Here is a 58,088-nt window from a genome sequence, read left to right as displayed (position 1 = left end):
CAAAAAATATCATTATGCGGACCATTTCCATCATTATGGGTAGAATAAACAATTCAAAGAATGGGGAAGTCGTTAAATACATGTATATATTGTACAATATAACGACGTTTACAGGTATAATAAAAGTCATTTTTCGGTAAGATTTGATTATATACATCATTTATTCATGGAACAATGTTAATCCTAATGCAATACAGTGTACAAAAGGCTAACAATCGGACATTTTAAAGCTTGCATGTTCGTAAGATAATTCATAGAATGCATGCTTGTGAGATATCCTATAAAATGTAAGATGTTATTTTTATTATTTTTTTTTTTATTTTGATGTAATTTTGACCTGGCATTGCTCCATAAAGAAATGACAACTTGCTGTCCATAGAAATTGTCAGATCAGCAGTGCCGAAAAATGTTTTCGTCAAAATACGTTAATTATAACAACTCTATTAACTTGCAATTTTTACTAATTTTCGGACTAAAGGGCCTTGGGACTATTGGGCCGTAGGGATATAAGGATGTCACCAGTTTTGAGATATTATTCTTTACATGCTTATGTACATTTAATTTGTTGGTAGAGTCGAACCGTTAGCATATCATCACTGGTTCGATATCCGTTAATGTACAATATTACACAAACTTCATTCTGGGTTATATATTTACAGATATACTGTATGACACGGAGTTAACGAAACGAAAATGTGTGTCAACAATAATCATATTAATTATAAAAATGAGCGTTGAAAATAATGTGGATGGACGATGAGTACGAGAGTCTGTGGTGGCTACATAATCCAGTATTAATTCTAAAAAGAGCTGTGAAAATGATGATGGATTGGACGTGAGTACGAGAGACTGTGGTTGTGCAGACAATAATCAGTATTAATTCAAAAATGAGCTTGAAAATAATGTGGAGGGACTTGAGTAACGAGAGTCAGTGTGGTCTACATAATCAGTGTATTAAATTCGTAAAATGAGCTGTGAAAAATAATGTGGATGGACGTGAGTACGAGAGTCTTGTGGTGTGTGCTACATAATCAGTATTAATTCTTAACTTAAGTAATTATGCGTGAAAATAATGGATGGAGTGTTCGTGAGTACGAGAGTCGTGGGTGGTCTAAACATAAATCAGTATTAATTCTAAAATTGAGCGTGAAAAATAGAATGTGGATGGACGTGGAGTACGAAGAGTCTGTGGTGGCTACATGAATCAGTATTGTAATTCTTGAAAAATGAGCGAGAATAATAATGTTGGCCATTGAAACTGTGAAGATACGAGAATGTCGTGGTCTTGGCTTCATACAACAGTATTAATTCGTAAAAATTGAGATGAAAATAATGTGGATGGACGTGAGTACGAGAGTCTGTGGTGGCTACATTAATCAGTATTAATTCTAGAAATGAGCGCTGTGAAAAATAATGTGATGGACGTGAGTAACTAGAGTCATATAGTTGGCTACGTGATAATACAGTATTAAAATCTAAAATGAGCTTGTGAAAATATGAGGATGTCCAGAGTCTATGAAGTATTTCTCAAATGATGTAAAGGATATACGGAGTACCAGTCTATGGTAGCATACATAAATATAAAATGTACCTGTACAATCATAGGCGATTGGCTCTATAGACATTTTTCTAATCAGAAAGTAATCAGCCAGAAGATTCACTCTACAATGTATCTAGTCGTACTTTTACGGAAATATCTGAGATTAGTTGCAATGTGTATGTATATGGCTTTACACGGCAAAGCCCATAAGATTGATGATAATCTAAATATGACTGGTACATGTAGTTTACCGACAGTCCCCTTACATTCTCGATATTTCAGGGTTACTTGCTTTTATTGTGGAATATATATTATAACGAGTGACATATGCACAGCGATAGTGTAGACCCTTGGGATATCGGGAGTGTGGTGTTCTTGACCTTACTATTTTATCTAGATTTCAAAACGTTGCATTGAAAGTCGAGTCTGCGTGTAAACATCGGGGGTAACATAAACTAATTGAATCCCCGTGATCACTTTTCAGTATTCGGAAGTTTACGTATTATTGGCCGACACTATTCATTGCTGGTCACATGACAGAAACGAAGTATATTATTGGTTCAGGAAGTTATATTTTTTTAAATCCCGGCCCATATCTGAGAAACCTATCTCAACCATACGCACGGCTATTTTGTATCAATCCAAGATGGTAATCTCGCTTCACCGCTCTTTTCATTGCTATGGAAGTTCTCTTTCATTGTGCTAGCAAGGCTATTGCTCGCGGGCAGTTAATGTAACTAAGTTTTTGTTCCTAGTCCAAGACTAATTATAAGTTACTTTTGAAAATTTTACTGTAAATATATCGTTTATTGTCTGAACAAGAAAATCATGGGATAAGTCCACAGATTACTTACAACGTGATGAAGCCTTCACAATACAACATGGATAATTTAAAATTTACATGTGATGACATAAACGAATACGTAAAGACGAGTGTATCCACTATTATGTAGGCCTGCATATAGTGGATAAGGGGCCATTTTATTGTTCTAAAGCTATATCCATTCTAAGTTCAAAGTATGGTCTAGTTGCTCTCTGCACAAAGAATTGAAAAAAAATCTGGGGTTTAGATACAATAACTATCTGGGGTAAAAATCCCCAAAACTTAATGTTACTCTTTGCCACAGTCTAAACAGTACTTAAGTAAATGAGGCCATGGACATAATGACTAAATTTTTATATTCTTATAGACAATTTAAATGCAAATTAATTGGTAGCATGATTGGATGAAAGGGCTAGCTACGAGTATTAAGTGACTAGAATGATCTTAACCGTTAAAACAGACAGCCATCTTTTAAAATATAATTCCAAGATATAATCAGCTTATACATGTATGAACGCAACTCCCAAATTGGTACCATCATAATTTATGCACCAGTCCTATATATATGATAAGAAGCCTGAAAACAAAAAGATGGTAGTCAAAATTGTCGTTCTGCCGAGGGAAATTAAAGAGAGTTACCTTCCTGAAAATCTAGACTATCACTGATGCTACAAACGTAAGCGTATAAAAATAAAAACTAAATCATAGGTCAGAAGTCGCACATCCCGTAGTACAATAAGATCATGACTACAAGGGGACAAACACACACACAGGAAGATTGTCACTTCCATAATAGGTAATTCCAGACTCGACTCTGAAAAAGCTTACAACTTATAAAAATAAGGACAACTTCTAAAGTCCCAAATTATACGACTAAAGACAATAAAATCCATTGTTATAACCTTCTTTCCCCAACTAGAATGATAATGTTGAAGTCCCTAACCTTTGCTTCTTATTCAACCAATAGACTATACCATCATACATTAATTACAATACAAAGTTAAATATTTGTACAGTATTGTACATGTACTAAATTATTTTATTGAAGTAACATTTGTTAAAATGCAAAATAAAATATATCTTTCTATGAATGTCAGGAAGATATTACTGCCCATGCAGATAAGTCCCCACTATTTTTAATAGACCTAAACATATATAGAATGAAATAAATAAAAATTTGTTACTTGGAAGAAAGAAAATAAAGACATTAGTTTAGAGGTAAATTTCTGTTATTTGTATAATGTATTTGAACTTGTCCAGTCATTAATGAAAGTCCAGCAGAATATTTAGACCTTAGAAGAATTGTATATGATCAATCTTATTTGATATATTTGGTAAGTGTATATGTTAAATTTCCACTTAATAACCTATATCCTAATATGCCATCAACTTGTAAATATTACATGTTTGATTGACAATACACTACTACTTTTGATTGTAAGCTAACCTTAACACCTAGTGCACTACATTCTAACTTAGTAAACTACAAATTCATATTGCACATTAAGACAGGTGATAAACACCAAAGTCCCCCATAACTAGGTAAAGGGTCGTATTTTACAATGCTGACGATATTTAATATTTGATAAACATCTCCAAACTTTGGCTGATACATCTCTATTGTAAACTTAAACAATAATATTTTGGGATCAAAAAATTTGATTTCTTTAGTAGTAATTTCAAAACAAATCCTATGAATATTAATACTATGTATAATAAATGAACAAAAATCAGTTTAGATAAATAAACAGTTGTACATGTATAAGCTGTATTGATTTATTCTAGCAGAAACATCCACTAGCATACCCCATATTTATGTATTCCAATTACAAGTTAGCTAGGTTAATAGGTTTTTACATGCATTCAGGTAATCACAATCCATTCTTTTCTATATCAGGCAAAAAAAAAATATGTCTCTTTAGGGTTACCTAACCAACCCTAATATTTTTTACGCCCTACCAACCCTATTTTTTTTTCCACTTTTCTTTTCTACAGAAAAATATATCAAAAGGTTGGGATTTTTGGATCTCAGACACCAGTTCAGCTGGCCATTATTTTAGAGTGAAAATGAGACTTAAAAAAAAAAATTCTTCCTCCGACCTACCGACCCTATTTTTTTTGCCAATAAACCCTACTACAGACATTTTGGTGGCGGTTTTGGCCTTACAATGTAGATGTTTGACTAGTATGTATACAATGTACCCTGAGCTAGGATGTTAGTTAAACATTACAGGATAAAACAATTAACTGGCCAGACCGAGGTGCATATATATATTGAGTCAGAGGTAGAGAAATACACCTACACTAGGTATATTTACTGGTAGGTTTTGCAATTGGAATGGGAGTTCAAGAGTATGTGTCTGAAGCATGCTTGGAATTATACAAACTGTACATGTAATAAGTAAAAATATAGGGACTTAAATTAGTAGAGTGTATGAATTTAACTATAATTAACCTCCCTTCTCCCCCCTCCTCAATAAAATAAAAATAAGATACAAAACAATGTGTACACATTATCTTCATTTTGAGAATTTTTTTTTTTATAAATAGTAATTTTTAGTATTGAAAGAATATAGCACATTTTGATAAAATATAGTAAGTTTACTATTTATTATTATTTGAAACAAAACCACATGCGGTCAAGTAGACTGGTGGTACAGATCTAGAGGTTGTCACAGCAGGTTATCAATTGAATCGATCAATGCTATAATGGACCCCTGGGGTTCTTACCTGTGATGCCTGATCAGCTCAGGTAAGGTATTACCTTATTAGATGGGGTGTGGAAAGATTGAGAAAAGGCCTTAGGCCTGTAGGTGGCTATAGAATAATGTAAATTATACAAATATAGCATTTTGATGAGGTCGATATAACCATGTATGGACCGAAACAAAATGCTATATTTGTTTTATTATTTTTCGTCATTTTCAAAAAATTACAAATTTTTCTGTATTTTAGCTGATTTCTGAGAATTAACTCAGGACATCTTTGTTTACAGAAAAAAGAAAAGAAAAGACAAAAACTGATATTTAACAGATGAATTATATTCTCAAAGTATACATATATATATATGACATACACATTAGAAACATGTTTTAACATCAAAAGTGTTCAAATGACACAAATTAATAAAAAATGCATATAATATAATTATTGCAAAATTCATTCTGTGATGAACAATTATTAAATACTGGGGCAGGAGGCTGAAATCTGTTTGGCGGATAAGATACACAGTTTGTAAAAGCTCTGTATTCCTCGTCTGTGGGGATAGAAACAGTTTTGATCAATTCATCACCCTGATCAAAATCACTTTGCAATTCTGCATTGAGATTTTCAGCTTGTGAATTAATCCGACAATGGCTGAAATGAGCCGAAATCAATATTTTCAAAACTTCGCTATCATCTATTTTCCGAAGGCTAAAGGATGTAGGGACAGTAGTTCTTTCTTGTCCTTGATTTTCTCTGCAAAGTTGGTTGTATAGACATAAAGCTTTTTCGTGTTGTCATCAGTTTTTTTTGTCCAGAATACGTCTTCAACAAAGTTTCCTATCTATGGCCTGTTAGTCATTATGTGCCTACCTGCAATATGAGTGGCATCTAACACGTACAGGAACGTAGTTTTCTCGGAGGTGAAGGATTTTGTATAAATTTAACAGAAATTCCTGCCCGGCTTTGATATTTCTTCCCATGAAATGAATGATCAAGAGTGAATGTTATGCCTATTAGCACTTCTTGTGTAATTTCAAACTTCCATCACTTGCAGGAGGTTCCATACCAGTTTTCCGCTTTTTGAAATAGAATTTTGGGCCTGTCCTGCATTCAGCAATCCGAAGGAATTTCACAAAAGATCTTACAGGACACCCTCCAAACTATACTACCCTGAAAATATACACACATGGTTAGTGAAACGGAGAAAGTAACCTTGCATTCTTTTACATATATTATAATATTGAGTGACCAAAGGCGCATGCATTTAGTCCCATTGATCATAAAAAGAATTATTACTAAAGACCTAGGTAACAATAGCAAAGGATTGGTGATCCAAGCACAACAACATGTTTGCTGTAACCGTTTGGACAAAATTTGTTATCTTCAATAGAAATGAACGAAATAGAATAAACAATATGAACAAAAACACATTTATACTGTTACGCTCATTTTACTCCAATCAAAACTGTAAGCTCATTTATTACCAATCTATACTGTAAGGTCATTTACCCAATCAAAAACTTGTAAGCGTATTATAAAAACCCACACATACTGTTAAATCTGATTTTAACCATCAATACTGTAAGCTCATTCTAAACCATTCAAGACTGTAAGCTCATTTCAACACCAATCAATAGCTGTTAAGCTCATTCTACCCAATCAATACTTGTAATAGCATTATTCTGTAAACCAATCCATACGGTAAGCTCATTTTACCCATCAATACTGTAAGCTCATTTTAACCAAAACAATACTGTGAGCTCCTTTTTAACATTTACCAATCAATACATGTAAGCGTCATTTTAAACCATATCCAACTAACACTTTAAGCGCGATTTTACCATCCCATACAGGTAATAGTTATTTTACCAATCCATACCTGTAAAGGTTATTTTACCAATCCATACTGTAACTAGCATTATTTTAACCAATCCATACTGTAAAGCTCATTTTAACCAATCAAATCCTGTAAGCTCATTTTACCAATCATTACTGTAATCTATTTACCAATCACTACTGTAAGCTTAATTTTACCAATCCATACTGTAAGCTCATTTTTAAAAAAAACCAATCAATTCTGTAAGCTCATTCTACCAAAACTAACCATTAATACTGTGAGCATCGATTTTAACCAATCCATACTGTGATGCACATTTTTACCAAATCAATACTGTAAGCCTCCATTTACCAATCCATACTGTGAGCTCATTTAAAATAGAAAACCAATCGCATACTGTGAGCTCCATTTAAAGCCCAATCCAAAACTATAAGCGCATTTATAACCAATCTAATACTGTGAGCTCATTTAACCAATCAATTAACTAGATTTAAATACAAAATACTGTTAAACAAACCTCTTGATATTGTACATGCTTTCCATGCTCCATATCTCACTGAATCCATGTCTGGTTCGGTTTTTTGTTTTTTTTTTTTCCTCTGTGGACCTTAGTACACAAACCATGTTGTTTTTGTGGATTCTCATGTAACTGCAAAATCACGTCTTTTAATGTTGCAGAAAGGTTTCTCGGTCTACCTCGTCAACGTCCGAAATGCAGCATTTTATTGTTTTATTTTATTAAAAAAAAAAAAAACTTAGAACAAAGAGTTTGCGGACCAAAACATTAACAATATAAAATCACACTTAATAATCTGACATAATACAGAAATTATATTCTGATTAAATCATCTTTTTTTAATCATTGCCATAGCAAGAAACTACCATAACCTGTACAATGTTTACATTCAATGATAAAATATGTTACACCAGTTTTACACCACCATTGGTACTGTAATTAGAGTGTGTGTGTCGTCGGGAGTTTACTGTAACGTAAGAATGTAAATGCGCTCCAAATCGTCGTCATTTATTGAGTGGTAAATGATCTATAATACAAGCCATTTTTTTTCCCTGTCGTTTTAAAGCTCTTTTGTCATGGAATTGAAGACTTTTTAGCCAACTTTTTTATGTCAGAATCTTTATTGCCAGGTTAATACCCCCATGTCATTTCTTTCATCTAGGTGTCTCTCTGAATCCCACTACCTGTATGGCCAAAAAGGGTTGATTTTATTGTAGTCTTTTTCACCTTATTTTTGTTTCTCAATTCCATGTAGAAATTTGGAGACGTGCGTCGTCTAAAATCCACAACAGAAAACGTTTCAAAATCAAGTGCTCTGAGTTTTTCTCAGCTACCCAGATAGTCACCTGAAATGCCTAACTACGCAGTGCCTTGTTGCTCTCTGAGTTTTGTTTTGAGGTCAGCATTGTCAAAAAATATATTTGCGATATCATCTGATGAGAAAAAGTTTTGAAAACCTGTCCACCGGTTTGCCATGTTGTTTTGTGTTACACTTCGTTCGCCCTAAAGTCCTTCCAGTATGTATTGTTCCTATGTGTTCGCTGACTCAACAAGCGTGTTTATGATCAAAGGATTGGGTATTAATCTAAAAAGTAACCGTGCTATAATACTTTTTCTATGAACTACTTCCCGGAAAAATCGTGCAATCATAGTTTTATTTATCTTTGATTCACTGTGGCAGAGCATTCTGCGACCAATGATAGTGACATAAAATCCAGAAAAATTATAAATATATATAAGTGACGAAGATTTTTGTTACCAATGTAATAATGGGTAGTTTTAATATCCAACACAACAACATATACATAAAGCATGTACAATTGGAGTTGTAAGATGGAAGTCTGAAAAATATAAAGTTTATGACTTCACCTAGCTCAAAATTTACTTCTTGAACTTAAAAATAACATTAAGCTGTATATGATCAAAATATTTAATTATAAACATTTCTCCATTTAAGGATGTACTTTCTTCTGAGGAATCAGTCCCGTAGAAGTCTCGTTTCAACATAAATCAAAGAAGTTATGTGCGATTTTCAAATATAATTTATACAGTATCTGTAGCAAGTTGCCCAGAATGCCCAAATTTTTGTCAAAAAATTACTATTTCTAATTTTAGTAGATTTTTTTATACAATTAGGTAGAGATAGGGATTTTTCAAAGAAATGCCCCATTTAGCGCCATTTTGAAATTTGTGTCTTGTTTCGCTTCAAGTAGAGCCACAGTATTTCCATTTTTTACTGATACTGAAATTTTTATTTTTATAACGAATATCATCCACTGGCGCCCAGCATTTTTTAGCTGTGAATTTAGCTAATTTTTGCTGCAAATCGTTACTCAGGTTCGTAGTAATTTAAGATATTGAGCCAATTAATAAGAGAAACGATACACTTTTGTGATTTATTTTTACATTTAAATTGGGTATACACTTGGGCACTTTTATTTTTTACTTTAAAAAATACTGAAAAATAACAAAAAATTAATAATGGGGCATATAAGTAAGCTCACCAACGGACCCCCAAATTGTTTCTTCCTCGATTTAGAAAGTAAACTACCGTTTCCCCCTATTGAATTCAATCAATAATAACAAAAGTTTAATACCACAGAAACACTTGCTAAGCTTTTTTTTTACCATGCATTTTCCTATAATGGGTTAAATATAGCAAAAATGGGCCTTTGAAACTGGTGCATTCATTATAGCTCATTCTAATTAAGGGTAAGGGGAAGCAAATACTGTGCAGCTCATTATTCTGGAGAAAAAATATAAGTCTAATTAATACAAAAAACTGTATGAGCTAATTTTTCATAAAGAAGCACTACTAGAAAATGAATTTTATCCACACAATCAAACATTCAATTCATATCTAAACATCTCATTAGGAAATTATGAGCTTTAATATCTAATACTCATAAGTCATATTACCAACAAACGGCAAAATTTCCCATAAATACCAATCAACATTTTGTTTTTAACTAGGTGCTCTTCGAGTTTGACAAAAGCTCCAAAAACGAGCACAACACGGAGACATAATGTTTTTTTTTTTCCATATTTATTTTCTGGTACGAACTGAAACCATGAACGTAACCATTTTTTTTTTTTTCTTTAAACTTTCTTTAAACGATCTACGTCCTTTTTTTTCCAAAAAAGGTTCTCTCTATACCCGAAGAAAATTTATGCACTTTTGACTTCTCAGATAGACCTACACACGCTTAAGAGTCTTGTGACGCTTAAATGTTAAATAATACTTACAAAATCACAGGTCTTAGCGTATTAATAAAGGACGTTTTTTTTCTCCTCCTTTTGTCTCAGGGGGAGGCTACTTTAAACTATTTTCATAGTTGTTGGTAGTAATTTGCAATAAATGTACAATGTCATATGTTCATCTTAATTAGTTTAAATAATCTCACAAGATCATGCATTTCGAAACCATGAATACGATGGTGTCTTGTTAAGTGGTGGTTTGTTCATGTAACGTATACATAAAGTACTGATCCATTTATTAATAGACTAAAATAACAAAACCCACTAATTTACATAGTGATCCATTAGAAAACAAACCATATAGATTGTTAGTAGATCCATAGAAACAAAGATCATATAGATTGTTAGTGATCCAAAGAAACAACCATATAGATTGTTATTGATTCCATAGAAACAAACCAAATAGTAGTTGTTAGTGATCCCTAGAAACACACCATATTCAAGATTGTTATGTTCCATAGAAACAAACCATATAGATATGTTGGTGCTCCATCAGAAAAACAAACCAATTCCACTATGAAACAAACCATATAGATTGTTAGTGATCCATATAAACAAACCATATAGATTGTTAGTGATCCATAGAAACAAACCATATAGATTGTTAGTGATCCATAGAAACAAATCATATAGATTGTTAGTGATCCATAGAAACAAACCATATAGATTGTTAGTGATCCATAGAAACAAACCATATAGATTGTTAGTGATCCATAGAAACAAACCATATAGATTGTTAGTGATCCATAGAAACAAACCATATAGATTGTTAGTGATCCATTGAAGGTAAATATTTTTGAGAATGAGTTATTAGTGATCCATTAACTTTTAATGCATTTCAGAATAATTTGTTAGTGGTGTGTTTGATGTTTATGAGCTAGGGATATGCCCTGACCTTGATACAGGATCGAGGTATATAGTCTCATTCAACAGGCTTTTGATAACTATGTAATCCTTTATTGGTATGATACAGCTGTATAGCTAACTAAAAGTCTGGTTGAATGAGAACAAGCGGGAAGGTCAACTTTATCAATTTAATTGTGTTCCATCATGTACCTGTACTACATCACATTAATTGTGTTCCATCATGTACCTGTACTACATCACATTTATTTAGACATTATGCTCTGTGTGGTGTGAATTATAGATGTGAGAGAGACATTTACTGACATCAAACAAGTATCATGATCACCAGTTTTTACAACAAGTACTTGTATAATTATATAATATGACATTTATTTGAAGTTTACAACCAATGTTTAAAATAATTGCTAGCTTGGATGGTGTACTTGTATAAGAATATACCCTAACTTAGTTCATTATTGAGAATTTGAACTTTAATTATATAAAAAAATATACTTGTTTACAATTTAGTTTGAGGATATAGTAACCTGCTACTCTGTTTTAATTGGTATCTGACAAAGGATTAGATAAAGCTATTAAATCATGCAGGTTTGTTGACATGCATGATGATTGAGATCAATACATTAATTCAATTTCTTGCTAATTATGAATTAACTGTACATGTCCTGGCTGCTTAACTAGGCATTTGTAAAAACTTGATGGGCTGTGACCAAAGCGTGCATTGTCGATGACGTCATCAATATCTACATATGTTCATGGGGCGGTGAAAATGCTTCTTTTATATTTAATTAAGCTGCTCTTATCTCTTTTTTTTTTTTTAGGTCACCTGAGACAAAGTTTTAAGTGACCTATTCTACTATTATGGCCTTTTGTCCGTCGTCTTGCGTTGGTAAACAATTTACATTTTCGATTTCTTCTCAAAAACCGCTTAAGCAATTTCGATGAAATTTTGTACAAACCTTCTAAGGCATAAGGCTAATCAAAATTGTGAATTAGATGACCGCCACCCCCCAGGGGTCTGTGGGAAGGTCCAAAAGTTGTAAAATGGACTAAAAGTTAAAAAATATTCTTCTCCACTCACAGATGTCTGGTAGAATCAAATACTCTTCATAGATAGAAACGTCTCAATTAAGGCCCTATACAACAAATTGTGAATTATATGACCCTGGGGTCTCAAGTTTTCCACTGGGGAGGGGGTTAAGTTTGCAATAGTTTATATAGTGAAAATACATTTTGGAGCATTATTTGGTCATTTATGATAGAAAATTAGTCAAATTTTGTCAGAATTATCCCTATGAGATGGCTATTGAATCCTATTAAGAAATTTTCCATGACTGACCCCCAGGGGCCATAGGGGCAGGGCCAAAAGGGGTCAAATAGGCTAAAACTTCAAAAATCTTCTTCTAAAATTCTGGAACTGGTAGAATCAAATACTCTTCATAGATGGAAAGGTCTTAAGGTCCTTTACAAAAATTGTAAATTATATGACCCTGGGGTCTCATGTTTCCCCCTGGGGAGGGGGTCAAGTTTACTATAGTATATATTGGAAAAACACATTTATGAATTTTTTTGCTTTGTTTTCATAGGAAATAAGTCAAACTGGGTTAGAATTATTAGCCTGAAATACTATTTTAACACCATATCCATGTTGGTCCTGGCTGACCCCCAGGGAGCAAGAGGAGTGCGGCCAAAATGGGTCAAAATGGCTAAAATTTCAAAAATCTTCTTCTGAATTCACAGGTTTGATGGAACCAAATAATCTTCATAAATTAAAAAGTGAAATTTAAAAAATCACTGACACTGACTGACTTCTAGTTTGGTTTTGTTGTTTAACTTTGTCAAAGCAAATTGGAATTTTAAGCATAAGGTTTGGTAACATAATACACTAACTATCAAAATTGAAAACAAAAAATGAAAATTTTAATACGAAGGTTCAACTTTAAAGATGCTCCACCGCCAACAAATAGTATTTTTTCATTATCAAAAACAGGAGCAGACGATTTAGTATTTTTCTTCAGTTACAAAAATTACTTACTTTACACCATTATCACCATTGAAAAGTTTGAGCTTTTAATTCTACGTCAAGTTAAAAAGATGAAAAATAATTAATTGCATCCCGAAAAAATTCTGACGCACTATATCCTATATGGAATGAAGTACTGATTGCGCATGCACCAAAGGCAAAATGAAAAGATATATATATTATTTTTGTGTTAATTAGACATACATACACACGATTGAACACCAATTATTGTTCAAATAATGAATATCATTTATGCTCAGTCGGCGGTGAAGCATCTTTAAAGTTTATTCTAATTTGTAAATACTTTTTACAGATTTGAACCAACTTTGCAATGCTCTACCTGTATCAGCACTCAGGTGACCGTCAAGGCCTCTTTGGCCTCTTGTTTGTATATCCATATTCAATTAAAGATACCTCTATTTAAATTAAAGATACCTCTTTTTAAATTAAAGATACCTCTATTTGAATTTAAGATTATACCTTTATTATATTAATAATGATATCTTTATTTCAAAAGGCCTAAAGGGCTAAAGCAATAATACTAATTTGAATGCATGTATAGTGTATCTATAACCATCAAATAGGAAAAACAACTGCTCCGTTGACTCCTCCTTTTGGGCATGCATGACGAACGCTTTCAATGGTACTGCGTATAGCCGTAGCAGTTCGCTGTTTGTCGCAGAACAGTTGTACATGTCTTGTTCTGTTCTTTAGAAAACCCCTGTTAGTACAATCTCTCATGCATGCATATGGATTCCGGAGAGTGCATTTTAATTACAAGGGTTTTGTTAACACTGATCAGGATTAGAGAGTAATCATTATTTTCTTTGTGTTTCAATATTCAAAATAATCCAATTCAAATAGAAATGTGGATTTCAAATAGAAATGTCAGATATCTATTTTACATAGAGTATCAGTATTTGAATTTAGAGATATCTTTGTTTTAAATAAAGACATGTCTCTATTCAAACAAAATTCAAGATAATCTCTATTTAAAATAGGGATATTTTCAATTAAGATAAAAATATCTTTAATTGGAAAAAAATTCAAGAAATTTCTATTTAAAAAAATTAAGACATCTCAATTACAGTTAAAGATATCAGTAATTCAAATAGAGATATCTGAATTTGAAATAGAGATATCTGTTATTTAAAAGAAGATATCTCAATTTTCAGTAGAAATAGACATATCTTTATTTAGATTAGAGATATCTTTATTTAAAGATGCTCCACCGCCGACAGAGCATAAATAATATTCATCATTTGAACAATAATTAGTGTTTAATCGTATATATATATATGTCTAATTAACACAAAAAATAATATAAAATAATTCATTTTGTCTTTGGTGCATGCGCAATCAATATAGGATGTAGTGCCACAGATTTTTTTCGGGATGCAATTAATTATTTTTCATATTTTGACTTGAAGTAAAATTAGAAGCTCAAACTTTTCAATGTTGGTAATGGTGTACAGTAAGTAATTATTGTAACTGATGAAAATACTAAATCGTCTGCTCCTGTTTATGTTAGTGGAAAAAATACCATTTGTCAGCGGTGGAGCATCTTTAAATTAGACATATCTTTATTAAAATGCAGATATCTCTAATTAAATAAAGATATCTTCATTTCAATAGGTAAAATCCCAAACATATCAGATAATATAGGTATTGTATATATTTAATTAACAATTAAAGGATTAATTGTTAGATTGCATTTATTGGAGATATAAATGCAATCAGGGTGGCAGATCAATAGAATAGCGCCCATTAGGCCACCCTGATTGCATTTATATCTCCAATAAATGCAATCTAACAATCCTTTAATTGTTATATTTACATTTTACTTTCTAGCTTCTAAACATAATTTAGATGCGAGTGGTTAACATTTGAATTTCCCACTTTGAACAGCCATTTAACCTCAACAGCCAAGTTAAAAAAAATAGTCCCTATAAAAAATTTAAAAGATAACAAAATTTCAATGTTTTTTTTTCAATAACTTTTCAGTTTACTTTCAATTATCCAGATATTTAAAAGGATTTTTTCATAAGTTTCATAATCAAAATGGTTCATTCAACTATAATTGATGATGTAAATTTTTCTGCGCGGAATAGCCTAACATGGTGTCAGTAAACAGACTCGCATTCATTTATGTAGATATTACTACACACCAACTCTAGGCCGCATTTATTGGCTCATAATGCAGATCATGACTATCACTAGAGTAATGGGAGTCGCAATGGCAAAAAGTAAATATTTGAAAATAAAGTACCATGTGAGGGTGTTATGCCAATTATCAAACTTAAATAATTATCAGATGACGTTAAAGGCCCCTTTGGACCTCTCATGTTCTGTTTGTTAAATTTAAGCTCACCTGGCCTGAAGGGCCAGTGAGCTTATGTCATGGCGCTGCGTCCGTCGTCCGTTCGTCCGTCCGTCAACATTTCCTTTAAATTGCTACTTGTCATAGAGTTCTGCATGGATTATAACCAACTTTGGCCACTGCTTGTGCTAGTGATGATGTCACCAACTTCAATAAAAGGAACATATATGCAGCCATATCATCAGCTTAATTCTGAATATACTGTAGTTCAACACAAAACGGGTTGAAACAAGCGAATAAATGAAAACAATGCGATGATATTTTTCAGGACATGCTTTTTTGTCGACACAATAATACTATTGGATTTCAAAGACCTCACAACTTTAAAGATGCTCCACCACCAACAGAGCATAAATGATATTCATCATTTGAACATTAAGTGGTGTTTGATCGTGTATACATGTATATATGTCTAATTAGCACAAAAACAATATGAAATAATTTATTTTGCCTTTGGTGCATGCGGCCATGCACAATCTGTACTTTATTCCATAAAGGATATATAGTGCCATGGATTTTTTTCAAGATGCAGTTAATTTAGAAGCTCAAACTTTTCATTGGTGGTAATGATGTAATAATAAGTAACTTTTGTAACCGTAGAAAAATACTAAATCGTCTGCTGTTGTTTTTGATAGTAAAAAAATACCATTTGTCTGCGGTGGGAGCATCTTTAAAACAACGTTTTAAATTATTTGACCGTTATGTATAGGCGTAAGTATACATTGTCAGTGATGTGGAGGAAACATTAAGTATTCATACGCTTGACCAGATTGGAGTTCATAGCCTAATATTGCCCATCTGGTTTAACATAGATCAAACGGGAAACTGACAGTAGAATGGCAATAAATATATACACAATAACACATGGTTATATTGGGGGGAAATGAAAATAACATTAAAGTTGGTGTCTGTACTGTTGATGGTGTCTGTACTGTTGATGGTGTCTGTACTGTTGATGGTGTCTGTACTGTTGATGGTGTCTGTACTGTTGATGGTGTCTGTACTGTTGATGGTGTCTGTACTGTTGATGGTGTCTGTACTGTTGATGGTGTCTGTACTGTTGATGGTGTCTGTACTGTTGATGGTGTCTGTACTGTTGACGGTGTCTGTACTGTTGACGGTGTCTGTACTGTTGACGGTGTCTGTACTGTTGATGGTGTCTGTACTGTTGATGGTGTCTGTACTGTTGATTGTGTCTGTACTGTTGATGGTGTCTGTACTGTTGATGGTGTCTGTACTGTTGATGGTGTCTGTACTGTTGATGGTGTCTGTACTGTTGATGGTGTCTGTACTGTTGATGGTGTCTGTACTGTTGATGGTGTCTGTACTGTTGATGGTGTCTGTACTGTTGATGGTGTCTGTACTGTTGATGGTGTCTGTACTGTTGATGTGTCTGTACTGTTGAAGGTGTCTGTACTGTTGATGTTGTGTGTCTGTACTGTTGATGTGTCTGTACTGTTGATGGTGTCTGTACTGTTGATGGTGTCTGTACTGTTGAGGTGTCTGTATGTTGATGTGTCTGTACTGTTGATGGTGTCTGTACTGTTGATGGTGTCTGTACTGTTGATGGTGTCTGTACTGTTGATGGTGTCTGTACTGTTGTTGATGGTGTCTGTACTGTTGATGGTGTCTGTACTGTTGATGGTGTCTGTACTGTTGATGGTGTCTGTACTGTTGATGGTGTCTGTACTGTTGATGGTGTCTGTACTGTTGATGGTGTCTGTACTGTTGATGTGTCTGTACTGTTGATGGTGTCTGTACTGTTGATGGTGTCTGTACTGTTGATGGTGTCTGTACTGTTGAAGGTGTCTGTACTGTTGAGTGTCTGTACTGTTGACTGTACTGTTGAAGGTGTCTGTACTGTTGACGTGTCGTATGTGAGTGTCTGTACTGTTGACGGTGTCTGTACTTGGTGTCTGTACTGTGAGTGTCTGTACTGTTGATGGTGTCTGTACTGTTGACGTGGTGTCTGTACTGTTGATGGTGTCTGTACTGTTGATGGTGTCTGTACTGTTGATGGTGTCTGTACTGTTGATGGTGTCTGTACTGTTGATGGTGTCTGTACTGTTGATGGTGTCTGTACTGTTGATGGTGTCTGTACTGTTGATGGTGTCTGTACTGTTGATGGTGTCTGTACTGTTGATGTGTCTGTACTGGTTGATGGTGTCTGTACTGTTGATGGTGTCTGTACTGTTGATGTGTCTGTACTGTTGACTGTTGTACTGTTGATGTGTCTGTACTGTTGAGGTGTCTGTACTGTTGAGGTGTCTGTACTGTTGAGGTGTCTGTACTGTTGAGTGTCTGTATGTTGAGTGTCTGTACTGTTGATGGTGTCTGTACTGTTGATGGTGTCTGTACTGTTGATGGTGTCTGTACTGTTGAGGTCTGTACTGTTGATGTGTCTGTACTGTTGATGGTGTCTGTACTGTTGATGGTGTCTGTACTGTTGATGGTGTCTGTACTGTTGATGTCTGTACTGTTGAGGTGTCTGTACTGTTGATGGTGTCTGTACTGTTGATGGTGTCTGTACTGTTGATGGTGTCTGTACTGTTGATGGTGTCTGTACTGTTGATGGTGTCTGTACTGTTGATGGTGTCTGTACTGTTGATGGTGTCTGTACTGTTGATGTGTCTGTACTGTTGATGGTGTCTGTACTGTTGATGGTGTCTGTACTGTTGATGGTGTCTGTACTGTTGATGGTGTCTGTACTGTTGATGGTGTCTGTACTGTTGATGGTGTGTCTGTACTGTTGATGGTGTCTGTACTGTTGATGGTGTCTGTACTGTTGATGGTGTCTGTACTGTTGATGGTGTCTGTACTGTTGATGGTGTCTGTACTGTTGATGGTGTCTGTACTGTTGATGGTGTCTGTACTGTTGATGGTGTCTGTACTGTTGATGGTGTCTGTACTGTTGATGGTGTCTGTACTGTTGATGGTGTCTGTACTGTTGATGGTGTCTGTACTGTTGATGGTGTCTGTACTGTTGATGGTGTCTGTACTGTTGATGGTGTCTGTACTGTTGACGGTGTCTGTGCTGTTGACGGTGTCTGTACTGTTGATGGTGTCTGTACTGTTGACGGTGTCTGTACTGTTGATGGTGTCTGTACTGTTGACGGTGTCTGTACTGTTGACGGTGTCTGTACTGTTGATGTGTCTGTACTGTTGAAGGTGTCTGTACTGTTGATGGTGTCTGTACTGTTGACGGTGTCTGTACTGTTGATGGTGTCTGTACTGTTGATGGTGTCTGTACTGTTGATGGTGTCTGTACTGTTGATGGTGTCTGTACTGTTGATGGTGTCTGTACTGTTGATGGTGTCTGTACTGTTGATGGTGTCTGTACTGTTGATGGTGTCTGTACTGTTGATGGTGTCTGTACTGTTGACGGTGTCTGTACTGTTGACGGTGTCTGTACTGTTGATGGTGTCTGTACTGTTGATGGTGTCTGTACTGTTGATGGTGTCTGTACTGTTGATGGTGTCTGTACTGTTGATGGTGTCTGTACTGTTGATGGTGTCTGTACTGTTGATGGTGTCTGTACTGTTGATGGTGTCTGTACTGTTGATGGTGTCTGTACTGTTGAAGGTGTCTGTACTGTTGACGGTGTCTGTACTGTTGATGGTGTCTGTACTGTTGATCGGGTTATAAGTGAAAACTACCATTTTATATATGGAATGGAAGGATTATTCGACTCTTTCATCTGTATATATGAATGATAGGGATATTCTACCTTCTGGATCACAAAACATTATAATTATAATGTACACATGTACATATGACCCTAGGGTAGATTATCTCTAACTTCCCTAATCCACTTAAGAATAGAGTCTTATTTTACTGATATTAATTATATCTTATTCATACCTGATCTATTAGTTCAACCAGATTGTTATTGAAACATCTGCAGAATACTGTATGTTGTGTCTTTATTTGTTTACTGAACCTCTGTCGCTCTTGTTTTTGTAGGCTGTGTCCTTCCGTGGCCTTAGCCTGGTTAGCCGGGTGGCAACATCGATTGCTGTTGCGGTTGGCCATCGCTTGTCTCTGACGGAGGCCGTGGTAAGATTTTACACCCTGGAAGTTACATTATAAATTACATTTGTAGAATATGTCATTCTCTACTGTGAAACAATGTTTTCTCCTAGCTGTAAAATTGTAGCTAGAAAGACCTCTAGACCTAGACAGATAATGGCGTTGTCTTTTAAGCAAGGGTTCCTACATTTACATATTTACCATATACAATTTTCTCTATACAATACTGGAGTTTCGTTATCCCAAAACGATGTGGGTAAAGTACCATTTACCGTCGATTAGTCCCACCTTCCAGTGGGTATGATGGATTGCGTGCCCTAACATTTGAACCTGAAGACAATTACATGACGTCATGACTTCATGCGGTGTGACCGTGGCGTACATTGTCAATGACATCATCAATATTGACGTGCAGACAAGGGAATCATGTTCGATGCAGAGAAAATGCTTCTCTTTAGGCTATCATCTCATCTTTTCTTTTGTGTGTGGAAGAAAAAGAATCATTCCCTATCTATGAGGGCATGACAACAAAATCACAACCCTCGGGGGAATTCATGAATGTCCAACCCTCAGCAAGCCTCAGGTTAGACGTTCATGAATTACCCCTCGGGTTGTGATTTTGTTGTCACACCCTCTAGCTAGGTAGGGAACGATTCTATTAATCACTCTAGCAACATCCCGTTAGGGGTTACGTTGTGGTAACCATTTAAATTGTCCAGTCAAATAGCTGCTTCCAGAATCTGGGAAGTGAATTTTGTCTATAGCTTTGTAACAAAGTGATTAAAAGGATCTGCATTTAGATTAGATTGATTTGACACCAATGTGATATTATTGTAAAGTAGGCAATCAGTTGGATTCACGTTTAAAATATAACACAATTTCCATGTTTGGAGAAGTTATTTGTAGTCATGGTTTTCTTAGTAAATGTACTGTAAAAATAATGTCAATCGAGGTATGGTAGAAACCCACACTGTACTGTATGGATCATAGGGATATTCTGAACTCGGGATCACAAAATGTACGTATTGTAATACAACACAATGTACAAATTAATAAATACAAATTCTATTTTATGCCTTCCTTATCCTTCATGTCTACATATTTAAAAGTCTTAATACTTAATCATATATATATATATATATATATATACTATTAGTGGTATTAGTTGACCAAGTGTACATAAACATATCTGATCATTGTTTACTAGGTCATATTCACACTTGTATATCTTCCAAATATTGTGTATTAAATATGTGTCTTTATTTGTTTACTGAAATATAGCATGTGTTATTGCAGGTTGTGTACTTCAGTGCATCGTTTGACTGCAGAGGGGAGGATAGCCTTAGCCTTGCAGATCTAGATGATGAGCCAGCTACACCACCCACTCCAGCCCCTGTGTCCGTCCGTAGGTCTGGCCGTGTGAGGAGGGCACCAGCCTGGCACAAGGATTACATCATGTGATGTACTGTAATATTCTTGTTAAGTCCAAGGACTGATGTTGTTTGAGGATGTGGTAACCCCTCAATAATCGTCCCAACCCCAATCCCAAACCCCAAAATGTACACTCTTAATAAGACTTAAGCAGTGATACAACTATGAGGTTGTTTGAGGTATACATTATATCTGGTAAGGTTTTGAGCGATTATCTAGAAACTTGAAACTTGACAGGCATACTCGTGGGAGTATGCATAAAGGGTTTTTTGAGATAGAAATTTCAAGATGGCTGCCAGAGTCCACATTTGGTTTTAAAGATGTGTCTCTGATTTTGGTGTAAATTGATAAATGGGGTTTAAAGGGATGCTGAACAGCATGTCAATATTTTCGGATAGATCAGTTGCCTGCATGGTGATATACGGAGGCCTCTGATTGGTCAAAATTTATATGTTGCTAAAAAAAAAGACGAAAATTGGTAGTTAAGGTTTTGAGGGATAATGAACACATGCAATGATAGACTGTGGTGTTATTTGAGGTAGGTACATACAGTGTGTATGTAATGGTTCCAATTGCAATCAGTACTTGTGTTCAAAGTTTTTTTTTTTACTCAACTGAAGTGTACAGAAAGTAGTCAATAGGTTTTTTTTTTTTTTTTTTGTCCCTCTCCCTAACAATACTCACATTACCCTGCCCATATACCCCAGCACAAACACAGCACACATTTATCTTTAACATTCTAACAACTACTTTCTACATGTACACTTGCAGTTGACCTGTTCAAAAACATTTAAATAATCAATTGATTTGATAGTTTTATGTCTTAGTAACAGCAACGGTCATTTATGTACATGCCAGGGTAAAAGGTGGAGAAAAATCACCGACCAGCCGTCAGTACCTGGCAACTGCTCCAAAATTAAATGACCTCTTATTTATGGTCATCAGACAATCTTGGCACCATTGAAATGGGAAAAGATTTAGATCAATAATAAGTTTTTCAAGATGGTGACTTGCACCAATCCTTGAAATTTAAAATGTGTTTTAAGAACACTTAGTTGGGACCATGTCACGATTATTTCAGACATATCTGAGCTTAATTGTATTGATAGAACTTTAGAAGAAGTTTAAAAGTTTGCTTATAAGATGGTGGTAATTTAAAATATTTACCATTTGCCCTTTCAACCCCCCGCCCCGCCCCGCCCCGCCCCGCCCCCGCCGCCCCGCCCCGCCCCGCCCCGCCCCGCCCCGCCCCGCCCCGCCTCGCCCTGCTTGCCAGCTAAATCCAGGACGACAGGAAGAGACAAAAGATGTAGAATTCAATTTTATAATGTAGAAAAGGAATGAAAAGAAGTATAAAAGTAAGAAAGAAAGAAGAAAGAAAAAAGAAAGAAAGGAAGAAAGAGGGAGAGTGAGAGAGATAGAGCGAAAGAAAGAAATAAGAAAGAAAGGGAGAGAGAGAGAGAGAGAGAGAGAGAGAGATAGCGTGAGCGAGCGAGAGAAAGAAAGAGTAAGAAAGAATCTAGTGACAACGTGTGATGAATGAATGCCCCCCTGCGAGGGGATATTTAAGTTGTATATAAAAAGGAATGAAAGGAGTATAAAAGTACTACATGTATTTCAATACATGAAGAAAGAAAGAGAGGAAGAAAGAACGTATGATGAATGAAAGCCCCCCTGCGAGGGGACATCTGTTTATATTTTAAAGGCTGACCCCAAGGCCCCAACCTTGGCAGCCTTCAAATGTATAAATGTTCTGGGGTATTAAATTTTGTTTTTATGAAAAAAGTTTAAAAAAAAAAAAAAAAAGCAAAAAGAAAAAAAAAAGAAAAAAAAAAGCACTGTAAATAAAAAATCACGATGCACGATGGCTATACATGTCATGATTTCCTAATAATTTAAATGTATAAATGTTCTGGGGTATTAAATTTGTTTTTATGAAAAAAGTTCAAAAAAAAAAAAAAAAAGCACTGTAAATAAAAAAATCACGATGCACGATGGGTATACATGTCATGATTTCCTAATAATTTAAATGTATAAATGTTCTGGGGTATTAAATTTGTTTTTATGAAAAAAGTTCAAAAAAAAAAAAAAAAAAAAAAAAAAAGCACTGTAAATAAAAAATCACGATGCACGATGGCTATACATGTCATGATTTCCTAATTATTTAAATGTATAAATGTTGCATATTTTCAGAATAGTGGTATCATGAAGATAGTGACTACCATCAGGACAGTGACACCTAATAGCAGACATTCCTTAATAGCGACCATTCATCAAGGTATGTTCACTATAAAATTACCTTGAAAAGTTTTATATGAATTGTAAAATTAAATTGCAGGTCTATTAGCCAATGTGCATGTTTTACAAACCATCATCAGATATTCGCTGTTCAATTTACTTTTTATCTGTGGTCCAGTATTCCTCCATCCTTTTGCCCATTTGTTACTATGAATTTTGATATTAACTATAACAGGATAGAGACAACCACCAAGATAGTGACAACCAACAGGATAGCGACAAACACCAGGATAGAGACAACCATCAGGATAGAGACAAACACTAGGATAATGACAACCACCAAGATAGTGACACCCAACAGGATAGAGACAAACACTAGGATAGTGACAACCACCAAGATAGTGACAACCATCAGGATAGAGACAAACACAAGGATAGAGAAACCCATCAGGATAGAGACAACCACCAAGATAGTGACAACCATCAGGATAGAGACAAACATCAGGATAGTGACAACCACCAAGATAGTGACAACCAACAGGATTAGAGACAAACACTGGGATAGTGACAACCGATGGCAGATGTTCTTTGTGACCATTAGTGATGAACAGAACTCCATTCAGGTACATTTACTGTTAGAACTCAAATGCAAAGCTATATTTGAATTGTAAAATTAAACTGCAGTGTCTGTTTGCCCCTGTGACTCCTTCCAGTCCCAAACAAATCCAGTGCCACTCAAAACCATTACAACTGGAAGAGAAATGATTAAATCGAAAATTCCTTTTACAAGAAAAACATTCATTTTCATAATAAACATATGTGTATCAAATATTTACACTGGCATTGAGGTCTGGAATATTTGGAAGAGGAAAGATTTGTTTAAGTAAAGTATTTTTTTGTGAAAAAAAAAAAAAAAAAACGAAAAAAAAACCCACAGTTTTAATAGAACATTAACTATAAAAATATATAATGCATCGGCTGGTTTTATTAATTAAATTATATGTTTTCAAACATACTAGTAATATCACTATTTTGACCCAAATAACAGCTCCAGCATCTGGACCTTTTGATCCATCAGGATACAACAACAATCAGGAAAGCGACAACCACCAGGATAGAGACAACCACCACTATAGAGACACCATTAGGAAAGCGACAACCATCAGATGGCAGACATTTCTGACTATGAGTGATTAGCGCCTGCAATTCTATTCAGGTACATTTACTATAAAACTCAAATGAAAAGTTTGAATTTGAATTTGCCTATGTGCGTTTTTGCCCACCATCATCTGATGGTGGACTGTTCAAATCGCCTTATATCTGTGGTCCAGTGTGTGTCCATATGTCCTTTTGTCCATTAAGGTATATGACCCTGTTTAAACTAATGACATTTTGAATTGTTATTCCCCTATAAAATACTTCCTTCATAAACTATTGACAAAAATGGCAATATATGAACTGTTCCATCGAGCAGTACAGAGAACTGTTAAAATTGACTGTTAAAAAATGCTGTTGGACTGGAGTGATGTCAACAAATCATCTGTTGCCCTCACCCCGAGTCAACAACTGTATATGCCTATATATGGCGACTAAGGTATACTTGAACATAACTAAGTTGATATAAAGTATGTATAGATAAGGCCTAGTTAACCTTATGGTCACTTGACTCTCCATGTAAATGCAAATTACGTAACTATCACTGTTTTCACATTTTGACTGTTGACTGATAAGGCATAAAACAACTTGATACTCTACTCGAAGATCGCTGTGTTTGTAAATTTTGGCAAAATAAACAAAAATATTGTACAAATCAGTTTAGTAAGTCCACATTTCTGTGGCCAAATTACCATGTCATTATGTTTACTAGTCTGTAGTGTTTATAGCATGTACTGGGAATGCTAGTTTGACCGGATTCGATTTTACAATGACTTATACATTGAGTTCTTTTTAGGGTAGCTCCATACTTTTGGGAAAACCCATGTCATTTTTTTCTAACAGGTCTTATTTTCTTGCATTTTTCATGTAGATTTCAAATCTGTAAAGATAAATGGGTGTTCTTGAACTACTTTTTGAGATATTTGAGCTTGAAATATACCATCCATGCAAATTTGCTGGCCGAAAATAGAAAAATTCATAAAATTATGTTTTCTGTAATATTGGGGTGAATGTAGTCTCGATCCTGTTGATTTTTTGTCCTAAAGTTCTAACGATAGAACAATATACAAAACTCTTGTATTTTTACAAATGCTAACTAATTTTTGTTATTTTCCAGGACCGTTTCTATACATAATTATCATGTTTGCCATATTTTCGCCCGTAAAAAATCAATGAATAGGCCAAAAAGGAAATGAAAACCCATGTCAATTTCACATTATTTGTATATGATATGCCCAATATAATATATTTTTCAAATATCATATAAAAACATGGGGTCCTCGATCAAAATTTAACAATTTTGTAAGCTTGAAGTTTGTAACTCACAACCCTACCCCCATTTCATCCAGTGCTAAGATGGGTCATATTTGACTATTTTTTGAAAATCATGCCGCAAAAGAACATTCCACATCAGTTCATATGTTTTTGTGATAGTATATCTGGTTTATGTCTGTTTGTTTTTATAATTTTCTCCAAATTTTGTGTTTAAAGAAAATCCGTATGCGATTTTTTTAGAATTCCGGAATTTCGGTCCGGCTGGGTCCCCTCTTATCATTTATAGCGACGAATGGCACTTCCAGTGTTTGAAAATCCATTACCATTTACGACAGGGAACGCAAAAACCTCAGAGATATAGCATATAATTTCACTTCACTGCTTTTATTTGATTTATTTAATGATTATAAACATTCAATATTATATGTAGACAATTTTCACCTATTGAAAAAACTTCCGGTAAAGCGTCATATGAATTGGCGCGGTTTTCACAAGTATGGACCTACCTTAACCAAAATTTGCCTGAAATGTCCGTGGAGGTTATATAGATTTTAGCTCTGAGCCCCGGGGTCAGGAGGGGTGGGCCTTATAGGGAAACTATAGGTAAATCCTTTAAATCACTACTATAGACTTCTACAGGGATTATAACCTTTGGCCTGAAACATCCTTAGGGAATTAAGGGGAACAAAGTCTGTAAATTTCGGCTCTGAACAGGAGAGGTCAGAGGCAATTGGTTGCTCCTATAAATCACTACTAGTAATAGAGATCTGCATGGTTCTCTGAAGGACCAAGGTGAGCTTATGTGAAACCTGTGAAAAAGTGTCCAGCCATCAACAATTGACTTATTTAAACCACGTTCTGGTCGGAATTTTAACGTAGGACTATGTATGGTTTGGGCCCTTTTTGTCACAAATCCGTCAATTTTTAAAAACTGTTATCTAGTGTATCATGTATTTTAAATTTTTGTATTCAAATCATGTAGTACATCCATGATTTAATTGAAATGAAAATTAGTTGCCATGGTAACCATCCAAACTATGCATAATGATAATGGCAAAATTTTGACAATTTTAGTCATTAATTTGCTACATTTTGTCTAAGAAACCATAGAACGCATCCTTGAACAAACTGAATATTTACTGAGAATATATATGTACCTCTGATTGTAAAAAATGCTTAAAATTATCAAAATTTCCACATTTTCATAATTTATGCATAGTTTGGATGGTACATCACCATGGCAACTACAGCTGTGAATTTAAAAAACAGTCATTACAGCGGACCAAAAAGTGCCCAAACCATACATTATCCTTTGACTGGTAGCATCCGTATCCGACTGATAATTGTACAAATTATGGAAGTTTGAGGGGTGGGGCCAATTAAGTGTAAATTTGGCTATTTACGTATTAAGGACTTCTCTGAATCTAAGTATTGGGTAGCACTCATATTACACTAATTTTTTGACATTCTTATGAAGTAGAGATTCAAAAATACAAATGGAGTGACCAAAAAGGTTAATTTTAGCTATTTCCAATTGTAAGAGTTTTGGTGATAATTACTAAATAAACCAGGTGAGCGATACTGGCCCTCTGGGCCTCTTGTTTAAACTAAGCCACTTTTTCCAAAATGGGCACCATTGCTGTCAGCTTCAAGATATGGTTAGAGTTCTGTACTGAAATGGTTTGAATGAGGTGATAGTAACAGCTAGTGTGCTTTATACTTGTATCACAAAGTGTATGTTGGGACAAAGATGGCAGCAGCCATATAAAAGTTTAGCAAGATTATCAATCTTTTAATTTTCAATTCACAGAGAGGTGGCCAATGCCTATATAACCTTTACGACCCTTTGTTTGGAGATGATAGTAATCTGTCAAAACAGTTTTGTAGGGGAACTTCTGACAAAGTAGGTCTTTACATAAGATGTAGACCCAGATACATTTTCAGTTAGAGGGTTTAATACAAAATGGTGGTGCTGATGTTGCTGCGTAAATTCATCATTGTGTTATAGCTGTTGCTGCTGCTGGTTGAATTTGTCATACACCGTCTGCTTCTTAATGTTTGTGTCTTAAGGTGTAGCTTTAAATCATAAGGCCACATATGTTCTCTCAAGCAAAGTTGACATTCACTTTAATTCTTCCATTAGAACTGGGACTCCTCCTACCTTTTGTTGCCTCTTCTTGTGATGTAGAAAATTATCTAGGCGAAAAAGTGTTGTGTTGCCATTTTTGCCTCTTTATTTTCTGCTTAGATTGGCCATTAGGTTTGACTTGTGACAAAAGGCTTTGGTCGCAAGTGCTGCAATGATAATCTAGGCGGGCTTTGTGATGGCAGTTCAATTTTCTGAAGAACGGAAGTTCTAAGACAATCGCATAGTCAATTTCATTGTTTTTGTCATCAACAGCGGCGCACCACTCCGAAAGTGTCCACATGAACTAGGGTGTACCGGTTTAGGGCGGGATTACTGTTCTAGACGGAAAGAAAGATAATGAGTAATCCGTCCCCGTAATTATCGGCAACCTTTCCGACTTATAGTTCATGTGGACACTTTAAGGGTAGTGCTGCGCTGTAGGTGACACCTGCATGGAATTGACTGTGATTGCAGAAGAATTTTCGCCCTTCAATAAAAGATTGAACCGCAATCATAGAAAGCCCAACTCGATCATCATTGTCACAGCGATAATCCAGGCAGGCTTATTGATGACCGTTTCATTTGATTGAAGAATGGTTCTATGACAATCGCAGGCAATTTCACTGCGTTTGTCACTAACAGCGATGCTCCACTCCAAAAGGATAAACAAAAACTAGAGTGTACCGGTTTAGGGCGGGGTTGCTTTTCTAGACGGAAAGACAGAAAATAAGTAATCCGTCCCCGTAATTATCGGCAACCTTTCCGACTTATAGTTAACGTGGACACTTAAAAGGGTAGTGCTGTGTTGTTGGGGGCAACTGCTTTGAGTTGACTGTGCAATTGTTGTAGAACCTTTGTCCTTTAATCAGAAAAAATGGAACTGCCATCACAAAAAGCCCCTTTGGATTACCATTGGGGCACCTGTGACCAAAGTCCACAAGTCAAGGCTGGTAAGTCGGCATAAGTCGGCTCCCAGTGCCAAATGAAGTGGAAAATTCAGATACAAAAATTGCAACACAACATTTACTCAATAAGATAAGTATCTACTTAACAAGAAGATGGTTATCGGATGGCGAAGAAAACAAGCCTGTAGTCTGTAACAATGGAGAACACATGAAGACTGGAGGGAAGAAAAAATAACGAACAAGAATCCTTTTATACCAAAATGAGGTAGGCCAGATCTTGCTAATGAGGAGGAATGGGTTAATTAGGAAATGTAAAAATTATATTAATGAGGGAATGTCAATGAACAGGTAAAAAGGAAGGAAAAATGAAACTTGTCGAAATGGGTCCAATTATCAAATACAAATGTACATTATTCATGCAGTTACAAAATAATGTGACGGAAGTCATTGATGTTGTCAACATTATAATGAATATCTGAATTAAGTATTGAATATCTTTTAAGTTTCAATTGGCATTCATATGTTGAATTATTTTAAACATTTTCGATTTGCCGTTACAACAAACCCACACCTACTCCCAATCCCACCCAGAGCCATCTAAATCCAGGAAGACAGAAAGAGAAATTGTAGAATTGGAAGTGTTTTTTACCAGAAAAAAATCATTATCAAAACATATAGAATATTTAGTTGACAATAAGGTCTTGAATACTGAAAATAGGAAAGGATAAGTTTCAGTGAAGCCTTTGAAAAAAAGACCCAACTTTGACGAGGTTAACTACATTATAACAATGGATTGACTGGTTTTATTGATTTTGATCAATATAAGTTATAATTATTGTGATGGCTATAGACAATGTCATTTAATGGAGCAAAATGCTGGATTTTGAGAATTTTTAAGAGACCCTATTGGCCAAAATATCACGGTTAAAGTTTGGGTGCAAGTTTTGAGGCAAGCTTTCTTGATTATACTGTTATTTTCCAATCTTTTTTTATTTATTTGTTTTATTTATCATATTTTTTATCATGATAAACAGGATAGGATAACCATAATGATAGTGACAACCACCAAGATAGAGACACCCACCAGGATAAAGACAACCACCAGGATAAGACACCCACCAGGATAGTGACGCCCACCAGAATGAGTGACAACCACTAGGATAGGACAACCACCAGGAAAGGACAACCAGCAGGATAAAGACACCCTCCAGGATAGCGACAACCACCAGGATAGAGACAACCACCAGGATAGTGACACTCATCAGGATAGGACACCCTCCAGGATAGGACACCCTCCAGGATAGTGAAGCCCACCAGAATGAGTGACAACCACCAGGATAGGACAACCAGCAGGATAGAGACACCCACCAGGATAGCGACAACCATCAGGATATAGACAACCACCAGGATAGGACAACTACCAGGATAGTGACAACCACCAGGATAGGACAACCACCAGGAAAGGACAGCCACTAGGATAGAGACACCCTCCAGGATAGCGACAACCACCAGGATAGAGACAACCACCAGGATAGAGACAACCACCAGGATAGTGACGCCCACCAGGATAAGACACCCACCAGGATAAGACACCCACCCGGATAGTGACACCCGATGGCAGACGGTCCTTGGTAGTGACCATTAGTGATAAACAGAGCTCCATTCAGGTAATATTTAATAGTCTTTATTTCCTTCAAACTGAAGATTACAACATCACATTATAATAATGTTCAAACAAATGTATGAATAAAAACATCATATGCTAAATTAAAATTATGAGAAAAACATTTTGCAAAACAATTTGCGATTGTTATTGAACATGTAGTTGTAAGTATGTGTATGTCTTTTTATGTTAGTCATTCAGTCAGATTATAGTTTTAATGACATTAATGAATGTTCAATTACTTTGTGAATAAATAACTTATAATAACTTAATAATATACAGTCAAAAACTAATAGATTAGTAATTTTAGAGGACATGTTGTAAATATTTATAACACAGACAATTCTAATATCTTCTAAATCATTCTTCTGTTATCATTTACTGTAAAACTCCCATGAAAAGTTAAATTTCAATTGTAAAATTAAACTGCAGTGTTTATATAGGGATCTGAGATCTCAATGCATGTTATCAATTTTCTTCACTTAGTAAAGGGAGAAACTATTTTTATAGATGTATGTGAAATAAAGAGACTTAAGTTCATGGAATTAAGGAAAGTATTTTCTTGCTGCTTTTTTGTCAAATCCTTCCCATTTCCTAGTATTGAAAAAAAGAACAAAACTATACTGAACATAACACATTAGTTAGGAACAAGAGATCCATAATGTATCACTGTATTCCAAAGATTTTAATTGTTTGGTTGGCTGATTAGATCTATGTCCTATCCACAGCCAGGATCATCTGAGGGCAGTCTATTATGTAAACAATATGTTGTATGTGTGAACTGCACGTGTATTTTTGGAGGCTGCAGTATGTTAAGCATTGAGCCATTTAGTAATTGTTGAACTTTTTATAGTGCTATCTCACTGGAGCATGTCATTAAAGATACCAAGCAAGCACACCCAACCTTTTACGTCATACATAAGTGTACTGACGACAACCCAGTCCTTCCACTCCCTTTACCACTTCATATAGACTATGATATCTTGGTCAGGGGTCAAAAGTGAGCTAGTGTCAAGGGAGACCTGGAAAAAGTATTGTAGCACATTTATTCTTTTAAAAGAAGCAAGCCTACTTTTTCATCAAAACAGAAACCTCCATAATTTAAAAAAAAAAGGTTTTGTTTATGATATAATCATTTTAATATTGCAGAAGATAAAATTCTAAATTCTTTTCTCTGATTTCATTTTCCAATTGTTAAACTACAAACTGGTATTTTCCAAATAATTCAGAATTTTATAACAATAATGGCACGTTTGTTAATGTTATGTTTTAGTCTATGAGAGCCAGTAGGATCATTTTTAGCTCTTGCATTAACCAGTACATTTTTGAAATAATTTTGATAATGAAGAACCCTCCAAATGCCCCACATAATCTATCTTATGCAAAGTTAAAGATAGCCATTGTAATAAACAAACTATCTGATATCATGCCCTGGTTTTTGAGTAACTTGTTTTCCGAATTTTGTTTAATACTATTTAATTGAAGAATATAGAAAGGTGAAGTTCTTTAATCCTTATACTCACTCTGCAAGACATTGACAAAAACTCCCAACTGACAGGACACAAACGACTAGACGGGACTGACATGGGAGGCGCGTAGGAACTGACCATATCACTAAAACTACTAATTCACATTCTCACTCCAAAGGACTTCTTTCCTATATTCTTTAGTAATGATATTATCATAAATTTCAAAATTGTATATATTGTTGTTTAATGCTTAATTTGTAAGTTTAATGATATAAAAGTAAGTTAATTGAAAACAAATAAACAAATTGGAAATATGTTTAAATTTCACATTATATACTTATACAAATACTGACTTGAGCTATTATGACCATCTGTCTTGTAGACCAGAATATAGCTTTTGTTTTTATGTTATTTTTTTTTATTTATTTTTTTTTTTGAAGAAAATTATGGTAAACAATAATCATTGAATAAGACCAAATTAAAAGATTATGTCATTGATAACAATTTTCAATTAAGGAGTTATCTTCCTTCTTAATATCACCTAGATATCAATATCTTTAATCCTAACTTAATTAAAATTATTTAGTAAACATAATGTGAACGAAAAATCACAAACTTAGATTATGGAGGTTATACTGTTATTTTGAAATAAATACATTTAATTTATGCATAATTTTAAAAGATGCCACCCTGTTCAGCATAATTACATGTATGTCATTTAAGCGCTTGAAGAGCTCACACTGGAAAATTGAGAGTCCGTGCAAAACAAACCATAAGTTGTCTCTCTTATCATGAATTCTGACACCTTCAGGAATCAATTTCAACTTTATTTGTTTTCATTTTTCTTTAGTACTAGACAGCATCACGGTAGTTTAATGTATATGGACAATGAGTGATAACTGCAGGGTCCATACAGTACTAGAACAGTATTTGTAATAGGAATTTCAGTGGTACATACTTTGAGTCTCTTGATAATTTAACTATTTTGTACAATTGGTACTGCTTCCGCATACTTTCAAAATTAGAAAATATGTTGTCGATCTACTGTCCCACAATCCATAAAGCTTATTATTTTGTTTCAAAACCATTGGCTTTTCTTTTATACAATAAGTTAAAAACAATTTTAATTTTTAGCAAGAATAGCTGAAAAGAATAACAAATTTTCTATCAGTATACAAATTCAAGCACGCAAATTCAAGCACACTGACCCTCTATTCAAAATTTAGTGGTATGGGCAATATATACAAGTTCAAATTCGTTTTTCCTTTTCTGTTTTCATATTGTTAAGTTCTAAAAAATAACATATACTTTGCCTTCCACGATAATATTTCTTTATTTCAGTATAAAATGAAATTCGTCTTCAATGCTACCGCCACAATTCGGTCAAATAAGTATCTGATTCATACAATGTAATAGCTCAAAATCAGACACACTATTATATGCTTTTTATTCCTTTTTCAACTTTGATATGAACTCGATATGAACTCCCTATTTCCAGAAATCTATACAAGAAAGATACAAGATATTTCAATCATAATCAGATCATAGTAAGATTAGAATGACCGTGGTCTGACGTCCATGAGAAATCAGGCTGCTTTTGTTGTTAGACATTCGGACTCATGGAATTTTTTTTAGATTTCTATAAATTCCAGATGTATGGTACGATATCTAGGTCTATATATAAAGTCATTATGATTTAAAATAGAACAAAATTAAATTTATTGAGTCAGGTATAGTAGATCTATGCAGTAGGCACATGCAGTATGCGTGCGTTTGTAAGGTTCATACCATTAAGGAGATTGATATCAACCTTAAGCTTATATACACTTTGTATATATATGGACGTGCTTTATTTTATAGATGTTGCAAGTGTTCAAGTTCAATTCCAAACAATTTATTGACAAATGTCAAAGTAATTAGACAGCAGGCCTTGCCTTATATATAGGTCTTCTCCCTATTTAGTTTCAGAGTTCCATAACTATAAATAATTTGTGCAGGTACTAATGATGTTTTCTCTGTTGTAGAATTTGGAATGATTTCTGTGTATATAAGTTGCAGTGTTCCAGACTTTGTGTAGGATCCTGAAGGACCAGCATACATTGGACCTTACTTTAGGACATGTTCCGTTTTGGAGGTTACAGTGTATATGCGTGCCACTGGATGTTTCTTCGTTTTAAGACTGTTCAATAAAAACTATCTTATTCGGTCATATTTAATAAAAACTATCTTATTCGGTCATATTCAATAAAAACTATCTTATTCGGTCATATATTTGTTTTCGCGGCCTTCTTAAATCCAGCATTTGAAATCTTAAGCATTGAGTGCTGGTGCACCTCCTGCTAACCTGCACTGCAGGATTTTTCAGGTTGGGTGGCTCGCTTGGTTTCACAAAAAGCTTTAGGACTCATATTCAGCAGCCTAATACAGTGTTTAAAAGAACGTCAGTCTTGTGTTGTTATTTCAATGATTTATTTATTTAAAGAATAAGGTAAGAAGCAGAACGGAGTAACTTTACCAAGTATTTGATTTGTACCAATATCTTAAAGACATTTGTTTACATGGATCCGGTGTAATCTTGGTCCTTATAGAGAACAACCAACTAAATAATTTTAAATAGACCACGTCACAGTGTTAAGTTTGTTAAGTTTATGATATATTATTAAAATAGCTGTAATATTAGTTATAGGACAAAGAAGTAATTACAACCGCCGTGTGGACAAAAAATTGTCAAATTTTCAAGGTTTCTGCCCCTTTATCAAGACACACAAAACGAACACGATTACACTGACATTGACATAGACCGTGATATTTCTGATCATAAAGCGACAACGTTTGAATTGACTATTAGAACCAATTTTAGAACTTCATATGAAAGAAAAGTGAGATGTTATAACGAGGCAAATTATGAATTATTCAACATTAAATTAGACGATACGGACTGGGTAGACTTATTTTTGACTGCAAATGATCCAAATGACGTGTGTGAAATTTTTACATCACGATATTTAGAGATCGCTGACGAATGTATACCGACTCGGACAGTAACAATTAGACCTAGTGACAAACCATGGTTTGACTCAAATTTAAGACGAGAAATTCGGAAAAGAAATAGACTTTTGAAATTATACAAAACAAACAAAACCGACAGAAATTTATTAAACTTCCGTAAACAACGTAATCATGTGAACAATGTAAAGAAAAGAACTAAAGAAATATTCTATGCTGATATGAATGGAATTTTAGACCGATATTCAAATTCTAATCCCCGTAATTTTTGGAAAATAGTTCGTAAATTAATTAAAACATCAGATAGTTCTAATATTATACCTCCTATTAGAAATATACATGGCAATATTGAAATGACTGATAATGGTAAAGCTAATGTTCTCAATGATTACTTTGTTTCCATTTCTACGATTGACGACAGTAATACTGAGTTACCGAGGATAGAACTGCGAACACAGTCTACTATTTCTGACATACAGTTTGAATTAAATGACGTAATCGGCATTTTAAAATCATTGAATATAAATAAAGCTGTAGGCATAGATACTATTAGTCATAAAATGTTAAAAAATACAGCAATATCTGTAGCTTTCCCTCTGTCTATCATATTTAGGTCTTCACTGGAAACTGGAGTTTTTCCAAAACTATGGAAACCTGCTCTTGTAACACCATTATTCAAAAAAGGAGATAAACATGACTTAACTAACTATAGACCAATTTCTTTACTTAGTACAGTCGGGAAAGTTTTTGAAAGATTAGTTGTAAAATATCTGAATAATTATTTAATTGAAAATTCATTAATATACAAATTTCAGTCTGGTTTTCAGTCTGGTCACTCTACAGTTCACCAACTCATAGAAATTTATCACACTTTATGTGAAAACCTTGAAAATACACATCCTACATGTTCAGATTTTTGTGATATATCGAAAGCGTTTGATCGTGTGTGGCACAGGGGACTGGAAGTGAAATTAGCAAACTATAGTATATGTGGAAATTTATTGAATTGGTTAGTTAATTACATAATTACATAAGTGATAGAAAACAACGGGTTTGTGTTGGAAATTCTAAATCGTCTGTTAAAAATATAAGTGCCGGTGTTCCACAAGGCTCTGTTTTAGGACCTATATTATTTATCTTGTACATAAATGATATATCCGATAATCTTATTATTTGCAGATGATACATCGTTGATATATTCTAATCCATCCAATTTAAATATCGAAACTGTAATTAATGATTTGGTACACATTCAACGATGGGCGCAAAAATGGTTAGTTAAGTTCAATCCTTTAAAAACTGAGGCATTACTTCTTTATAATTCTGAATTAGATTATGCTATAGATCTTAAATTTGATAACGTTAGTGTAAATCTTGTTGATAATCATAAACACCTGGGAGTCATATTAGACGGACAATGTAAATGGACAAGCCATATTGAAGATATTTGTAAAAAAAAAATTCAAGGCAGATTAGTATTCTGCGAAAGCTAAAATTCATTTTAAATCGACAAACTTTGTATCGAATTTATAACTCATATATCATTCCTCTACTTGAATATTGTTGTGAAGTTTGGGATGGGTGTACTCTCGGTGATGCAGACAGACTTGAAAAACTCCAACTAGAATCTGCTCGTGTAATTACTGGATTACCATCTTACACTAGCAAATCTTTATACTCTGAAACTGGACTTGAACCGCTCTCAAATAGAAGATCCAGAAGAAAATTAGAATTACTTTACAAGATAAAAAATAACTTACCACCTGATAACCTAACAGCTCTTCTTCCGCCTCTAGTCTCTGAAAATAAATTCTCAATATAACATTCGTAATGCTAATAATTACTCTTTACCAAACTATCGTCTACAGCTAACAAACTCCTCCTTTTTTCCTTCTACAATTCAACTATGGAATCAATTGGACCTTTAAATTAGACAAAGTGTATCATTTTTGGCTTTTCAAAATTCCCTTCTCAGTTTTAGATATACACAAATACCCTCTTACTATCTTATAGGTGATAGAAAATACAATATATTGCATGCTAGAATAAGAAATAGATCCAGCACTCTAAATAACGATTTATATCATGCTAATTTAATAAATTATAAACATTGCCAATGTGGTTATAGTATCGAGGATGCACATCATTTCTTTTTCGTATGTATAAATTATGCAGAACAACGTGTAAAATTATTTCGTGAGCTAAATAACTTTATCCCGCTAGACCTAAATCTACTTCTATCTGGAAATTCTATGTTGTCAAATAAAGAAAACAAAACTATTTGCCAATCCACTCAGCAGTTTATTAAAGATTCAAATAGATTTAATTAGAATACTATATTTTTTTTTTTTTGCTTAAACATTTTAATCAGGTCCTTCCCGGCTCGGGTGACAAATGTATTGTGACAAGTTATTCAAGAAGGATCAGCGAGTGACAAGGAGAGAGACACCATGGGCACGGCATGTGATAGACATTAGATCAGTTTGTATGGCATGACATGAGGATTAGTATTATAGATGTGATTGTCACCTGAGCTGGAAAAGACCCATTATTCTAGTATTTATATTATATGTTTGTATATCTTATATCAAAATGTATATCTTATATCAAAATACTGATAATCTCTCTTCTTCTCTCTCTCTCCCCCCCTCTCTCTTTCTCTCTCTCTCTAATAAAGTTTATCTGTATATAACTTAGGTCATCCATTTGCTTGTATACGTTAAAAAATAGCTGGAACGGGCTTAATATAAGTTTTTTAACTTGTGCCCAATCCTTTTTTGTATTGTAAAAAATGCAAATAAAATATGTTTAAATAAAAAAACACGATTACATAATATGACACGAACAGTAAAACGGGACAATGAAAGAAGACAAATATTTAACAGCAAAATGGAGCGCACTTAACCCTTCCGCAAGTGGCAGCCGAAGGCAGGATCTACCAAAAAGTAGCCAATCAGGGTCCTAAATTACAATCTGAATTTCCAAATTCAAATCATTTAAAACTATATAGCGAAAAAAGTTTGGGTCCTTCTGCTCAAACTCCAACCAGGGTAGTCATTTTGAAATAAGGTGAAATTTTCACTAAAAATCCCCTGAAATTCTATTATTTTTACCTTTTCAATATCAAAATTAATATTAAACCTAAATTTCAATCTAGGAATAATTACCTGTCAGAAAAGAGTTTGACATGTATTTTTTTGAAATTCAGAATTAAACAGCCAATCAGGGGCCGGGTAAAAATACACAGGGGCCAGGGCCATTTCGAAGGTATTTTTTTCTTTTTAGTTGGTAGTTCCCTATAAATGAATGACGTGTGTAATCCATGTGAACAGTTCATATCCCCGTTTTGATGTCTGGTGCAGTGAGGGTAAACTAACGTGTAATATTAGTTAGCTATAATGTTCAATGATTAAAGTCTATCATATAAGACTAGATAGAAAAAAGTTTGATCCTTCTGCTCAAACTCCAACCCGGGTAGTCATGTTGAAATATTGTGAATTTTTCACTAAAAAATCTTGAAATGTATTATTTTTACCTATTAATATCAAAATTAATATTAAACCTAAATTTCAACCTGAATTTGCAAATTCAAATCAATTTTATCTAGGAATAATAACCTGTCAGAAAACAGTTTGATATGTACTTTTTTTTGAAATTCAGATTTAACCAGCCAATCAGGGGCCAGGTCAAAATACACAGGGGCCAGGGCCATTTCGAAGGCTTTTGTTTTCAATTTAGTTGTTTGTTCCCTATAAACGAATGTGTGTAATCCATGTTTGAAGTTTGAAGATTTTATTTGTTACTCTCAGACACATGAAAATGTGTTACATGAGGACATAATGATATACATAAACATATACATGACAAGATGGACACAAAATATACATGTACAAGATATAAAAATACATAGAGTTATAATCGTATAATGTTTAATTTAAAGTAATATCATTATCTTTCTTAGAAAAATTGCGAATTTTGTTTAAAACTTGGATACTGCAGACATTCAATAGACGCTCTAATTTAAAAAAAAAATTGTTTAACACGATCTAACCATTTAAACCGTATTTGTCCATTGCGACTTAAACTCGTCATTAGTCTATATAAAATATTAATTAATTTGTTTTTCAGGGACAATTCAGTCTAAGTGTACATTAAAAATTTGTACAGTTCCAATGGAAATTAGATCAGTCGGTTCTACTGTGATATGCCAGAACAGCCCATGGTGGTGAAATGCGTGTGAAATGTTCAAACTCGCTCGCTGTCCGCCATTACACATTGTGGTCGAACATCTTGTATGCCGAACCCTGTCCCTTGCTCGTAGAGTAATGCAACTTTCGTCTAGAACTGCTCAAATCGCTCTGACAGTAGTGTGTTTACCTTATTAGACGAATTATCTTGCCTCAAAATCATTTTATCACCTCCTCAGTGGTTATGTAGTTCATTTGTTTAACGTGCGTGACTTTGGCTCGGGTATGAGTACATCGTACATTTGTACCTGCTAAATCGTATTGATCAATGATTTGTATTTACGACGGTATCAATTAAAATACTAAACATTGACGTGGAATTTGTCAATATTTTATGTTATATGTTTCATAAGAAATGTAGAACAATACATTTATGCCATAGTTTGCTTCTTGATTATGTAAAAGAATTAACTTGAGCGAATTGTCTCTTTAAACTCCCTGTTATAATATATGACTTGTCTTTTTATAAAGAAACAATAAAGTGATAACTAAGATGCAATAGCAACAACCGCGACAACAGAATAAAGATAATAGTTACTCTGTATATTTAGTTAGTAGTTTATAGAAATTGATCAATATGCATCAATTTCTCTATTACAAGAATTCAACCCAAATATCTTGTAATAGATATACAAGGGAACCATATAGTCTCTTGTATTAACAACTTTAATTCTCTACAATTATTTATGGAAATTGATCAATGCATCAATTTCCCTGTTACAAGATTCACAATTCCAAATATCTTGCAATAGAAATACTCAAGGCTTTTAAAACCAAAACTATTTACAGAAATTGATCAAGAAATCAATTTCACTATTATACGATTAACTATATCTTGTAATAGAAATACAAGAGTACACTAGACTCTTGTATTATACTATACAAATATTATAGAATTTAAGAATAATTTATAGAAATTGATCAAGTAATAATCAATTTCACTATTACAAGATTATCTCTATCTTGTAATAGAAGTACAAGAGTACACTAGACTCTTGTATTATTCTAAGTTCAAATTATTTATGGGAATTGATCAAGTCATCATATTCCACTATTACAAGATTCAACTCTAAATATCCCTATTGAACAATAGACGATTTGTAAATTTATAAGTTATGCCAACTTTCTTATAATCGATATAAGGGGGAAAACCCCTATACGTGTAGGCCTAGCTACTAATTTGTCATGACAACCAAACTGGCGCAAACATACATATCCGATGCTAAAATTCACTGTGATCGCTCCGCTTTATATACCCTCCGGGCGTCCACTTTTCCATATAAGGAAAAAGTGGAGGCAATGTGGAGGCAAAGTGGAGGCCCTCCAGACTGTTTACAACAATAACAGTCGTACATTGCCGACGTCACTATATAGTGCCAAAAAAATGAAAGCAGAAAGAAAATGTTATACGTTGCGTTAATCAACTGTTTATCGACTGAATAATTTTCTGTAAATACACAAAATATAGTTGCAAGTCTCTAATTCCGTTTCCGAGCCGTATTAAAAGATATACACAAAAACCAGCCGGAACGTCAGCGTCAACAGCTTCACCGTGAAAGCAGTACAACTAGTCGGACCGAATATGTCTTGAAATCGACCGTTGTACGCCACAAGAACGTATTAAACACATATGTTTACAGTTTGCACTGACATGGACTCAATAACCATGCTTTCTAGTATTATCATTATCAGTATATAATGATAACACAATACGCGCGGCAATTCTATTGTTACGGGAATAGTCGATGGCGTAGCAACGTGGGGTCATGACCCCACTTTTGGTGGGAACATATGAATGACTCGATTCCAATCAGCTGTTCAATCGAATTCGTTTATGACGGGAGAGAAAAAAATATTGGTATTTCAATAAAAAATATGCAACTTCCGCGAGAATAAATAATATTCATTTACGTGAAAAACTGTAAATATAAGGAATATATTTTTATTTTGTTGAGGTTATGAGGGTATAATGATAATGGAGCCCGTGTAAATTATGTAACCCCAGCGAAAAATTTACACGTCCTCCATTATCATTATACCTTCATAACCTCAACAAAATAATAATATATTCCTGAAACATTTTAATGAATAGTTTTGTTGTTGTCTTAACGATCACTGAATTAAGTCACAAGACTGATTATGAGGCTTACAAAATAGCGAATTCAAATTCTGACCGCTTGCTTAGTCACGATCCAATATGGCGGCTATCGTAGCCAGTGATACGTTACTTTCCAACAAACTATTTCACACACAATTCGAAATCACATATATTTACCTTCTAATAGCATGGTCAATTAGAAAAAAAACACTGCCATTTGACATGTACAGCTAATTATTTACAATTCAACCGCTAGTACACGTTTATTCCATGTAAACACACCAGGGGTACAGTTCAGTAACATAAACACACAACAGCCGATCATCAGTCAGCTGATCTCAAATGAACATTCATTACAATATATATTAAGTAATTATGATTTGCTTGATAATTATGGTCAGTAAGATCTACCACACTCTGCTACCTTACTATAGAAGTACAACGATGCATGAGCACAATACACTGCATATGTACAATCTGGATTTTAAGTCCTCTGACATGTTTTCTATGTTCTCGAAATGTGTTGTGAAGCTAACACGGCTCACGACAGGTCTATCGGAACATCATTTTTGTTTCTTTTAAGGGTTGATAATATAAGTCACGTGTGGGTCTGGGAAGAACATCCAATGCATTGTCGTATAATCCACATCATCTGACAATGTCTTGTAATATCCGTTCAGGTTTGCGTCTGTGCAGTCGACATGCCACCAACAACTTCTCATGATAAAAGCACAATGAATAGAAGAGATGTCATTGTCATATATACCCGGTCCACTGAATGCGATACCATCAAGGCCAGATATTGCGTCATCTGAAAGTAACAATAACTCGGTTTTCAGGAGAAATAGAAGCTGTCAGTATGTGGGTGTGTGGTTAATACCTTCTGGATAGGAATATACATGTGTACATACAACATCATTGGTTGGATAATATGATTAAGATATTTGTTCGGATATATGCGAACTTTTTAAAACTTTTTTTTTTGACACTGAAATTCTTTGAAATTAGTGATTTTTTATATGTAGATATATAAGTAAAGTTTTCTTAATTGTTTATTTGATATAAGATATGAGGCTGACATAAATTCCCATAAATGATCTATTCTCACAATTTGAACGGCATGCAACGCTGCGATGGCCCACAAAAGCCCTCTTGGTAACTGTTTTAGTAAAATAAGTCGTACATATGTATTGCTAACAAATAATAATACAATGTACATGTTTATTTACATTATAAAACTAGTCTTGTCCTGAGCGGTATGTGGATATGGGCCTCTGGTTATGTATTGGAATTACGGTTCATTGAGAACTTAAATATTCCTTGGGCCTCGGATTCTGTTTCACACCGTCACAAAAACGTATATATACATCAGCTTATAGATGTATTTGTAGTAAGCTATTGATAGCTTGGTCCCTGTATGGAGCCTCACCGAACGTTATGCTGGTAAACATGCCAATTCTAATCAACATGCAAGTAGCCAAGTAAGGTTTGACTAAAGGAAACATTTAGACAATATCACATATAGAGCGAATGACCCCGCCTAAACACAGAAAACGTACGAAAAGCGTATGTTCGTGTATACTACCAATTCTACTACAAGCAAAATCGCTCCCGTATTCAAAAATACATCTGTCAGAATGTTACAGAAAAGTACAGAGCGTTGCAACAGAACTAAGGTATCGGTTTGTCTAGAATTATGTATAGCATATGCTTGTCACAATAAAATGCCGATGCAAAGAGTATTTTCAGTGACTTACCTCCTTTTCTGACAAAACTGCTGACGGCCGCCATTTTGATTCGTGCAACACACCAGCTACAGACCACATGATTCCCCACCGTGGATACAATGGCCCATAACAGCCGGTATTCTACATGTTACAGATACAATGGCCCATAACAGCCGGTATTCTACATTTTAAAGATACAATGGCCCATAACAGCCGGTATTCTACATGTTAAAGATACAATGGCCCATAACAGCCGGTATTCTACATGTTAAAGATACAATGGCCCATAACAGCCGGTATTCTACATGTTAAAGATACAATGGCCCATAACAGCCGGTATTCTACATTTTAAAGATACAATGGCCCATAACAGCCGGTATTCTACATGTTAAAGATACAATGGCCCATAACAGCCGGTATTCTACATGTTAAAGATACAATGGCCCATAACAGCCGGTATTCTACATGTTAAAGATACAATGGCCCATAACAGCCGGTATTCTACATGTTAAAGATACAATGGCCCATAACAGCCGATATTCTACATGTTAAAGATACAATGGCCCATAACAGCCGGTATTCTACATGTTAAAGATACAATGGCCCATAACAGCCGGTATTCTACATGTTAAAGATACAATGGCCCATAACAGCCGGTATTCTACATGTTAAAGATACAATGGCCCATAACAGCCGGTATTCTACATGTTAAAGATACAATGGCCCATAACAGCCGGTATTCTACATGTTAAAGATACAATGGCCCATAACAGCCGGTATTCTGCATGTTAAAGATACAATGGCCAATAACAGCCGGTATTCTACATGTTAAAGATACAATGGCCAATAACAGCCGATATTCTGCATGTTAAAGATACAATGGCCCATAACAGCCGGTATTCTACATGTTAAAGATACAATGGCCCATAACAGCCGGTATTCTACATGTTAAAGATACAATGGCCCATAACAGCCGGTATTCTACATGTTAAAGATACAATGGCCCATAACAGCCGGTATTCTGCATGTTAAAGATACAATGGCCCATAACAGCCGGTATTCTACATGTTAAAGATACAATGGCCCATAACAGCCGGTATTCTACATAATAAAGATACAATGGCCCATAACAGCCGGTATTCTACATGTTAAAGATGCAATGGCCAATGACAGCTGATATTCTGCATGTTAAAGACACACTGGCCAATAACAGCCGGTATTCTGCATGTTACAGATACAATGGCCCATAGCAGCCGGTATTCTGCATGTTAAAGATACAATGGCCCATAACAGCCGGTATTCTACATGTTACAGATACAATGGCCCATAGCAGCCGGTATTCTGCATGTTAAAGATACAATGGCCCATAACAGCCGGTATTCTACATGGTAAAGATACAATGGCCCATAACAGCCAGTATTCTACACATTAAAGATACACTGGCCCATAACAGCCGGTATTCTACATATTAAAGATACACTGGCCCATAACAGCCGGTATTCTACATATTAAAGATACAATGGCCCAATAACAGCCGGTATTCTACATGTTAAAGATACAATGGCCCATAACAGCCGGTATTCTGCATGTTAAAGAAACAATGGCCCATAACAGCCGGTATTCTACATATTCTACATGTTAAAGAAACAATGGCCCATAACAGCCGGTATTCTGCATGTTAAAGATACAATGGCCCATAACAGCCGATATTCTGCATGTTACAGATACAATGGCCCATAGCAGCCGGTATTCTGCATGTTAAAGACATTCCAAAGTTACATCTGTAGAATATACGTGCACATATTGCCAATTTACTATGGACATCTATATTCCAAAGTTACATGTGTATAATGTATGCTATTGCAGTGTAGAATGCCAAGAGTAAATTGTCAACCTGTATATATGGACATTATACACATGAAACTTGGAAGTGTAGAATTTCCGAAAAGCAAATTTTACCTGCTCATTCTATATACAATTTATTAGTGTAGAATGCAGGCTGATATGGGCCATCTTAAAAAGCACTTGCCAAACTTATATGGCATTTTGATTTTTATGGCACCTGTTATCTCAAGTAATTGTTTTGACATTTTTGACAAGTCCGCAAAATGCCTGATTAAGTAAAGGCTGATTTATTCAAAATTTACCAACTAACACCGGTTTTAGTAACACCCCACAGAAAGACTAACAGAGGGAGTGAATGGGAATGAATCAATATGTCATGATATTTGTTTGTTTGTTTGATTAATTAACGTCCTTTTAACAGCTATGATCATGTTTAAGGACGGCCTCCCATGTATGCGTTGTGTAGTGTTTATCAAGTGCGAGGTGCGTGTTTTGGGAGACTGACGGAATTGATAGAAGAAAATCTACACTAAATGGTGACAAACCTTGGTTTAAACGCGACTGCTCACGTAAAAGAAAAGAATTTCATGAAGCGAAAAAACGTTATAATATTCTGAAAAGTAGTGCAAACCGGAAATCACTAGTGAAAAAGAGCAGGGAATACAATAATCTCTTGAAGACAAATTACAAGAAATTCCAAGAAAATATCGAAATTGAAATTAGAAGAACATCGGTTAATCAACCAATAGTATTTTGGATTATGTTGAATAGACTTGATAAGAAGACCTCTATACATATTTCAGCAATCTAAATTCAACCCAAGATAATGACACAGAAGAATTTGAAATTCCTATTTTTAAATGACAATATACTGAATAATAACATTTCTTCCAAAGAGATTGTGGACGCAATCAAAAAATTAAATAATAATAAAGCACGTGACATTGATATTATATATAATGAATACATAAGGAGTTCTGTTAATGATGTGTTACCTGTTTATGACAAACTTTTTAATATTGATCTCAACACTGGTATTATTCCGGAAAGCTGGATTACGGGGATTATTAAGCCTATTTTTGAAAATAAAGATGATCCCAAAAATTTACATAATTACAGGGCAGTAACATTCGTTTCGTGTCTTGGAAAGGTTTTTACGTCTATTATCAATGCTATCAATGAAGAAAAAATTCTACAAAGGTGGGTTTGCATAAATCCGCCCACGCGCCGATTTTTTTTTATCATATTTTGCATTGTTAAAGGTCTATGTATATAACTACTTTTAATGTGCTTTTTATTTATTTTGTATGAATAAAAAAAGGCATAAAGGGCCTAAAATGATGTTTTTTAAAATTACTTTGGGTATGTGGCAAGGGGACCCCTTGTGTCATCTTTTGAACATAATTTTTATTTTTCAATTATTTTTGTTAATAAAAGATACTTCAGTCTTTATTTCAGATCCATTTATAATGATATTTACGAATTATTTTAACGACAAATTGATTTTCAAGCAAAAAAAACATCAAATTTTTGTCAGGATAAAAATTGAGGATATTGGCTTTGCACGAAATATTTGGCATGTTATCGATTTTGTTAACACTTTTAAACCATTTTAAAAACATGCTATAGGTATAATCTTATAACAGATACTTTTCCAAAAAAAATTGAAATCCGGGAAAATAGCATTTCATAGGCTGAAATGAAGCGAGGGGAATTTTCTAAAAAATCAATATTTGCCCTAGTTGGCCATTAATTTAAAATTGATCATAGACACCATAATAAAACAACAGTTAGGGATAGAATTTTAACTAACATATGTACTCTAAAATTACAATTGTATTGAATTTCTATTCATGCATCTTCCCTAATAGTACAAAAAGCCTAACAACTAGATATGCTCTTGGATGAAACAAATAGTTTCTCTTTTCATGTCAGAAATCAAATAATTATTGTAGAAGTATATTTTCGTCAGCAACTTAAACGCAAAAGATACAAATTAAGATTATTCATCTCTCTTATGTAGATAATTTTTTTTGAATTGAATTAAAAATGATTAAAGAAGGAAAACAGAGTTAAATATGATTTTCAAATAAAATATGTGTAATTTAAAAATAATACAAGCACCACAAAGGTTACAATATTAATTTTGAGCAACCAGATGGCTTTTATTTCGAAACAATGGCAAAAATGTATTTAAAACTGTTACTATCTCATTCGGCATACCCCAAAACCTATATGTACCAATTTTCACTAATATCTAATAATATCTAAATTTCAATCAATCAGAGACCTCCATTTTGTTTCCATGGCAACCAATCTTTTAAAAAGGGATTCCATGTTATTCAGCATATTTTGCAACCCATAAATACCAATTTTCACTTAAATCTGACAATATCTGAATATCAACCATTCAGAGACCACAATTTTGTTTCAATGGCAACCAATCTTTTAAAAAGGGATTCCATGTTATTCAGCATATTTTATAACCCATATATACCAATTTTCACTTAAATCTAAATTTCAATCGATCAGAGACCTCACTTTTGTTTCCATGGCAACCAATCTTTTAAAATGGGATTCCATGTTATTCAGCATATTTTATAACCCATATATACCAATTTTCACTTAAATCTGACAATATCTAAATTTCAACCAATCAGAGGCCTCCATTTTGTTTCCATGGCAACCGATCTTTTTGAAAGTGTTACCATATTATTCAGCATACCTCGTAACCTCTATATACCAATTTTCACTTAATTCTGACATTTAAATTTCAGCCAATCAGAGGCCCCCGTTTTGTTAACATGGCAACTAATATTTTAAAAGGTGTTACCATGATATTTAGCATGAAAAATTATTACTGTACACTGATTTTCACTTATATCGGAATCTGGAATATTAAACTGGAAATGTATAACTAGGTCAACTTCGCTAGCCAAGGGTATTAGTTCGATTATCTATCTACTACCCTTGGCATATCTCACTTCAGAACGGGTGGTCCCGCACTGCGACACCTGCTGGATCACCGCAGTTGTGCCCCTTCCATTTACGTAATAAGCAACCAATTAAAAAGCTCGTATCATTGTCGTATGGTTGAAAAAATGGCAGCGCCCTATGAAACACGCGTGTAGTTTGCGACAGGTTCAAAATTCCAAAGATGAACATGTGTGTGAGTCATTTGTTTTTTAGTAAGTTTGGACACCAGTTTTTTGTGTTTCATGCAGAAGTTATGCAATGTCCAATTTAGTAACGAGATACATTTTATAATAAATAATAATTTTATAATATCTTTTAATTGTTAAATGTGTGACACATAAATCACGCACGTACTTTCCAATCTGTTTGGAGAGCAACGTCTCCAAGACGTTCATTTAGCTGGTATAAAACATCTAATTGATTAAATAGATAGTTATATAACTTCGTTAGGAGTTGATGTTGAGAGGCATGACATACCTGATGTCACATTATACAAATGTAGGTCACTATACTATCGTTTCAGTTAAGTTTTGTTGACATATCAAAGCTGCGTTTTCATTGGTCGCCTGAACCTAGCCGCATCCAATCAGAATTTGAAAGCAAAAACACCTGTTCTGAAGTGAGATATGCCAAGGGTAGTAGATAGAGAATCGGACTAATACCCCTGGCTAGCGAAGTTGTAACTAGGTATACTAACAAAGAAGTGGTCCGTTGCTACATGCACTCTCTATTTTTAAGTCACACAAAACAGTTTTCCCGGATTTTAATGTTGAACCTAATTTACATATAGACAGAAAATGTCATGGGAGTATTTTTATATGGGGGTGAAATTGTGGACAAAACCAGTAACAGGGTGAAATGAGATGACAAAGAGCGATGTTCTTTCGATCGACGCTTGGTTTGTGTCCAGTAGGAACAGTGCTCAATTGCAATCACCTGCATGTCTTTCCAACTATGGATGGGCAAGTTGAAATGTCTGGCAACCGGATAGTCAGGTTTGTTCTGTTTGATAGACCAGCGGTGATTGTTGATTCTGACGTTGAGTGGACCACCGCTTTCCCCCAACGTATTGCATTGTGCATTTCCTACACGAGAGGAGGTAGATGACATTGCTGGATTTGCACGTCAGGTTCTGACGGATGTTGTATGCTTTGTTGTTGATAGCACATTCAAATGTGTCTGTGGATGCTGTGTATGGACACATCATGCACCGCTTATTGTTGCATGTCTGGAATGAACCCGTTTGTGCAGCAGGAGCAAGAGGAGGAAGTTTGCTGCTCACTACAAGGTCTTTTACATTTTTTGGTCTGCGGTTGGCTAGTAGCGGTAAAATCAAGAGGTCTAAGACGCCTTGACGGTCACCCGAGTATTGATTTACCTTGGTATTATCTAGTGTCAGCAGGATCATCATCAACACTTAATATCTAATTGCTATCCAATTAAATGGTTTGTGGACAAAGTTTACCACCTCCCCAAAGGAGAGATATCCAGGGACCCAAGATTCATTTGATTCAATTTTATTTGAAAGGACTTTGTGAGTTTTCTATATGTGAAGAGAATCAGATTATGCTATTTGTTGAATTTGAGAAGATTTTTGAGGTTTAAACGGTTACATAATGTAACACATCGAACAGATTTGATTTTGAAATTTTGTAGGAAGCTCGCGTAGTTTCGAGTGCTTTTAATGTCCTGGTTTTAATGGGGGATGATAATGGATTATATGATAGTAATAATTCACTTAACCGAGAAGGAGCATTTCATTTCAAAATATTTTTATTAAATCGTTAGATTTAATAGGGATTGGGCAGCAGGCTATGCCTATATAAGCCCTCTCCCTGTGGATAGATACATGTACATCTCAAAATCATATATATAATATATGTAATTTTACAGACAATATTGAAATTAAATATATATTTAGGATACACTTGTAAGTAATACTATGATAACACTCCAATAATGAGCATGTATAAAAAGCATGTTAAGTATATATATATACATGTATATATGCATACCAATGTTTTTGTTTATAGTTAAAATTTAGATACTGTATAGCCAGATTATAATAAGTTGAAATTTATAATGGATTCATATCAGTTCAATATTTACAGTTCCTTGATTTAAATCAGTTGATATTGATTTGAATTTAATTTGAATTTGGATCCCTCAATATCACTCCCACACAAGCCATTCCTAGTGACCAGGCAGTACATGTACTACAAAGTCCACAGTGTTACCACTGAGTACTGGTCCTAGTCAGGAATGTCCAGAGAAAGAGCCATACTGAGGGAGTATATTAAAACATATGCATATAAATTAATTATAACATTGGAGAAAACGGGTTTATACATAATGTAATATAAAAATATGAGTGTTATAAGGTTTTACCTATGATCTACTCCTGTCAAAGAACTTGGTACAGACAAAGGATTAAACTTGTGATATTATATCTAGGTAATTCATTATAATAAAATGTAATATCAATAGTTTAATACAAATTTGAGAATCAAATGGTTGAGTTATGGTATGGATTTGAGAATATAGTAACAATGAATACCTGCAGACAAAATAGTTGAATATATATATCCAAATCCTCCAATACTATGCATTCTTCATATTTCATGAAACAGTTAGATTATGTTTGTATAAGAAGTCATAAACATGTTAATATTCATATACATGTAATATTGGATAGTACAATATGAATTATTTTGCTAAATTTCAATATATACTTGTGTATGAATAGATCAATGTTTACACATAATATATATATATATATATTATAGTGACTTGAACTTATGTAATGACTATTCGCTTACTTGTATAGTGTTAAAATTAAAGCACTGAAGGAGTCTTCATATCATATACATGTACACACATGTATATATACCAGTGTATACAAATTGTGTGAATATTTATGTTTTCTATACATGTACTTGATGTTTTACAAATAAGAGAGGTATGAATGTTATTATGTTAATATAATAATGATGGTGGGCTCAAAGTCTGCCAGATGATTCAATAAAGGTTTGGACACAGGCACATAGGTTTAAATTTATCTCATGGCTAAGGTGATTACTTCCCTTTGTTAGAATGTCACCATTCATATGTAAATGTTGAGAAAGATTCAAGTCTAGATTCAGGTGAAGGTTTAGTTGGATGTCAAGTTGTAAATGAGACAGAGAAGTTAACAAGCTCTGACGTTGGACTGCATATCTAGGACAGAAAAGAAGGAGTATAGTCATATCAAAACATTATAATTAGATGTCGATAACGTTGTAAATATTCTGCTGTAAAAAAACATCATATAGCCCGAGGGCAATACGCATTTTGATATACAAGTCCTATTTTAATCTCTAACTCACTTAACTTAAACATGAATTTGCGTATCATGCAAATAGATATATTTGTTTTTGCGTTTTCAGTGCAACGGTAATACCAAAGCCCAGTATCCAGGATTATGTACGTTTTAATTTGTTTAGTTAATATTATTTGTCAGTATAATGTAACCGGGTGGGGTGTGTTGCTTGGTGTCTTCGGCGGCATGCTTCAGTGATATAGCACTATAACAAGGACAACAGTTCCACTATACAAGAAGACACAACACGAACATACCGCAGTCTCCTAAAACATGCATCTCGTACTTCACACAATCTACACACTACATACATGGGAGGCCGTCCTTACATGATCCTGACTGTTAATAGGACGTTAAAATAATCAAACAAACAAACAAATGTGTTTATTAGATGTATGCATTATAGATGAAGTCGCCCATTATACATGTATCATTAATATGACATTCTTACCTTTGTTGAAGTACGCAATTGATGTAGATATTTCAGAATCTGCTGCCTGTTAGAATGAACGAGAATATGTCTCGCACATTTCGCCATCCTGCTTGTATGAAAAAGACAAACATTGGTCATTTTTACAATACTTTTAACAAATTCTATGATTTTTAATCCTGGGAAATGAGTCCAGTTTATACGGGCTGTGATCCGCTGACGCCACACGTAGAACCCGGTTGTGTAATTGAGGATATTTAGTTCCTATTAAAGATTCAACGGCCGTAAAGAACAACACGAAAAAGTATAGTTTCATTTCAAATTTTTGCTTTCTTCTTGTATGTATAATGTTACTTATTAAGCGGGGGCCTTCTGACTATATGGTGCCATTTAACCCATATTGTCAATCCTTTATCGGTCTCCGTCTTTCTGAATGCTTTACTGCCGATCATGTGACTCTGTTAATAAGGATATATCTGGAAATGGGCGGAGTCATTTCTGGCAACGATTGGGTCCTTCCTATCTGGTTCGCTAATAATGCGATGGTGATGTCAATGGATGGAACCCCAGGGTAGGTCAGATACCTAACAAACTGTCTGGCGTTACACCGGTTATATCTACAGTATAATATACAAACAACAATGATCGTTTCCACCGGAAGTAAATCTAAACGTTTTGTTATTGTTTTTGTTATATTCGTTATTGTTATGTTCTTTGTTCATTGTCATAAATATCTTACCAATAAGAAAGTATCATTTATGCACTGAGAAATATTTTTGCGGTTCGGTTTCTTTATGTTTCTATCATGCTGCGGTTAAGTTAATGGTATCCGAGAACGACCTCAATTTGTATGAGGATGATGTAAAACAATCACATAACGCTTACACTTCAGATGTACCTGGTTCTACCTCACGTTTCGATACACCTCCAATTTATACCTTTCCCTTTTTCCAGCGCAAATATTATATCATTTAGTATCCTAAAATCGACCCTGCTTTTTTGTTTCATTAATTAACGTTCTATTAACAGCTATGGTCATGTAAGGACGGTCGCCCATGCATGCGGTGTGTTGCGTGTATGTTGTGCGAGGTGCGTGTTTTGGGAGACTGCGGTATATTCGACCCTGCTGTCCGAATTATATATATACATATACAGATGAACTAAATAAGCCTTCGGCGATCGCAACTATTGATAGCGACTGACCGAAGGGATCATTCAGACAATACGCATAGATATTGTCCCTTTAGTTTATCTGTATATTCTATATGTGTTCATTGTTTATGTTTTTGTGTACATCCGTGACCATCCTTAACATGTAATTTTATTTGTTCTTCTTGTGTCTTGACAAAGGGGCAGATCACCTCGAAAGTTCGACAATCTTTGTCCACACTGTTAGAATTACTTTTAGCCCTATATACATGTACAATGTATATAACTATTGGCAGAAATCGGTGGCTCCGAGCTATATAACTATTGGCAGAAATCGGTGGCTCCGAGCTATATAACTATTGGCAGAAAACCGGTATAACCATGGATGATTCGGAGGATACAGTATCACTGATGTAGAATGGGTCAATAAGAGATTGAGTTGTATGTGTTATTCTAGTTGGACTGGTTACAAGGTTATTCAAATTATATTGTTGCGCTAGACTGCTAAGATCATTATTAGTTGCTGTTAACAAGTCAATGTTTATGTCCCCTGTTAGTATAACATGAGGCGTATAGTCAAAAGCTTTGTCAAAGAATATTTTAGTCGTGTCCAAATTCCAGAAATAGATTTTTGCCACGGTTTTTGTAAAATAAACATAAAAGATACTTCTTATTGTCAGTAAAAAATTCGATCCACATTATTTCGTCATTTGGTGATTCTAGGTCAAGTCTCCGTTTAGTCAGTATGTCGTTAGAAGAAAAAATCATAATACCCTCACCGAAAGAGTTTCTGTCCTTTCTGTATATTGTTGAAAAAATGGAAAGAAGAAGATCATAATCGGGGATGGAAGGGTCGAGATGAGTTTCTGTCAAGCACAATACGTCTATGTCGTCGGGAAAACTTTCAAGAAAATCACTTTTGTTTCTAACGCTGCGGATATTTAAGTGCATAATTTTTAGTGAGCTGTCTTCAGAAAAAGAAGAAGAAATATTGTCGTTAAATGAAGAAAAACTGTCCACTGGGCCTGGATTTGTGTGTATGTCCCCTGACAAGAGTAAGATGAGGATTAGTATTATGGCAATGTCTGTAGGAAAGTAACGGAAACGAGGGGTCCCTACAATTCTGAGCATGGCAAATGTTTCATCAGAACCTTTAGTTTTGTTTGTTTATTTGATTAGTTAACGTCCGATTAACAGCTATGGTCATGTAAGGACAGCCTCCCATGTATGTGGTGTGTTGCGTGTATGCTGTGCTGTGTGCGTGTTTTGGGAGACTGCGGTATATTCATATTGTGTCTTCTTGTATAGTGGAACTGTAGCCCTTTTCATAGTGCTATATCACTGAGGCATGCCGCCGAAGACTCCAAGCAACACAACCCACCCGGTCACATTATACTGACAAGGGACGAAACAGTCGTCCCATACCTTGTACGCTGAGCCTACCACTTAAACTTTGGTGTGTCTCGGCCAGGGGACAGAACCCAGAGCCTTACTCACAGGGACGAACGCTCAACTCAATGCCAAAAGTGAGGCGGTGCCAAGGGAGGCATTAGGAAAGATAAAGTCAGTTAGGAAGAAAAGAAAAGAAAAGATCCTAAATTTAGTCGCCTTTTACGATCATGCAATAGGGGCAGCAGGCGGGTGAATGTCCCGAAAAGGGAGATTGGCCTGTCCGGTTAGAAAATAAAGAATATTTGAGAAAACTTTTGACAATTTTTATGTTTAATCCTATAAAAGGTACTTTTTTGTTAAATACGTAAATATATTATCAGTAGGCTACCAAAGAGTATGTTATTACAGACTTTCAAATTTATTTCTTTCAAATTTATTTATTTTTCATTATTTTCGTAACGTTAAAAATGACCGGGTGGGTTATCGTAAATGTCAACATAGATAGTAAACTTAGGATACACGGAAGAAAAATGAATGAAATGCTTTTTTGCTTCATTAATGTTACTGTCTTTTGTCATACATATTAATTTTGACTATTTGATTATTTTTTGCCCGTAATTGGTTTTTATTATCTGCTATGAAGCCAGCTTCCGGTGAGACATACTTTTTACCGCCGAAACGGATGAACAAGAGGCACGCTCACTCCATCTTTAAAGAATATGATATTGTTCGCTTTGAATCAATCGTATCATGTTCTTACCGTTCATCACATAGAGATGCAAATACTTATGTTTCACAATTTTTCCTTTGAATCTTTATGTTTGTCTACTTAAATTTCACAACACCCCATCTTAGTATGTCACGTGACAACTGATATTGCTGTCGAAATATACCATACCGCCCTCTACCGTTACGGTCTTCACCGTTACTCTTCTATGAGTAACGGTATTGACAGGTCGTAACGGAAGAGGATAGAATAATAATATTACTGTTCGTGTTTTAAAAATGACTTTTATGTGTTTGTACAGATATGTATGTGACAGGTAAATTGCAGTATTTAGTTTTTTGTAAGAATGAATGTGCAAGGAATGATATTATTGATATGAATGTGTGCCCGCGTGCAAAAATTGTGACAAACTGATACCAGCATATAAATAGTGCACATTGCTGAATACAGTTATAGATAGTCCGTGCCTGAATAACCGGGTATACTTGACAATGAACAAAATGTACCCAAATAGGAAATACATATTTACATCTATTAACTTATTAATACCATATTCCACACATTGAATTCATTCACAACATAATGCTATTTCGTCTTATGTGAATGATATGAATACGGCATCGAAAATCCCATACCTGGCCCTAGCTTGTTCTGCCTGTATTAACTACAAAATCAGCTTAATGCTAAATATCGATACATTTGCACATTGCAATACTTTATACTTATTATGTAAATTACAAAACACGTTTCCAAGCAGTAACACATTTTGTATCTTTATATTATTTGTCATTGTGGTTTCTTCCAGTACATGGATCGAGAAATAAAAAGAGCACTGTCTTTGCAACAATACGAAGTCAACAGCTGTAAACAGTCAGAAGATAACTCCTCCCTACTCTATTTTGCAGATGTCTGGAACCAACACAGATTCTTGAGTCTATGGTGAAGGGACTCTGGATCATATTATCTTCACCAAGAAGACAAACTTAAATTGTTTCAAAATAATTGCAAAATTGCATTTAGAAAGCTATGCAAAGTCTGCGGCCGAAAGAATGCGAAATTATCGCCAACGCATGAAAAATAATCCCGATCGATATAATGAATACTTGAAGCAAGAAAAGAAGCGTTATGAAGTGTGTTTGGTTGTTTGATTCAATTAACGTCCTATTAACAGCCAGAGTCATGTAAGGACGGCCTCCCATGTATGCTATGTATTGCGTGTATAAAGTGCAAGGTGCGTGTTTTGGGAGACTGCAGTATATTCGTGTTGTGTCTTCTTGTATAGTGGAACTATTGCCCTTTTTATAGTGCTATATCACTGAAGCATGCCGCCGAAGACACCAAGCATCACACCCCCACCCGGTCACATTATACTGACAACGGGCGAACCTGTCGTCACACTCCCTGTTTGCTGAGCGCTAAGCAGGAGCAGAAACTACCACTATTATAGACTTTATTCTGTCTCGGCCAGGGGACAGAACCCAGAGCCTTCCTCCCAGGGGCGAAAGCTCAACTTAAGGCCAAAAGTGAGGCGGTGACAAGGGAGGCATTCGGAAAGATGAAGTCAGTTAGGAAGAAGAGAAAAGATAAGATTCTAAATTTAGTCCCCTTTTACAATCAAGCAGTAGGGCAGTAGGTACAATTCTAACGTCCTACGTGCAGGGCAGGTGTTTTAAAGACAGAAAGGAAACCTTAAAATTAAAACCTGTAAGCAAGATGTCTGCCAGAGAAACCGAAATGCAAGGAAAAGATGGCGACAGCCAAAAAGAAATTATCGTAAAAATCAAAGAAATCTCTAAAACGATATAGACCAGCAAATAACTCCGCCTGGAACACCAATAATAAATGAAGACCGTAATGATCGAGTAAGGTCAAGCCAGCTGGAATCTAGGCAGAAATTGAAACAGACAACGCTTGGTTCGACACTTACGAAAAGCAGAAAATAAACTGAACAGCGCAGAAAAAAAGGTCTGAACGCTACAAACAAAGATGGTAAAGATTGAAGGTATAGGTACAACAACAAAAGTCAAAGCAAAAGTGTAAAAAGAAGATTTTGGCTAAAAGAGAGAGACTGTTCTATAGTGCTGTTGTACAACAAATTAGGAAAAGAATGAAAGAATCAAAGTCGGAAAGAGAAAGGCAAATAATTACCAAAATCTTATCAGCAAAGGTATTGAAAAAAAACCATAAAATTATGAAGCTAGCATCAAAATGTCGCATGTTGTGGAAACGTTTGAACGGGTAATCAGGGAAAGGAAAAGAGTTGGAATATTCGCGAAAGCCCGCCATCAATAGAGTATCCCAGATAAGTGTTATCAGTTATCTCGAACTGGATATAAATACGCGATTTATGCCCGGAAATGATACCATTACAAGGAAAGGAGTCACGAAGCAAAAACGTTTATTAAACTGATTCACTAAAAAAACATACATCAAAGGCATCTCGGCGACGACAATGGATACAAAATTTCAACATTTTGCAGATTCGTCAATTCTGGGTACTGGAAGCAAGTTTTGCCGGACGGGACACATGTACATTCAAACTACACGCGAACATAATGTTCAAACTTGACAAGCTTTTCGAAAACAAAGTTCTGACGAGGGCGTCTGTGCGTGACATCTGCTACTCGGTTTGTTGTGACAAAAGAATGCGTGTACAGGGAATGTGCAGTTTGTAAGGACAAAACTACTTGCTGTTGGGAGCGATTATGATGAAGGTAAACAGGTTGTAGTTGATGAATCGAAAAACAAGATTTAGGAGCGCGAAATTACAAAAAGTGGACAAAAACAGGCAATGAAGATCTAGGTCACATCGAAAGAGAAGGAACAGTTAACATTAAGAAACCTGTTAGAGGAAGCTTGCAACTATCATATCGTCAAAAGTTTCGTCGACATGGATTCAGCATTAAACATCAATTAAGTCAACTGCGCAATTAAAAAAACCCAAACTTGTCAGACAATGAAATTGTGTAGTTCATATTAGATTTTTCGGAAAATTACTCCTGTAAATTTGGTGAATAGGTCAGGCTATGCACTTCGGGGCATCAAGGAACCAGATATCATTGCATACTGGTATAGTGTACACAGCTAAGGAATCGCCCGAGTCTTTCTGTTCATTGTTTTCATCAACACAGCATGATCAGTTGTGCGATATGGACCCATCTTCACCCTGTACTCAAAGATATTAAACGGAAGCATTCTGAAATGTACATTTTGTTTCGGATGGACCAACAACACAGTATAACAGTTGGTAGTAGACTAAAGGTTACACCCTTGTGCACACGGAGTGCACGAGGTTTAGACTACAGGTAGACACGGAGTGCACGAGGTTTAGACTACAGGTAGACACGGAGTGCACTACGTTTAGACTACAGGTAGACACGGAGTGCACAAGAT

At 34.8% G+C, this 58,088-nt stretch overlaps 1 protein-coding gene across 4 annotated transcripts; it reads left to right on the top strand.

The window, feature by feature from the left end:
• Positions 1-2,204: 2,204 nt before the first annotated feature.
• Positions 2,205-34,179, top strand: LOC138334232 (uncharacterized). Of its 4 annotated transcripts, XM_069282847.1 has the most exons (8): positions 2,205-2,268; positions 19,411-19,503; positions 20,773-23,185; positions 23,381-23,768; positions 24,194-24,361; positions 27,719-28,873; positions 29,643-30,275; positions 30,782-30,871. In XM_069282847.1, the coding sequence occupies exons 1-3, from the start codon at positions 2,221-2,223 to the stop codon at positions 20,935-20,937; spliced, it is 306 nt and encodes a 101-aa protein (XP_069138948.1). In that variant the 5' UTR covers positions 2,205-2,220; the 3' UTR covers positions 20,938-23,185; positions 23,381-23,768; positions 24,194-24,361; positions 27,719-28,873; positions 29,643-30,275; positions 30,782-30,871. The 4 variants fall into 4 exon arrangements, with proteins under 4 accessions (XP_069138948.1, XP_069138947.1, XP_069138946.1 ...); XM_069282846.1 differs by lacking the exons at positions 2,205-2,268; positions 30,782-30,871 and adding an exon at positions 33,793-34,179 and having other exon boundaries at positions 19,409-19,503; XM_069282845.1 differs by lacking the exons at positions 2,205-2,268; positions 30,782-30,871 and adding an exon at positions 33,765-34,179 and having other exon boundaries at positions 19,409-19,503.
• Positions 34,180-58,088: the final 23,909 nt, after the last annotated feature.

This window comes from Argopecten irradians, chromosome 11 (genome assembly GCF_041381155.1).
Source record: "Argopecten irradians isolate NY chromosome 11, Ai_NY, whole genome shotgun sequence".
Lineage (NCBI taxonomy): Eukaryota > Metazoa > Mollusca > Bivalvia > Pectinida > Pectinidae > Argopecten > Argopecten irradians.
Note: the sequence above shows the minus strand (reverse complement) of the source record. Positions and strands in the feature narration are given on the sequence as shown.

Coding starts and splice junctions, on each gene's coding strand:
- LOC138334232 (XM_069282846.1), top strand. CDS start 23,475: ATGACAACCACCAAGATAGTGACACCCAACAGGATAGAGACAAACACT. Junction 23,769..24,193: donor ATGAACAGAACTCCATTCAG/GTACATTTACTG, acceptor CCCAAATAACAG/CTCCAGCATCTGGACCTTTT.